The following is a 72,089-nucleotide window of genomic DNA, read 5'->3' on the forward strand; positions in this document are numbered from 1 at the left end:
TTTCCCTCTCGAGACATGGAGATCAACATCGACCCCGAATTCTTCCGAAGTTGTTTGAAGCTGAACACAAGCAAATTTCTCCCAGCAGTTCCGGATTGTGTCCTGCTATCTTTCCTCAGATTCATCGTTTCCTCATATCATTCAGACACCCCTTTTTTAGGAATAAGCCTTCGTATTTTCAGACCCCAAGTTATATTCAGACCCCAAAGAGTTTTGCCGAAGCGCCTTCAGCCCCGTTTCGTCCAGAAGTCTCAGGTATGATCTCTTCTTATGGCTGGCGAGCCTCTTTACGTAGTGTAATGGACTTTAAACGACCCTCCCCGATAGTTTACAGACTCTAAAATGTTCCCGACAACAGGTCCTTGGCTTAGACCTCTTGAGCCGCCTCGCGTCGCCATAGTCGTCAGGTTGTAATCTTCGATTGACCTGATGGCTATACTTTGACTTTCGCCTTGTCCAAGCCTCAGTCAAAGTGGGGGCTCTGCAAATACCTCATTTCTGCACCTCTCGCAAACCACCCGGTGATGATTGGGCCGCATGTTTGGTACGCGGAATGATTTGTGACATTTCGTAAGTTTATCGTCAAGTGATTGCTCAAACACTAATGTCTATCTCTTAGTTGTCATCTACGTGCCGATACGGTCGTTTTGACAGTAATTAGAGTACTTTTGGAGTCCGGGTCTAAAACCGTCTCCATTTTCTAATAACCGTTAAATCCCGAGTCAGAATGTTCTGGAATGTTCCGGATATTTCTATTCCATATTTTATAATTATTTCACAATCTTTATTCTTTGGTAAAAAATTTTCCGTAATATTCGTACAAAATATTAAGGAAAACCAAATTATTCCGTCCTTCTATAACTTAAACACGGAAATCTTTCTTCCGCAGGAGGAAACCACTTGGGAACAGACGCAGCAGGTACTGCGCCTCTTCCAAGAGACGCAGTGACTGCTGCGCCTCTTCCCAGGTCCTTTTCTGCGTATTTTTTGTATCTTTTTCATATCTTTCCGAGATTCACTTCCAAAGTCTCTCCGAAACCCTAATTCCTTCACGTGATTAGTATAAATAGGAGCCTTCGCTCCTCATATTTCTCACGTGAGTGTCCGCCCTTCTCTTCTCCCTTTGCATTCTAGACCTTTGTTCTTACTTTTTGGCGTCTATGTGCTTGAACATTCGACCACGTAAGCTCGGATCCTTCTGAGTACCAGCCTCGTTTGCATGACCGACCAATTTGACCAACTACACAATCAATCAACTTAATTAATCTAATCATTTTTCTCTTACGAAGTCACTTTCGTCTACATTCGAGTCGAGCATCACTAATCGATAACTTAGTTCTTCTCGTTTCGTCAAACATGTAAGTCTGAGGGTGTAAATCCCTATTTTATTTATGGTTATTTACCTTTTTGTATCATCATTCATGTAAGGTTTATGTCAAAAACACCTCTTAAAACCGATTTCTAAAACCGTGCTTTAAAACCTCTTTTTACGGATTTCCAGAAGACAAACCGTCGAGAAAAGACGCAAAGAATCGCTGCGCCTCTTGAAGGAGCGCAGCTTTCGCCGCGCCTCTTCGTGAGGGGCCGCCGAGCCTCGCTTCCTTTCTTCTTCCTTCGTCCTCTGTAATTCGTCAATCTTTTGTTTGTTTCGTTTGTTTTCTTTAATTCTTCGATACAATAGTCTAATAATTTCATTTATATTATTTATCATTCATTAACACGTATAATTCATCATTAAAATTCGACTTAAATCCCTTATAATCTCATATTTGCGGGTTTTCGTCATTAAAATCAATCCGGATTGTAGTAGTTCAATTCGTTCATATTGAGTTTCTGGAATTCGACCTTTGATATATTTTCGTCATTAATTTGTCGTTAATTTGTCTTGTTTAGCCTATTTTGTTCACCTATGTCACTAATCGATCGTTAATTCATGTAAATAATTCGTTTGCATCCGTCTCATCCATGTTTGTTGCTTTTATGACCATTAATCACATGTAAATAACGTGTTACTCATTTTCATCCGAGTAAATATATTAATTAACCATTAAAATCACCAATTTACATTAACAATTTGCAGTTCCGGCTTCACAGCCAGAACTCACCCTTGGAAGAGACGCAGCAACTGCTGCGCCTCTTCCAAAGGGCACAGTCCTGCTGCGCCTGTTCCAGGTTGATTTATGTCTCTGAACTCCGTTGTTGCTTGACCTATTTTAATTAGCTTAGGTATAATTGACTATTAATCGTATTATCACCTACTGATCTGTTCGTTAATTCTTTCTTTTATTCTTTTTCTCAAATTTATCCGTTTTAAAGGTATTTTTGACATAAATCAATGAAACCCGATGTAATTATTGTATTTTTATTATAGTTTTCTATCATTATAATATTTATCGCATTTGTATGATTTATTTGTATGCCTTCACATGTAATTGAGCATTAAATCCTACTTCGACCCAATTTTATGCTAAATTAATTGTTAACCAATTTAGTCTAAATCTTCACATGTTAGGATTAAAACTTGGACGTTGCATTGCATGCAGATAATCGACGATATATCGAGTATAGATGATGTCCCTAATCATTAGTAGAGGCCGCTATCGAGGCGGGCGGGATTAGGTGTTCGATCAAAAGAGCTTCCTAATACGTACCCTCACCCCTTACTCCAGATCTCTGTGAACATCCATGTTCATTGGCATCCACGAGAGTCATTCTAGACATAGAATGCTAAGGCTAACGATTGCTTAGTGTTCATGTCACTACTTTGTGTCTTGACATGACACGAGGTATTCGAACGGTTCCAATTTCCCATAAAAATTGGTGGCGACTCCAACAAATGCAAACGCTTGTTCCCTTCTCCCAAGCGCCTCCGTGGGCCCCCGTTGTCCACAGACCGATGACGCCTCAAAGGGTGGTGGAGGTACAAAATTAGCCGGTAGGACCGGCTGTGTCTGTGTCTGGTCGGCGGGTGCGGAAGTAGGAGTGGAGGTAGGGATCGGGGTAGGTGTAGGAGTGGCCATGGAAGGCTGGCTGCTCCCAGAAGGTGTGGACCCCTCTCCGGTCTCAAGTCTATGCCGCTTCTTAGCGGCGGGTAAAGTAGTAGGTGGTCGGAGTAAAAGGTGGTAGTCAGGTAGAGGTGGCAGTCGGGCACCCCGTGCAACAGTAGGCAAAGGGGCTAGACGGGGGAGAGTGGTGCAAGGTAAGTCCACAAATAGGGAACCGTCTATCTTCCATGTCTGGAAGTCTGTGGCCAGCCAATGCTGAGAGTGCATGGCAGCTAGGCTCAAATACCTCTCTCCCGGAAGGTACGGTAAGTAACAAGGCTAGACAGGGAAAAGGAACGGGCAAGATTGGTGGCCATGCCACCATAGGCAATAGATCCCGTGACCTTCTCCCTCTGGGCCTGGAAGTACTGGGCAGTCAGATAGGCGATGTTGAGGGTAAAAGGACCCTCGCAGTCAATGTTCAGGTAACCGCCTAAGATGGAGAGCTCGTTGTTGTTGATGTTGTTTAGCTCCTTTCGGCCAAAAATGGTGCTCCCCATCAGTCTAAAAAAGTAACGGGCAGGGGGAAGGTGGACCTATGCGAGCTTTCGCTCGGGAAAGGTGGTCTGGGCCAAGGTCCGCCAAAGCTGACAAATGACCCTCCTAGGGGCGGCAGTGTCGCCCGTAGAGGAAAGTCCAAGTCTGCTACCAAACTCGCCCAAAGTCATCGAAAAAGTCCGGTTGAACAACCGGAAAGACACAGAAGAACTAGTGGGAGCAGCGATGTGTGCCCCGGAGGAGAAGGTGAAGGAGCTGAGGAACTCAAGACTCAGCTCCAGAAAGGTGTGGCCACTTATAGTGATGAGTCCGGCCATCCCCGTGCCCCGTAAAAGCTCACAGCCAACGAGGTTATAAAACCTCTTACGATGTACACCGTTAACGAAAATTACCTACGGGTACTCAGGGTGGGAGTCGAGGGAGTTGTCCCCTCGGATGGTAACCGTGCCACCAGGAGCAGCAGAAGTAGAAGTGGAAGGAGCTGGTGTAGCACGAGTACATCCACGACCTCGGCCCCGGCCTCTAGAACCCGAAGTAGAAGCCCGTGCAGTGACGGTGCAAGGAACTAGAGCCGCCCGAAAAGCAGCTGCAATTGTTGGTGAGTCCGCCACAGGTGTGCTCACCGTGACTGAAGTAGAGGCTGTGGCTGCTGTGACCACCACTGAGGAAGAAAGACTAGCAGCAGTGCTAGTAGTGGTGGTGGTTATGACTGAAGTGGCAGCCGAAACAGGGCTAGCAGCAGTGCTAGCAGGTGTAAAAACTGTAGCAGCAGCAGAGACTAAGAACACAGAAGTGCTGGCCAGTGCGGAGACGGTAGTAACAGCAGGGACTACCGTCTCAGACAGAGACAAAGACGGACTGGCAGAAGAGCTCGATGAAGGCATCGAGCTAGAATCCATCCTGAATAAATAGGGCAGGGGAATTGATAATAAAATAGCAGCTAAACAGCATGAAAATCAGCATGAAAACGGCATGAAAATTCCCCTAACTAGTCGAAAAATTCGACCTACAGCACAAAAATTCCCAACTTTCCTCAAAAACTCAAATGATAGCGGATAAACAGCGATAGGGGAAGGGTAGCAGGTATTATTGGCGGCAAATTAAGCATCAATAGAGGCGAATTAAGCATAATGCAACAGCACATACCAATTTTCAGTCGAAAGTTTCGACTGTAAAAACCCCTAAGCGCAAATGTCGCACAAAATTCGAATTTAAACATGTAAAAATCAGTGAGGAATGGGAATTGATCATCAAACAAGACAAATTAAGCATTAAATCGAAATTATAGTCGAAAATATCGACCCAAACAGAAAATCGAAACCCTAATCCTTGAATATTGTCATAAGAAGCAAAAATTAAAGATATTAAAGGATAAAGAAGAGTAAGGATCACTTACTTGATGATATAGAACACACAAAGAAGAATTAATCGACAAGAAATAAGCAAAATAGACGATTTTTTGATCGAAAACCGCGGAACCCTAATTCCCTCAATAGACCGTGTAAATGAGCGTAAATCAAAGGGGAAACAGAGGGCAAATGACGATTAATCAACAATAAGCACAATGTAGGTGACGGATTTGGCAAAAGGGCAAGAAATATGAGGGATTTGGGGTATTTTTTTATCACAAATATGAAGGGGGTCGAACAAATTAGGGGTAAAATGAATTAACAAAGAAAAAGAAAGGAGTTATAGAATACTCCCTGCGTGTCTTTTCCCATTTCACTCGATCTAGTGGTTTATAACTGCTCGATCGAGGACTTTTTGGATTCATCTGCTCGATCGAGTAAAAAATTACTCGATCGAGAACTCCCCTTTTCAGCTTTACTCGATCGACTAAAATGGAATCACTCGATCGACCACCTTTCACTCGATCGAGTACAAAAAGTACTCGATCGAGCTCTTTTCCTCGTGTAAGCTCTTGAATTCATCATTCTTCCTTTGAATTTGCGTAAAATTCCCCAAACCTGCATAGAAATACTCGCAAAAGTATCCCAAAATACCAAACACGCAAAGTAACAGTCTATAGTCTCTAATCTACGCTAAAAATTGTCTAAACTCTAATTGTCCTAATTAAAAGCAATAAATAAAGTTCAACGGAAAATTTAAAAATTGTTTTTACAAGTTGGTACACGAGGCATTTCCCCGCTCACTTCCCAAGGCAATTCAGTAGCCCCTCGGAGGGCTCCTGACTGGAGGACGTCATCTTAGCAACATTTATTGTCCTCTTCAGTTTCCATGAGCTTGAACTTGGATCATTAGGAGGAGAATAGTTGACATCCACATATGCGCGAAATTTTCTCATCCTTGCTCCTTTCTCGCCGGCTTTAACATCGTCACTCCCAGTTTGACTGACATTAATTGCACAACACTCCTTGACAGCTCCTGCAATATTTTCATCTGTACCTGCAGCAAGGAAAACAGGCGAACTTTCCTCCTTTTTGCTCTCAACCTGAGGCGGAGGGGTCACAATAGCAGCACAATGTTCCAAATTTTCATTTGGAGTGTCAATAATACGGTCAATAGAAGAGAGGGCATTACAAGGCTGATCTTGTATGGGAGCCCTCCGGAACTTAGACTGATGGAATATCAGCTCCTCGTCCCCAACCTGAAAAGTCAATGTCTTGCCCCCGACGTCTATTACTGCACGGGCAGTAAAAAAAATGGTCTCCCTAAAATTATAGGAGTATGTGCATCTTTGGGGATGTCAAGTACAACGAAGTCAACGGGAATAAAGAACCTCCCGATCTTAACAGGTATGTCTTCTATTACACCTAGTGGCCGTGATATGCTACGGTTGGCCATCTGAACAGTCATGTTTGTGCAATTAAACTTTGTCAAACCAAGTCTCGTAGCCAGAGACAACGATAAGAAACTCACGCTAGCGCCAACATCGCATAACGCGTTATCAATCAAATGGGTACCAATGTGACACGGAATTGAGAAACTACCCAGGTCTAACTATTTGGGAGGTAACTTATTCTGAACTAGGGCTGTCCCTACCTCGGTCAAAGCTACCGTCTCATGATCACTAATGTGCTTCGTATGCGATAAAATTTCTTTCATGAATTTAAGGTAAGAGGGTACCTGTGTCAGCAGTTCGGCGAATGGCACAGTGACCTGCAAGCTTCTCAGGATTTCGGCAAATTTGCCGAATTGTTGATTAGCTTTAGTACTCTGCAGATGCCTCGGGAAGGAAACCGTGATGGGTATCTCGAGTCCCTTGTTCCTCTCTTCCAACGTGTCAGCCGGATCAAGCTCCAAGTCCTTTGGACGCTTCTTTCCTCTCGAACGAGGTCTTTGTTGGAGCTTATATCCTCCACAAATTAGTGTGATAACATTTGTAAATCTCTTACAGGTTCACAAGGGTATACTTCGTATTTTAATCAGTTGATTAACGATTACCTAATAACGGTTGGCTTGCTAGAAAGTTTGACGTTATTATCATACAGATGGCGGTGATCAACTGGTCCCTAAAGGTCACACCTATTGGATGTGTTTGAGAGATGTGGTTATAGAAATATAATCACATTGATGCCTTATATGACTAAACAGTTAGTCAATGTGTTGATGAGACAATTATTTAATGAAGATTAAATAATATTAGTTGAGACGAATTAACTGTCAATTCGTAAATTGAATATAATAAGTTAGATTTAATTAAATGTATGTAATGTTAGCTTGGACGAATTAATCTGTTAATTCGTAATTAAATGTAATCGGTTATATTTAATATCAACAAGATGAATGTGTCATAGTGGTAATAGTGAGGGTACTCAAACCAAGAGGTCATGGGCTCGATCCTCACTAGATGACAATTTACACATTTTATACATTTTTGGAATAACCGAAAATAAGAGAAATAACTCTCTTAATTTCGGTAAATTGGGCCGAAATTATGGAAAAGAAAATCCACCCTATTTCTCCATATACTCGGTTGTTATAAGGGGAGATGAGGGAATTTTCTTAACCCAATTATTTTCCCAATTTTTGCTCATCATTTTCTCTCATCAGAAAATCACACAAATAAACCCTAATATTTACAGAAAATTGGGGATCTCATTCTAGCAATTTGAGGGGCATTTCTCGGAGCATCTTGGGTGCAACTGATAGGAGAATATCATTGCGATATTGTTCATAGGCCATAAAAGCTAGGACCGAAGGTTATTTCTTAATCTTTTACGATTTTGTTTATGCAATTTATTTTATGACTAGTTATCATCACTTTATAATTCGTTATAATCCTTAAATATAAAGGGATGCATACAGATAAATCCCACAAATGGTATCAGAGCCAAGGCCACGAATTTTAATTTTGATGATTCTCATAAAATTGTTTGTAAACAATAATTAGGGTTTGCGAAAAAATATAATCGGCTGGAATTTTTTTTGAGCCGTGGAATTTTTTTTTTCCGTTTCCGTTACTGTTCACGGATGAACATTATTTTTTTTAAAAAAAAAAAATCTGTTTTTTTTTCTTTCTTTCAGTTTTTCCTGAAAAATCGATTAAAGTTTTTTGCGGCTGTTTTTGTTTATGCCGATTTGAAAAGCATCCGAGAAAAGAAATTTTTTTTTCCTGTTATTGTTCACGTGGTTACTGTTCGCAGAGGAGAGATTTAAAAAAAAAAAAAAATTTGTCTTGTTTCGGTTTTTACAGATAAAACCGTCTACAAAATAAGGAAAGCTGTTTTCTGTTTTTAGTTTAGCCGTGCTGAAATTATAAAAAAAAAAAATTGTTTTTTTTATTGTTCAGCCGAGACCAAAAAGAAAAAAAAAAGGATTTTGTTTTTGTTGTTTTGGCCAATTTTGTTTATACATTAAATTTGTAATGTATGATAATTTTTGTGAAGAGGTTCACAAAATTTAAAGATACCTAATTATTTTAAAGCAGTTTAAAATATTGATGGATAAAATTCATATTACAAGTTTAATATGAATTAAGTTTGAAATTAATGTGATTAACTGAGGAATTGTCACTTAATTTGTTAATTTAAATAGGTGGTTTGGATAAAATTAATCAACATAATTAAGGAATTGTGTCATATATGTTTAATTTATTTTTATTTGATGCATTTTATTTTTGTTGAATGAATCGTTGAATGAATTTATTTATGTATTTTTGCAATCGATTGTAATTTTTAATACTTAGTGTGGCCTTAGTCAAATTATGTTTTCGTAATGAAGGAAACATAATTTTTATGTAATTATGAGATTCGTATCTCCTTTTATTTTTTCTTTAGTTTTGGGTTTTGAAATTAGAATGTAATAAATAGGTTTATTATGTAATTTATTTATTGTAATTTCAAAGAAGACTAAAGATGGAGATTGGAGCTCACTCCCGCTACATGGATCAAGATGGAACATCGAGACACGCTTCTCGGGTCCAAGGATGGATTCCAAACTTGTATATAATGTTCATTTTGATAGGATTGGCCACACTAGGACTTTATTATTGTTTTTACGTTTTCATTCCTATTGCTTTTCATTCACATGATAGTTTATGCAGCATATTCCGCCTAAACCAAACCACCTACTACTAAAATGCATGAAAATTGACACATATAGGTTGTATGTTAGTTTTCATAGACATACAGATGTCACATGTTATTAAGTCATCACCTTAGTTTATTCATTCTCGCATGCTAGATATTAGTTCTCTTAAAATGAATCTAAATTAAGTTGATGGGATCTTCCTCTAAAACGGAAATTGAGAATAGTCTTTATAAGGGCAAACAACTATGAATCCCTTCTTCGTCGGTAGGCATAATATGACCCCTTCTACGTTGGGTACGTAGTTGTGTTGACTTAGTTTACCTCAACATCATAGTCCGAAGAGTTTCTCGTGATTATGATGGACTAAAGATAGAATTTGCAGAAATTTATCGACCAAGAATTCTAACGGTAGAATTAGCTAAGAGGTCAGCTTATCAATTTACAGATAATTGGGTCTTGGGATCATTTATATAATTCTTGAGGGAGGTCAATTGTATAAATGTTTTGAGTCTTCGCGTTATGACATTAGTTCATTAGACTTAAAATTATAAACGATGCACATGCTTATTATTTTTATTCTTCTTCTCGCAGTATAGAACACGATTATTTTGATAATATTGTTACAACTAAATGGATGGAAATAACGCAATCCCAATGCCTAGTGCCACACTTGATCGCGAGTCCTGGCTGAAAGCTTTCATGGACCACATGAATCAGTCTACGCGACTGAAGAATGATGGGTCTAACTTTGCGGACTGGGAGGCGGCACTACGGAATGCTGCCATTGCTGACGGTAAGCTCAAGTACTTAACTGAGCCAATACCGGTCAACCCAGGCCTCAATGCAGGAGTCAACGAGTCACTCGCTTATAGTGACTTCGTTATGGAAGCGGGTGCAATAAAGAACGTACTCAACTTTGCAATGGAAACCAATTTGCAGAGACACTTCATTGCCCAAGGTGCGAACAAGATTTTCACCACGCTCACTAACGAGTTCTCAAAAGCACCGAGAATCGTTACATATGAGCATACCTGTCGCTTCTTTGATGAGAAACTCCAGAAGGGCCAACCGGTTAGCCCACACATTCTTCACATAATTGAGAATGTCGAGAAGCTGGAGGCACTTGATTGTAAAATCAGTGAGAGCATTGTCATAGACCGAATGCTTCATTCTCTTCACGATGGTTTTGCCCTTTTCATGGCGAACTACTACATGAATGACTTGAAAAAGAGTCCTCAGGAGCTACACTCCCTTCTCGTATAGACCGAGAAGGATATGAAATTGAGTGGGAGCATGAAGCAGGATGTTCTCACGATTTCCAACAAGGGTAAAGGTAAGGGCAAGGCTCATGGCGACCTAGCTGTAGGTAAGCCAAAGTTTAAAAAGCCAGGAAATGGTAAGAGTGGGCCTGGTGAGACTAGTGGCTCACAAGGCAAGGCAAAGAGCAAGGGCGGTGACATTAAATGCCACCATTGTCACAAGACTGGGCATTGGAGGAGGAATTGTCCCGTGTACCGTGAGGACATCAAAGCAGGCCGCGTCGTTCATGTTGGTATGTCATCTTATATTCATATGATTGAGATTAACCATACAAGTTTCAGAACTTGGGTACTTGATACTGGTTGTGGTTCTCATCTGTGTAATAATTTGCAGGACCTAAAGAACATCATACCTCTCGAAAAGGGTGATGTGGACCTGCGAGTCGGGAATGGAGCACGAGTTGCTGCAGTCTCAAAGGGAACATATGTAATCCAACTCCCTAGTGGTTTTGAGTTATTTTATATAACTGTTACTATGTACCCAGTTTATCTAAGAACATTATTTCTATTTCCGTACTCGATATAGACGGTTTTGCATTTTCAATAAAGGATAATACCTGTATTTTTGTTTTTAAAGAAATGATTTATGACAAAGCAGTTTCCATGAATGGAATTTACATCTTAGATCAAACCACGAAATTATTACACGTGAATAATAAGAAATTAAAGGTTGGTGACAAAGATCAAACCTATCTATGGCATTGTCGAATGGGACACATAAATGAGAAACGCATATAGAAACTTGTCGATAATGGGACTATTCCCGCATTCAATTTTTCTACATATGGCACGTGTGAATCATGTCTCATTGGCAAAATGACTCGAATTTCCTTCAAAGGTGTTGGAATGCGCGCTAGTGACCTATTAGGACTCATACATACTGATGTTTGTGGACCTATGTCAATTACCGCTAGAGATGGCTATAGATATTTAATCACTTTCACGGACGATTTGAGTAGATACAGATTTGTCTACTTAATGAAGCATAAAAGTGAGTCCTTTGAAAAATTGAAGGAATACCAGAACAGGGTTGAAAACCAACTGGGTAGAAAGGTTAAAGCACTCCGTTCAAATCGGGGTGGCGAATATCTTTCAAATGAGTTTGATCAACACCTTAAAGACTGTGGAATCGTTTTGCAGTTAACTCCACCTGGAACACCTCAATTAAATGGTGTGTCCTAACGGAGAAATCGAACCTTACTTAATATGGTTCGATCCATGATGAGTCACACGGCAGTGCCTGATTCATTATGGGGTTCTGCTCTTTTGTCAGCTGCTCTTATACTTAACCGAAGTCCGACTAATAAGATCGGCCCACGATCGGTCAAGACATACTTTATAGGTTATCCAAAAGGAACATTTGGTCATTACTTCTATTCGCCTACCGAACATCGAGTTTTTGTTGCGGCAAGTGCGACGTTCTTAGAGAAAGAATTTCTCGAGAACAAGACGAGTAATAGAACCTTCGAGCTGAAAGAGATTCCATAACCAACAACCGAGGAACGGATGGAGGAAGTTGTTCCTCCAACTGATGATACGGTTAATATTCCTGAGGAACCTAGAAGGTCGGGTAGAGTCTCTCATCCTCCAGACAGATACATTGGTATGGTCGAGGAGAATGACGTTTTACTCCTAGAGAGTAATGAACCCGCTACCTATAAAGGTGCTATGGCCTGTTCCGACTCAAAGCTATGGCTCGAAGCCATGCAATCCGAGATGGACTCCATGTATGAGAATGACGTATGGGATCTAGTTGATTTACCTAATAAGGTAAAACCTCTACAGTGCAAATGGCTTTACAAAATAAAGCATTCTGTAGACGCGCAACCAGATACCTATAAGGCACGACTAGTGGCAAAAGGTTTCACTCAAGTGCACGGATTGCATTATGATGAGATTTTTGCACCTGTAGTCATGCTACGTTCCATTCGGATAATCTTAGCGATTGTCGCTTTTCATGATTATGAAATTTGGCAAATGGATGTGAAAACCGCCTTCTTAAACGGTTATTTGGAGGAAGAGTTGTACATGGTGCAACCCGAAGGTTTCATAGATCCTGAACATCGTAAGAAAGTATGCAAGCTTAAGCGTTCCATTTATGGACTTAAGCAAGCTTCCCGGAGTTGGAATCATCATTTCGACCAGGTGATAAAAGAGTATAGTTTCACTCGATCGGTCGAAGAACCATGCTTATATATCAAGTCGAGTGGGAGCAAGATTGTATTCTTGATATTGTATGTCGATGACATACTCCTGATTGGGAATGACATTCCTCACCTATCTTCGGTTAAAGAATGGTTGAAGAACCATTTCCAGATAAAAGATCTGGGTGAGATACAACGCATTTTGGGAATCCGTATCTACCGAGATAGATCACGACGGACGTTATTACTAAGTCAGGAGTCTTATTTGGATAATATTCTTGAGAGGTTCAGCATGACCAACTCTAAGAAGGGGAACCTTCCAATGACGTCTGGGATGCAGTTGAGCAAGTCTCAGTCACCCACGACGCCTGAAGGGATTGAGCGCATGAGTCGTGTTCCTTATGCATCTGTAATAAGATCAATCATGTATGCCATGATATGCACACGTCCAGACGTGTAATATGCATTGAGTATGACGAGTCGGTACCAAAAGAATCCAGGTGAAACACACTGGATAGCTGTTAAAAATATCCTCAAGTACCTACGGAGGACTAAGGATAGGGTATTGACTTATGGAGGCGATACTAAGCTAGGCGCAATCGGTTGCGCAGATGCTAGCTTCCAAACGGATCGAGATGATTAGAAATCTCAGTCTAGATTCGTTTTTACTCTTAATGGTGCTTTGCGGTCACCGGAATAGTTCCAAACAGGAAGTTGTAGCAGATTCTACTACTGAGCCATTGAAATATGATAAGCATGGAGGGCACGTTATTTTCATGAGAATTAAACGTGTACCTGAGTTATAGCAGTTGATTATGAATTCGATACGTTATCTTTTTCATATACTATTTATAACTTCATCGTTTTAATATAATATTTTGTTTTTCATGTGGATTGTACGACAACATTGAACGCCACAAAGTGAATCAATTACATTATATTTTGTTTAGTCTCAATCGCCTACAAGAGCCGATAAACTCGGCTATTATATTGTGCGGTCGATTGATGGTGGGTTCAACGAGCCATAAGTCAAACTGTTGACTGATCGATCACAAATGCGAGATTATAACGATACCTCGTAGGACAAATTTTTGTGACAACATAATGGAGTCCTAAATGTTTAAAACATTCGGTGCCAGGTCGTGGATAGGAGATCCATTGTGTTCCTAGAGTCGATTCTTTTGACTATCGACTGTCTCTTGAGATTAAGGCAGTTTTTGGGTGACTTTGGTTTCTTTCTCACGGTCTGCCGTAAATCGGAGGCTAAGTAGATTTTTTCTCGGGTCATTTCATCATGTGCTTACATCGGCAGGATTCGAGTTGAGGAAAATATCCAACCCTTATCAGGTATAGTTATTTCTCAGGGCTACTCGAGGAGTTGTAACTGAAATGCATGGCCATGCTCGAATGTTGATTCGTTTATCAGTTAAGTTACTCTCTAGTCGGGGAAACCACTCTTGATAATGATCGCTTGTAAAATACGACCTTTGTGAATACGGATTTGCAAATTGTTTTACGTTGAGTGGGAGAAATTTTAGGATATGAGAATCGGTTATCGCACATACACTTGTGAGGACAAGTGGGAGTTTGTTGGAGCTTGTGTCCTCCACAAATTAGTGTGATAACATTTGTAAATCTCTTACAGGTTCACAAGGGTATACTTCGTATTTTAATCAGTTGATTAACGATTACCTAATAACGGTTGGCTTGCTAGAAAGTTTGACGTTATTATCATACAGATGGCGGTGATCAACTGGTCCCTAAAGGTCACACCTATAGGATGTGTTTGAGAGATGTGATTATAGAAATATAAGCACATTGATGTCTTATATGACTAAACAGTTAGTCAATGTGTTGATGAGATAATTATTTGATGAAGATTAAATAATATTATTTGAGACGAATTAACTGTCAATTCGTAAATTGAATATAATAAGTTATATTTAATTAAATGTATGTAATGTTAGCTTGGACGAATTAATCTGTTAATTCGTAATTAAATGTAATCGGTTATATTTAATATCAACAAGATGAATGTGTCATAGTGGTAATAGTGAGGGTACTCAAACTAAGAGGTCATGGGTTCGATCCTCACTAGATGACAATTTACACATTTTATACATTTTTGGAATAACCGAAAATAAGAGAAATAACTCTCTTAATTTCGGTAAATTGGGGCCAAAATTATGGAAAAGAAAATCCACCCTATTTCTCCATATACTCGGTTGTTATAAGAGGAGATGAGGGAATTTTCTTAACCCAATTCTTTTCCTAATTTTTGCTCATCATTTTCTCTCATCAGAAAATCAAACAAATAAACCCTATTTCTCCATATACTCTGGTCTGATTTCAACACTTTCGGTCCCTCATATGAATGACCGCTTCTCAAATTGATTAAATTTACCGTCTCATGTGGATTTTTGTCAGCTTGTGACGGTAAATGACCCGGTTTCCTTGCAGATTGGTTCGCGGCTAACTGGGCAACTTGAGTTTCAAGTGCCTTGATGGATGCATCTTTTTGTTGATCACTCAGCTGCCACTGCTTTGTAAAATATTGCAACATCGTCTTTAGCTCACCTATCTCACTCACCCCTCCGGAAGATGATGCACCGTGATTGGGAGGAGGGAAGGAAGGAGGCTTCTGAAAGCCTTGTTGAGTCTTATGTGGAGGGACATATGACTGCTGCTGGTGCGGAGGAGGGGTAGGATTGAGCACATTTTGACTTGTCCACCTCAAATTGGGATGGACTGCCCCTTGGTTATTATAATAGGAAACCCCTCCTTACCTATATTGTTGAAAGGCAAGGACCTGTTCCTTCTCTGTAAGACAGCCAACAGCAGTGTGACCGTTGTTACTCCCACACCTCTCACATGTTACGGTTTCCCCTCTAGTAAGCATATGGACCGTCTGAGGCTCCCCAGTAGAATGCAACTCAAACTTATCAAACATAGCATTTATGGCTTCCATATGAGCCACAACTTGCTTATCAACTACATGAACCGTTCTAATACCATCCCTCGGGTTTCCATACTCAGCACTGTGATTCACCATCTCTTCAATAAGGGCCCATCCCTTATCATCGTCAGTGTTCTCTTGGAATCTCCCATTAGATGACGCATCAAGTATGGCTCTGTGATCATCGTACAACCCATTGTAGAACTGGTTAGACAGAAACCACGGATCAAAACCATGGTGAGGAATAGACGTCACTAACTTCTTGAAACGGGACCATGCTTCATATAAAATTTCATCAGGTGCCTGCTTGAAAATTGTGATCTTTGCCCTCAGCTGATTGGTGCGCTGTGGAGGGAAATATCTCTTGTAAAAAGCAAGAGCAAGGATCTCCCAGTTGGTAACCCCTGCGGCCGCGCGGTCCAAATCAGTCAGCCACTCCCTTGCTGAGCCAGTCAAAGAAAAAGAAAACAGAACCTCCTTAATCTTGTCTTGAGTTACCCCCTTTGTGGCGGGGATAGTAGAACAGTAGTCCGTAAAGACCTCTATGTGCTTCCTCGGGTCTTCACCTGCCACACCTCTATAGAGATTTCTCTCCACCAGATCGATATAGGAAGAACGGATGTCAAATCTATTCCCATCCTCAGTCAGGAGATTGGAACCCTTTGGAATTGAGGCTGCTCTAGGCTCCGAGTGACTAGCAATGTTTGACAGCTTTACCTGTTGGCTTACAGAACTAGAAGTATCTTCTTCAAAAGATGGATTTTCTGAAAAAAGGAAATGCTGAAGCTCTGGTTCGAAAGTACTCAAGGCTTCCTTTCGTGATTCTCTTTGCAGACGGAGTCTATGCCTAAATAGTCTCTCTGGCTCTAAATCAGCTGCAACTAACTCAAACCTGTCTAACCTGGGCATACACAACACTGAAAGAAAATAAATAAGAACTGCCTCAAGGAATAAAAATTCTCTGAGACGGATAAAATAAACGAAACAAAGACAGATAGGGCAATTGCCTCCCCGGCAACGGCGCCAAAATTTGACAGGGATGTCGTGTACCTATCAAAAATAAACTAACTAAACTAACTATATAGCTAGGGAAGTCAGGTAGATCTCATCAGGGAGGCAAGATATCTGTAAAAGTCCGTCTATTTGGTCACAAAATAGGGGGTGTTTAAATTGGTTTTCTAAACTAGAAGGTTTAAAGGAAGAGAAATAGAGAAAGAGCAATAATGGCAGAAAAAGGTGATAAACTATCAATAGAGAGGGGACATGTCAGGATTTCGGTTTACTACGGTAGTCCAATGACTCAACTGTAAACAACTTAGACAAATCAATGCGAGACGGATATGGAAAGGTCTTTCCGGTCCACTTTCTACCCTAAACTTCCACTAACTTAACTTCCGTCCTCGTCAAGGTAGTCTACTGTTCATAGCAGGCCTATTTAGTCCAATCTTCCGATCCAGGATTAAATTTAACCAGATTAAAAAGGTGACTCAGAAGCGTGCACTCAACTAAGTCGGTAAAATACAGTTATGTTGCTATGGTGACAGAATCTCACAATTAATTCATCTAACCTATTTACTACATCGTCACATTTCTACCGTAGATCCCCTAATCCCAACATGAAATAGATTTAGCTACTCATATCGCTATTAATACTATCAAAACTAACAGCAGATAAATAACCAGCATTTAACATATTAAAACGATAATTAAATTGCATAAAAGTGAATTAGGGCAGAAATTAAATAAAGCAAAACAAAGAATTAAAGTAAACGAAAGAGAGATTATTATTAAGAAAGGAGAAAGAGATTACAATCGTGAGAATCCGGCGTAAAGAACACGCAAATCCGAGCGAAATAACCCCGAAAACAAAGTTACAGTAGAGAAGGGAAAGGCAACGTAATGTTTATTTTATTGTGAAAGCTAAAACTAATAGATGATAAGATAGCTAATGACCTAGTAAAGTTGCGTTTAAATAGAAAATAAACTAAGTCCAAAAGCTAAAACAAGCTTACGGGCTAATTAAAGCCCACGCCAGACCAAACCACTCGATCGAGTAGAATAAATCCACTCGATCGAGCAAAACTCCAGAAAATCTACTCGATCGAGTAGAATAGTCACTCGATCGAGTAACCTCTCTTTTCAGCACTTCTTGATCGAGTATAAAAGTGCTCGATCGATCAACCAATGACGTAGAAACCATTCGATCGAGTAATAAAACCACTCGATCGAATGTTCTTCCTTCAAATCAGCTCAAACTCGTGCCCGACTGCCTTGTAAACCGTGCCGTCACGCATCCCAATGCAGAAACTCTCTCCGGAAAATCCCGTCTCTTCAAAATGCATGCAAAAAGGACGAAAAATGGTACGATTCTACTACTTTCGCGTTCATTTCTACAAAACGGACAAAACGAACCAAAGTAGCCAATTCGGGGCATAATACTATATAAACAGTACAAAAATGCATGGAAATACGTGCTAAATTAGGCTAAAAAGACTATACATTATGCACGTATCACCTTGCCGAGACGAAACCGACCGGTCTTAAACGATCCGGTCGAAAGCATTTTTTACGCCGCCGAGCGTGGCATTCAAAAGACCGCTACACGTCCACAGATCGGCTGGGCGCTTAGGTGGCTATGTCCACAACAGGGCAATGACTACGAACCTCCCCCAACATGATCTCACGATCGACCATGTTGAAAGCATTCTGGAAGTCAACCAACAGCATAGAAATAGATCCCCTATTTACTAGGTCATTAATCTCACAATTAATTCATCTAACCTATTTAGTACATCTTCACATTTCTACCGTAGATCCCCTAATCCCAACATGAAATAGATTTAGCTACTCATATCGCTATTAATACTATCAAAAATAACAGCAGATAAATAACCAGCATTCAACATATTAAAACGATAATTAAATTGCATAAAAGTGAATTAGGGCAGAAATTAAATAAATCAAAACAAAGAATTAAAGTAAACGAAAGAGAGATTATTATTAAGAAAGGAGAAAGAGATTACAATCGTGAGAATCCGGCGTAAATAACACGCAAATCCGAGCGAAATAACCCCGAAAATAAAGTTACAGTAGAGAAGGGAAAGGCAACGTAATGTTTTTTTTACTGTGAAAGCTAAAACTAATAGATGATAAGATAGCTAATGACCTAGTAAAGTTGCGTTTAAATAGAAAATAAACTAAGTACAAAAGCTAAAACAAGCTTACGGGCTAATTAAAGCCCACCCCAGACCAAACCACTCGATCGAGTAGAATAAATCCACTCGCTCGAGCAAAACTCCAGAAAATCTACTCGATCGAGTAGAATAGTCATGTTAGAAATCTATATCTCATTATATAACATATTCATATATGTTTCAAATTAATTTAGTCATAAAATTAATTACAAATCTTATGCATGCAAACTTAAATTAAAAGAGAAGAAATCATTATCCTTACTACATGATTTCGGTTTTATGGGCACCAACAAGATCTCCTTCTTGTTAGTTCTTGAGCTATCCATTTATAAGGATGATCTTCCAAAAATCCCAAAGTAGAGATTCTCCTCTTGATTGCACCCAAGACTATCCCTTATCCCCACTAAATAATATTAGCTAGATATTAGTTTAGTAGTTTATCTTAAAATTGATTACTAACACTCATATATTACATTAATAATTTTAGTAATTTCTTTGAACAATTTGGATCAAAGTTTCTCAAGTTTTTAGAGAAAAATGAAGGAGAAGAGAGAAAAGCATGTGAATGAATTATCATCATATGAATGTGTAAGAGTGAAAATAATAACCAACAACCCCTCCACACAAAGGGAGTGTCACGGTTGGTAGTGCCAAAAATAGCATCATTTCTTTTCTTTTTGCTCTTCTCAATATTATAGGTGTGTAAGAATAGGTAGAGTAGGTTTTATTAATTTATTCTTATCACATAAAATAATCACCCACTAAAACTTACCACCCACAATATTTAGTCCACTTCTATAAAATGGACTACCATTTTATTTTTGTCAATTTGTCATTTGTCACACAATATGTCACAGGTAGTATGCTACATGTTATTAATTAATTTTAACGCATATTTATCACATAAATATCATTTTATGAATTAATTAAATTACATCCACTAATTTGACTAGTGATACTTGATCACATAAATAAAATGGGTCATGTAATTATAATTCACAATATCTTGTAATTATAATTAACCATTCATTCCTATCTCTATTGTTTCTCAAACAATAAATAATTTTAGTAACAAAGCATTTTATTACTAAAATAAATCTTATTTATTCCCATTACAATAAGATATTTATTCTCTCTCACAAATCAAATTGTTCAATTTTAAGGAATTGATCAACTTGCATCGTCATACAATTAATCAACTTTATAGATAAGGGCATCATCCTTTAGGTGTGACCTTAAGGGATCAATCCACCACCACCGTCCCCACGACGAACGTCAAACTCTAGCAAGCCAATCGTTACCGATTAATGTTGATCAGTCGACTATATAATTGAATCATCCCTTACGTATTCTTTATATGAGATTTATTAATGATATTTAAATCATGTGATCGCTCTATTGTTGAGGACACATTTCCCAACAATCTCCCACTTGTCCTCGACAAGTGTGCGTCACCAATTCTATTGTCCTATTAGTATCTCCCACTCAATGCAAGGTGTCTTTCGGGTCGTACTTGCAAGTGATCATATCGAGAGTGGTTTCCTCGATCTGGAGAATAACTAATTGACCGGATTTATCTATCATGGATACCTTCCGAGCGTGGCCACGCATTTCCAGTTCATTACTCCTCGAGTGGCCCTGAGATATTGTTTTAACCCTGACAAGGGGGTGGACAATTCCTATCGCACTTATTCCCTTCGACTAGCCACAGCCATCATAACCCAAAATATGCCCATTTGACCCCATTTACGAAGGTCGTAGTAACACAAATCAAAGTTAATCTGAAACCGTGCCATCTTAGGCGAACAGTCTTTAGTCAAAAGAATCGACTCATTAGAATACTATAGTAGCTCTCGCCACGACCAGGCTATATAAATTTGCCAGAACTCTATAAGCGGTCACTGCCCGACAAAGTGTTCCTAACAGTCTGCCTATGTGATCGACTAGTCATCTTACATGACTCTATGGCACTTGAACTTGCCATCAATCGCATCACACTCTAGTCACTTCGAGACGTCACCTCATACAAGTGACTATGGGCGAATACAATGCTAATCCGTGTTCACTTTAACGGGGTTCAATATTGTCTCTACAACCCGTTTAGATGTAACAAAGTATAAAAGGAGTTTTTTAAAGTAAAAACTCGAACGACAAATGCGATTATCACATATGAATAGTCAAGGCCTGATTACTATTTCATGTTCTATAATCTAATTTGATCTTGTATGTAGTTGTTCATTTCAATTCAATTGAAATGACATGACTCATCATGTTTAGCCTATGAGAAGGCTTTGGTTAGTAGGTTTTATCAACTTCTTGTACCTTACTCAACCTTACTACATACTCGTTTTCCTTTGTAATGTATACATTTGCATTACAAAACTTAAACTTTTTAAGTACGTGTCGAGATCCAATCAAGACATAGGCCTTCTAGCCTTAGAATAGCTCCCACTGTTTTCACAGTGTTCGGGACTCATCCTTCTTGCACATCCCATGATTTCAAGTGTACTCAATTTCCGTTGTAAATATTTCTCATTGTTCTTTATTGCCTAGAACGATTCTAGAAAATCTATTTCTTAAATAACATAACCACAATGGTATCTTAACCATCCTGATGTGTTTTGATTATGGTTTTGTCGGAAACCATGCGCAATCTCAATTGTCAATTGTCATTTGTGTAACACCCTTACACAAAAATTGCATCATAAACACTTTGCTTTACTGCCTTAATGCTTCTGCAAGCACTTAAGGGTAATCTTTATGGCTTACTTGGGAAAGATTACTTAAATTCGATTTTGAAAATAATTCATCATACTCAAAGTATATGAAGTGTTATACATCATTACTCATTTAATTGATCCGGCAGCGGAAGCAAATGAAATCAATCAAATATGTTCAATTTAATTGAACTAGTCATGAATCTTATTAACGTAAGACTTCTTATTGACGCTAATATCATGTGGATTTATCTTCATAAATCCGGATATTAAAGATGTATTATAATACTCCAAAGTCTTAAATCATTCGCAATGATCAAAATGTCATCCACATATAAGACTATTAAAATTTCCGTAACTCCCACTAAACTTCATGTATAAACACAACTTCTCGACTTATCGACACTACAAGAAAACAAGACAAAGGCGACAGACATCCTACAGTCGCCAATTTGGCGACAGAAAAAAAAACTCGGGCGACCAATACCCGTCGCCAATTTGGCGACTATACCTTTTTATCCAAAAATCCGTATGAAATCCTAGGGCGACCGAATAATATCCAATTTGGCGATCAAAAAAGTCGCCAAATTTGGCGACCAACACCGTCGCCAATTTGGCGACCAAAAACGGTCGCTAATAGCCTGTTAATTTTTTTTTTTGCCAGATTCTTCACCCCGTCCCTCATTCATTCTATCATCAACAAAACAAAAAAAAAATCGCCAAGAAACCCGACGCCACCACCAACTACAACGACCACCGGACGCCATCACTCGCCGTCGCCATCCGCACACCACATCACCACATCACTACCGACCCTTTGTTTTTCTTTTTAATAAAGGTTTGTTTTCGACTCAAATTGATTTATTACTTCAATCCTTCATATTTTGTTTAAGTTGTGATGCTTATTTAGTATCTAGTTGTAATTTATACATTAGTGATGCTTATTAATGTATGTAGTTGTAATTTAATTAGCATTTTTGTTAATTAATTTGAGTTAGGGTTAGAAATTGGGGTTTTTGTTAAATTAGTAATGTGATTTGATTAGGGGATGTAATTGAAGGTTATCTTGATAATATTAGTATTATTGAAGGTAGTAACTTAGTTTTAGTAATATTGAAGTAGTATTGTTGAAGGTAGTATAGTTTTATGAAGGTAGTATAATGTTAGGATTGTATAAATTTGCCTTATAATTAACGAAATTAAGTTAGAATGAGCATGATGTATAAATTTGTTAAATTAGTAATGTCATTTGATTAGTGGATTGTATAAATTTGCCTTATAATTTTGACAACTTGTTTAATATATAATGACCTAGTACCCGTTCAAGAATTACTCATTAGGAGCAATTCTTGAATAGTCCCCATTTTGGGATCCTTGTCTTTGTGCGTTTCAAGTCACTTAGGTAGTAAACACATAGTTGTGATTTTATTAATGAGAAAAGAATTTGGTTGCAAATTTCTCCAATGTTCTCTGAATACATATGTGGAATATGTATCTTTTCCACATTGTGTATTTGGAGAACTAAGGGGAATTGCCGAATTTTTTTCTCATTAATAATTCACAAATGTGTGTTTGCTAGTGACTTAAAACGTACATTGATGGGTTTAGGTTGGAGTGATAAGGACCCAATTGAAATCTTGAAATTAGCATAAAATGGAGGATGAGATAACCATTGCTTTTTTTGTTGAAATTAAATATTATTATTTAAAATGGTTAGTTTGCTATATATTGCTTATAGATTAAAATGAAGAGATCCGAACGTAGTGGATGTACGAAGAAAGAGTAGATAAGAATAAACGTCCTATCGCTAGATTTGTAAAGGGAGTTCGTGGATTTATTGAATTTGCTAGATGTCAAGATTCATATGATTTGGAACAACATAAACTTAGGTGTCCTTGTACTAAATGTAAAAACTTAAAATATTTATTTGACATTGAAGTAGAAGAGCATCTTGTTACAAATGGTTTTTTTCCAAACTACTACAATTGGATCTCCCATGGAGAAAATATTATCCCGAAGAGCCTCAAATCCAACAAAATGAGAACCCATATAGAGAAATGGTACTTGATGCCTTTCAGTCTAATGATTTCATTAATGACGACCGTGTACCAATGATTGATGAAAAACAACCAAACCCAAGAGCAAAAGCCTTTTTTGACATGCTAAGTGCTTCCGAAAAAACCTTATATGAGGGGAGTAGAATGACATTGTTACAAGTTGCATCCAGGATAGTTTCTTTAAAATGTGAGTATAATATGCCATTTAATGCCGTTGATAGTATTGCTACGTTGGTTGAGGATGTTATACCCGATAATAATGTTATGACCCGAAATTTCTATAATACCAAGAAAGTGGTCAAAGGTCTTCAACTTCCACATGAAAAGATTGATGCATGTCCTAAAGGATGTATGCTTTTTTGGAAAGATGATGCTTTGCTTGACAAATGTAAGAAATGTCAAAGGGATAGATATGAGACAAGTGAAGGAAATATTGTTTTGAAGGGGAAGAAGGGTAATAAAAGGAGTGGAAAGAGAAAGAAACCAATATCAGAAAACACATTAATTTATTTTCCATTAGCTCCTAGACTTCAAAGAATGTATGCCATGAAAAATCTTGCCAACCAAATGAGATGGCACAAAGAAAATCCTCGTACACCAGGAAAGATGTGTCATCCGAGTGACGGGGAGGAGTGGAAGCGTTTTGATAGGTTATATCCCGATTTTGCCGAGGAACCTCGCAATGTGAGACTTGGCTTGTGTACGGATGGGTTTGACTCTTTTGGTCAGTTTGGTAGAAACTACTCGTGTTGGCCCGTAATGACCACGCCGTACAACTTGGCTTTGTCTGAAAAGACAATTTATTTTCCTCTCTTTACTTATTCCCGGTCCTGATAACCCAAAAAACCATCTGGATGTTTATTTACAACCGTTGGTGGAGGAACTGAAGTATTTGTGGGAAGTTGGTGTAGAAACATTTGATGTGTCGAAGAAGCAAAATTTCCAACTAAGAGCTTCATTGTTATGGACTATAAATGATTTTCCCGCATATGGTATGCTATCGGGATGGGCAACACGGGCGAAAGGCATGTCCTTATTGCATGGATAGGAGTAAAGCATTTTATCTTCCTAATTCCAAAAAAATTAGTTGGTTTGATTGTCATAGATGTTTCTTACCGGATGGACATATTCATAGAGAGAACAAGAAATCTTTCTTAAAAGGTAAGGAGGTGCGTGACAATGCTCCGGTTCGACTACAAGGGGATGAGATATGGGAGGTTGTACGTGATTTGCCAACAACTGTCGATGGGACTGAAGAAGAGTTTAAAGAGTTGAAAAAGAAAAAAATGGTTGGTTTAAAAGAAGTATTTTTTGGGAGCTTCCCTCTTTGGAAAACAATTTTGATCGGACACAATTTGGATGTGATGCACATAGAGAAGAACTTCTTTGAGTTACTTATTCATACGATTATGGATGTAAAAGGAAAGACACGTGATGATATTAATTCAAGAATAGAATTGAAGAAATTTTGTGATCGTCCTAAACTTCATATTCGTAAGGATGGGCTAAACCAAAAGCCATATTTACTCTTGACAAAGCTCAAAGAAAGGTATTGTGCGATTGGATAGGAAACTTGAAGTTTCCCGATGGATATGCATCCGATTTGAGCCGTTGTGTTGATTTGAAGGAACTGAAGTTGAAAGGGTTGAAAAGTCATGATTGTCATGTTTTCATGGAGCGCTTATTACCCGTGGCTTTTAAAAATTTACTCCCGACTACGTTTGGAATGCGATTCTGAAAATAATTCAATTTTTTAGAGATTTATGTTCCTCCACGATATCAGTTGAGGACATGAGTCGTTTAGAAGACCAAATACCAGAAATTTTGTGTAAACTTGAGATGATATTTCCGCCTTCTTTTTTCAATTCGATGGAGCATCTACCTATCCATTTGTCATATGAAACTAAAGTTGGTGGACCCGTCCAATATAGGTGGATGTATCCTTTCGAAAGGTTTCTTAATCATGTGAAGAAAAAAATTGGTAATAAAGCTCGTGTGGAAGGTTCTATATGCAATGCCTACCTTACGGAAGAGATTGCCAATTTTTGCTCTCTTTATTTTGAAAAACATATTGAGACCAAAGCAAAATACTTGAATATTGATGAAGCGGATGAACTAGACACAAGTATACCCAAGTGTTTCCAAATGCGGGATGAAATAGGGTGTTCATCACCGGGAACAAGATTTCTGGATGACAAGGAGTATAACCGTGCCCACCTTTATGTGCTATCTAATTGTGAGGTTTTGGAGCCATATGAAGCTCAATTTGTGACAGATTTCATTAAAGAACACCCTAATGTGAACAGAGAGGATGTTTGGCATAAGCATGAGGATCAATTTCCAGCCTGGTTTCGGAAGCATGTATGTAAGCTAAATATTCAAGATGATGTGATAAGAAACTTGGCTTTGGGTCCTTCTCGAAAGGTTGTGACGTGGAATCGATATTCAATTAATGGGTTTAAGTTTCAAACATTTGACTATGGCAAAAGTAAGGCTAAATGCAACTACGGCGTTACTATTTCTTCTCTTGATGGCAATGAATATTATGGCATATTAGAGGATATCTTTGAGTTGTGCTACAATGGCCGGGATCGGAGTTATAAAACCGTCTTATTCAAGATTCAATGGAGGGATAATTCCGTAGCTGGAACGAGAGTCCATGATCGTTACAAACTCGTGGAAGTGAATAATACTCGAACCTACTCTCAATATGACCCATTTATACTTGCACAACAAGCTCATCAAGTTTATTTTGCATCTCTTCCGAGCACAAGTAATGATAGACAACAAAAGCAATGGTGGGCCATTTTTAAAACAAAGGCACGATCGAAGTTGATACATCTTTTTCCAAGAAGAGGTTGTATCGTAAATGCAGTTTTGTCCCAGTTGATCATGATGAAATTATTTATGCAAATGAGATAGAAGCGGAGGAGGAGTTAGAAGAGAAAGAAGAAGAGAATGATAAGGAGAGGGATGGGATAGAAGAGGGGGAAGAAGAAGAAGAGGAGGAGGAAGAGGAAGAAGAAGAGGAAGAAGAAGAAGAAGAAGAAGAAGAAGAAGAAGAAGAAGAAGAAGAAGAAGAAGAAGAAGAAGAAGAAGAAGAAGAAGAAGAAGATGAGGATGATGATGATGATGAGTAAGAGAAGGTATTGAAAGTATACATATCAAAATTAGGAAACAATTATTAGCGTTTTATTTTTTCTTTTATACATGTTTATTAGGTTTTATTTTTTTGTATCTTATAATAATTATCCTGTAATATTTGCTAACACTTTTTATTCAATTGTAGTACACATGGCTCGTGGAGGAGGTAGGCGCGCGAGGCTATAGTGAGGGAGGTAGTAGCTCCCGAGAACAGGAGGAGGACGTTGACCGTTCTACTACGGAGGTGAGTGAGGAGGAGGAGGAGGAGGTTGCTATACCCCGACATACTGACGGCAGGATGATCCTTGATCCGAATGGTCTTTGGTAATTTTTTATTCATTCTATTTTGTAATTTTTTTATTTAGTAATAAATGACTTTTTTTAGACATATGTTAATTATACATTATTTTTTTTCCTATATAATTATGTTTTTAACATGTTTGATTTCAGGTTTAGAAGTCAAACAGTTGTTCGTGGTGTGACTAATAGCACCCAAGAGAACATGACACACGGCGTTACTTGTTGGAGTAACGCTAGTGATGAAGATAAGGAGATGTGGTTCAACAACTTCCGGGTATCTATTTATAAAATATATATTATTAAATATAATTTATTTATTCTTTTTACCTTATTATTAATTTGTTTCTCATCTATGTGTTTACTTTTTGTAGCGTGTGTTCTATTGGCCAACCGACCTTGAGCGCCTAGTTTTGCAAAGGTATAATGACATTGGCAAGAAGAGGCTAAGGGACAACATGTATAAGGTGTCTAAGAGGAAGAAGGCGCCATCTTTCATGAAAGGTATTTAGTTTCTTTTAACACCCGTAATTAGTTAAAATTCATTACATATTTTGAAAATATATTAATTAATAATTGTTATTTTATTGATTACAGGTTCGTCATATGAGGAATATACCAAGTACCGGAACAGTCCTGAGTTCAAGGAAGCATCGGCCCGGAACAAGATCAACAGGAAAGGAGGAGATAAGAACGCGGAAGTTGAGCCTACTCATTATGGAGGGTCTCAATCTTTTCATGATCGTGTGGTGTTAGATGTAAGTTATTTGTCTTAGCTTTTAATTTAATAGTCTTCTAATTTAATTAGTCTCATTAATTATCATGTTTGAGTAACAATTTCCTTGTTTTTTTTTCCGGAAGACCAAGAAGAATAAGGGCAAGGTACCCACGATTGTTGATCTCTTTGTTGACACTCACGCAAAGAAGACAAGCAAGGGCAAGTTGATCTTCGCGAAGGAAAAAGATCAACAGTTATATGTAAGTGTCAAAAAATAAAAATTTCTTAGCTTTTTAAAGTATATGTTTTATCAATTTTTAGATAAGTAACCTCTAACCATTAATGTTTTATCAATTTTTTAGGAACAATTCCTTGTCCGTAGGAAGAACAACCCGGAAATTGATGACAATGAGCTATGGTTTGATCTTGTTGAGGGGTTCCAAAGAGGAGATGTGTATGGAGCCGGGTCGGCAAAGGAGATTTTCTACCCTCCTGCAAGAAGAAGAGGGTCAATTTCCTCCCAACAACAACCTTATACCCCAAGTGTCGTAAGTGTGCTCCAAGCTCAATTAGCCGCCAGGGAGAGGCAGGATGCCGAGAGGGAGAGGCGGGATGCCGAGAGAGATGATGAAATTCGGAGGATGAAGGAGGAAATGGAACGGATGAACTCCTTCTTCGCCAATTGCAACACTGGGTGGCGCCCGCAACCAAAGGATCCTAGAGATCCTAATTATGGAGGTGGTAGTGGAGCGGGAGCAAGTTTCCCTGTTATGTAGTTTTTTAGAGAACATGTTATTCCCGGATAATGTTAGATGACCAAAACTCGTAGAACTCGTAGTTGTGTGTATGGAACATGATTTTCTTTATCAAGTTTGGTTGTGTTGGCTTCCCATGTGTTCTCTGCTGGAAGTGTTGGTTTATTTGCAGGTTTTTACGTATTTGGCTAGGTCAAAAACGATTTTTAGGCTAAAAAAAATGTAAATTTGGCGACGGATACTGGGCAATTGGCGACGGGAAACCGTCGCTAAGTTTCTGATCATGAATTAATTTTAGGGTCATTGGCGACGGGAAACAGTGCATTTGGCGACGGAAATCAGTCGCCAAAATGGCGACCAAAAACAGTCGCCAAAATGGCGACCAAAAACCGTCGCCAATCCTGAAGAAATGGAGGTGACGTGGCTTGAAAAAAAGCGACTGATGACAGTCGCTAAATTGGCGACGCAACACAGTCGCCAATTTTGGCGACGAGTTTCTGTCGCCCGCTTTAAAAAAATTCAGTCGCCAAAATTGGCGACGAAGTCCTGTCGCCAAAAGCGACTAAACCTAGCTACGAAGTGCGGGCGACAGGCCTTAGTCTCTTTATTGTTAATGGCGACTGCTCTCAGTTGCCTTATATGGTCACCAATTACCTTATTTGTTGTAGTGCGAGAAATGTTTTATCACATGATCAAAATGTTGATTCCAACTCATTGATGTCCTACTTAAGACCCTCTCTTAAGTTTCACATTATCTTAGGATTGCAAGAATCTTCAAAACTCAAGACATGTATTGAATACATTCCTTCTATTGAGGAAGTGGGGTTTAGATTTACTTGTTGTATGTGTGTCCTCATAATGAAACACAATCCCTAAGAAGATCCAAATAGACTTAAGCATTTCAATTAGTGCAAAAACCCTTTGCAACCAATCAAGTCTTGAAATCTCTCTTTATTAGTGCAAAACCCTTTGTCACTAATCAAGCCTTTTATTTCGGATTTTCATGGCTCTAAGCCTTGTATTGAGTTGTGACTTAAACACTCTCATGTAAGTCATATGTTTATTACTTTCCAGAAGTAATCAACTTGAATCAAACAATTTCTTTGTAAGTTGTAAGCTCTTTACTTTCTTAAAAGTAGCAAGAATTCATCATCTTTAACAAGTGATGACTTTAACATCCTAGGTTTTGAAGAACCAATGTCTTACACAAAACGTTGTTGAGGACACATTTCCCAACAATAGTCACTCGATCGAGTAACCTCTCTTTTCAGCACTTCTTGATCGAGTATAAAAGTGCTCGATCGATCAACCAGTGACGTAGAAACCATTCGATCGAGTAATAAAACCACTCGATCGAATGTTCTTCCTTCAAATCAGCTCAAATTCGTGCCCGACTGCCTCGTAAACCGTGCCGTCACGCATCCCAATGCAGAAACTCACTCCGGAAAATCCCGCCTCCTCAAAATGCATGCAAAAAGGACGAAAAATGGTACGATTCTACTACTTTCGCGTTCATTTCTACAAAACGGACAAAACGAACCAAAGTAGCCAATTCGGGGCATAATACTATATAAACAGTACAAAAATGCATGGAAATACGTGCTAAAATAGGCTAAAAAGACTATACATTATGCACGTATCACCTTGCCGAGCCGAAACCGACCGGTCTTAAACGATCCGGTCGAAAGCATTTTTTACGCCGCCGAGCGTGGCATTCAAAAGACCGCTACACATCCACAGATCGGCTGTGCGCTTAGGTGGCTATGTCAACAACAGGGCAATGACTACGAACCTCCCCCAACATTATGTCACGATCGACCATGTTGAAAGCATTCTGGAAGTCAACCAACAGCATGGAAATAGATCCCCTATTTACTAGGTCATTAATCTCACAATTAATTCATCTAACCTATTTACTACATCGTCACATTTCTACCGTAGATCCCCTAATCCCAACATGAAATAGATTTAGCTACTCATATCGCTATTAATACTATCAAAACTAACAGCAGATACATAACCAACATTCAACATATTAAAACGATAATTAAATTGCATAAAAGTGAATTAGGGCAGAAATTAAATAAAGCAAAACAAAGAATTAAAGTAAACGAAAGAGAGATTATTATTAAGAAAGGAGAAAGAGATTAAAATCGTGAGAATCCGGCGTAAAGAACACGCAAATCCGAGCGAAATAACCCCGAAAATAAAGTTACAGTAGAGAAGGGAAAGGCAGCGTAATGTTTTTTTTACTGTGAAAGCTAAAACTAATAGATGATAAGATAGCTAATGACCTAGTAAAGTTGCGTTTAAATAGAAAATAAACTAAGTCCAAAAGCTAAAACAAGCTTACGGGCTAATTAAAGCCCACGCCAGACCAAACCACTCGATCGAGTAGAATAAATCCACTCGCTCGAGCAAAACTCCAGAATATCTACTCGATCGAGTAGAATAGTCACTCGATCGAATAACCTCTCTTTTCAGCACTTCTTGATCGAGTATAAAAGTGCTCGATCGATCAACCAATGACGTAGAAACCATTCGATCGAGTAATAAAACCACTCGATCGAATGTTCTTCCTTCAAATCAGCTCAAACTCGTGCCCGACTGCCTCGTAAACCGTGCCTTCACGCATCCCAATTCAAAAACTCACTCCGAAAAATCCCGTCTCCTCAAAATGCATGCAAAAAGGACAAAAAATGGTACGATTCTACTACTTTCGCGTTCATTTCTACAAAAAAGGACAAAACGAACCAAAGTAGCCAATTCGGGGCATAATACTATATAAACAGTACAAAAATGCATGGAAATACGTGCTAAAATAGGCTAAAAAGACTATACATTATGCACGTATCACCTTGCCGAGACGAAACCGACCGGTCTTAAACGATCCGGTCGAAAGCATTTTTTTACGCCGCCGAGCGTGGCATTCAAAAGACCGCTACACGTCCACAGATCGGCTGGGCGCTTAGGTGGCTATGTCCACAACATGGCAATGACTACGAACCTCCCCCAACATGATCTCACGATCGACCATGTTGAAAGCATTCTGGAAGTCAACCAACAGCGTGGAAATAGATCCCCTATTTACTAGGTCATTAATCTCACAATTAATTCATCTAACCTATTTACTAAATCGTCACATTTCTACCGTAGTTCCCCTAATCCCAACATGAAATAGATTTAGCTACTCATATCGCTATTAATACTATCAAAACTAACAGCAGATAAATAACCAACATTCAACATATTAAAACGATAATTAAATTGCATAAAAGTGAATTAGGGCAGAAATTAAATAAAGCAAAACAAAGAATTAAAGTATACGAAAGAGAGATTATTATTTAGAAAGGAGAAAGAGATTACAATCGTGAGAATCCGGCGTAAAGAACACGCAAATCCGAGCGAAATAACCCCGAAAATAAAGTTACAGTAGAGAAGGGAAAGGCAACGTAATGTTTTTTTTACTGTGAAAGCTAAAACTAATAGATGATAAGATAGCTAATGACCTAGTAAAGTTGCGTTTAAATAGAAAATAAACTAAGTCCAAAAGCTAAAACAAACTTACGGGCTAATTAAAGCCCACGCCAGACCAAACCACTCGATCGAGTAGAATAAATCCACTCGATCGAGCAAAACTCCAGAAAATCTATTCGATCGAGTAGAATATTTACTCGATCGAGTAACCTCTCTTTTCAGCATTTCTTGATCGAGTATAAAAGTGCTCGATCGATCAACCAATGACGTAGAAACCATTCGATCGAGTAATAAAACCACTCGATCGAATGTTCTTCCTTCAAATCAGCTCAAACTCGTGCCCGACTGCCTCGTAAACCGTGCCTTCACGCATCCCAATGCAGAAACTCACTCCGGAAAATCCCGTCTCCTCAAAATGCATGCAAAAAGGACGAAAAATGGTACGATTCTACTACTTTCGCGTTCATTTCTACAAAACGGACAAAACGAACCAAAGTAGCCAATTCGGGGCATAATACTATACAAACAGTACAAAAATGCATGGAAATACGTGCTAAAATAGGCTAAAAAGACTATACATTATGCACGTATCACCTTGCCGAGACGAAACCGACCAGTCTTAAACGATCCGGTCGAAAGCATTTTTTACGCCGCCGAGCGTGGCAATCAAAAGACCGCTACACGTCCACAGATCGGCTGGGCGCTTAGGTGGCTATGTCCACAACAGGGCAATGACTACGAACCTCCCCCAACATTATCTCACGATCGACCATGTTGAAAGCATTTTGGAAGTCAACCAACAACATGGAAATAGATCCCCTATTTACTAGGTCATTAATCTCACAATTAATTCATCTAACCTATTTACTACATCATCACATTTCTACCGTAGATCCCCTAATCCCAACATGAAATAGATTTAGCTACTCATATCGCTATTAATACTATCAAAACTAACAGCAGATAAATAACCAGCATTCAACATATTAAAACGATAATTAAATTGCATAAAAGTGAATTAGGGCAGAAATTAAATAAAGCAAAACAAAGAATTAAAGTAAACGAAAGAGAGATTATTATTAAGAAAGGAGAAAGAGATTACAATCGTGAGAATCCGGCGTAAAGAACACGCAAATCCGAGCGAAATAACCCCGAAAATAAAGTTACAGTAGAGAAGGGAAAGGCAACGTAATGTTTTTTTACTGTGAAAGCTAAAACTAATAGATGATAAGATAGCTAATGACCTAGTAAAGTTGCGTTTAAAAAGAAAATAAACTAAGTCCAAAAGCTAAAACAAGCTTATGGGCTAATTAAAGCCCACGCCAGACCAAACCACTCGATCGAGTAGAATAAATCCACTCGATCGAGCAAAACTCCAGAAAATCTACTCGATCGAGTAGAATAGTCACTCGATCGAGTAACCTCTCTTTTCAGCACTTCTTGATCGAGTATAAAAGTGCTCGATCGATCAACCAATGACGTAGAAACCATTCGATCGAGTAATAAAACCACTCAATCGAATGTTTTTCCTTCAAATCAGCTCAAACTCGTGCCCGGCTGCCTCGTAAACCGTGCCTTCACGCATCCCAATGCAGAAACTCACTCCGAAAAATCCCGTCTCCTCAAAATGCATGCAAAAAGGACGAAAAATGGTACGATTCTACTACTTTCGCGTTCATTTCTACAAAACGAACAAAACGAACCAAAGTAGCCAATTCGGGGCATAATACTATATAAACAGTACAAAAATGCATAGAAATGCGTCCTAAAATAGGCTAAAAAGACTATACATTATGCACGTATCACCTTGGCGAGACGAAACCGACCGGTCTTAAACGATCCGGTCGAAAGCATTTTTTACGCCGTCGAGCGTGGCATTCAAAAGACCGCTACACCTCCACAGATCGGTTGGGCGCTTAGGTGGCTATGTCCACAATAGGACAATGACTACGAACCTCCCCCAACATGATCTCACGATCGACCATGTTGAAAGCATTCTGAAAGTCAACCAACAAAGATGGAAAGGCCCACCTCCCCCCCCCCCCCCCGACCGACCCTAAACAACAGGTTCAAGACATGCAAAATAGCCACTCCAAATCGTACCCACAGCAATAGGACGAATATCACCACCTGGTTTAACAAGCGGGGTTAGCGGAGCACTAGTAACAATCCAAAAGATGCTGGGAACGAAAACCGTCCCTCCCACAAGAAGTGCCACGTGCACGTGGAAAACCCCTAATCATATCCAGCACAACAGTTGCAGAAACAACGAGAGGAGGACCAGCAGGAAAGGGAGGCAAGTCGGGGGAAGGAACGACGGGGTGCTTAACAATCATAGCCTCAAGAGTAGCGGAAGTGTAAGGAGCAATGCCGAAAGATGATAACAATCGAACAGCGGCAGTGTAATGGCCGTCACAAATCTTCCTTCGACACTGCCTAATATTGAGCTCACTCAAGTCAAGGTCGTCCTCCACATTAAAAGAAGGAGAAACCTCAGTTAAGGTATCCTGCAAAAGCTGCAAAATGCCACCAGGCACACCCCAAGTACGAATGGCACCAGAATTACTCTCCTCCTGACGTTGACGCCGCACAACAGTCATACACTCAAGATTACACCTCGGGGAAAAGGTCTTAAGTATACAAAGAGGCAACACAAGCAAGTTAGCCCAGTAGGAGAGATCACCAAGGGAATTGGCCACATCGTCTAGGGCCCCCTTAAGAACCTGAGAAAACCCAAGACGACATTTAGGAGGGATGGATTTCACAGTATGCAACCCCTTAGCTAACAGATGATCAAGAGAGGCCACATTTAAACCAACAGGGACCTCCACAACCTCAGAAACAGGGGGAGCAGATGGACGGGGAAAGTCATATAAAATAAAGCTAACAACACAACAACCACAATCCGGCGCCGCCACATTAGACCCCCGACCATGTCGACACCTAGCACGATGGGTATGAGTTTTAAAAAAACTCCGCATAGCCAAATACCCATACGTCTAAAAGTAGACTTAGCTTCCAAAAAAACAGACAAAGACAAAAGAGACTGGCGTGCGAGTACCTGAGCAGCCCTAGTACAACGACGATCCTTTAGATGGGTGATCATGGAGGTTTTAACGAGACCATTACCACCACTATCTTGGCACCCACAAAGTCCCACGAAGGGGCATTAATACCATACAACGTCGGGCATAACAAAGCAGCATGAAATGGCCCACGTAGGAAGGCGGTTGACCACGTTACAAGCAGCACAAACCCGCAAACGAAACCGAATGAAACCCGCACCCGTTTGAACAACAACAATAGGCTAAAATCCGACGAAGACATGGTAACGGCAGGAGGCCCACAATGGAATGAGTAGAGGCGGGGTTTAGGCCGATGCGAAAGACGGCAACCAAGCAGCAAGCCGTGAACAACTGCACCAAACCCAAAACCCTCACAAAATAACGCAACCCTATAACAATGAGACACCAGCAGGGGGCAGTGTAGTCACGGTGGTCGCCGTCGAAACAGTGGTAGGATCAGTGGATGGTAACGGTGGTAGTCACGATGGTAGGATCAGTGGTCGTCGGTGTCTTATCTAACCCAACGCACAAAACACAGGAACCCCACACACAAGCAATCCCCGCAACGAACAGGGACGGTGACCATGGATGGTAACCGACGACCCACAATGAGTGGCTGACACAGAGGCGATCACCGGAAGCCTAACAAGAAGACGACGAGAAGACAAACTCTAAAAAAAAACCGCGATTGAAAACGAGAACAAAGAAACGCGCAAGAATAGAAACCATAATGACCAACCACTAACGCGCACAACCAACGACGTGAGGTCTGGTGGCCGGCGTGAAGTGGTGGAGGTCGGCGGCGTGGCAAGGCGGCAACCTGAGATCACTCTCTTTCCCTCTCTCAAATCGCACGCTCCCCTCTCTAGAATTATTATTATTATTGTTATTGTTGTTATAATTATTATTATTATTTTTTTATTATTTTTTTTATAGAAGGATGCGCGCAGCTCTCATAGATAGAAAAATAAAAGTTTACATGAAATTGGTGGGGAGCCGAGAGACAATTTGGGCCCCCACACCCTTAGCAACAGTAAAGCTAAGTCTAGTAAAAATATAAGCAGCCACCCGAGCCCCCGCATCCTAAGATACCGAGAATTTCTGGATCCGCTTGAGCAAGACAACAGCATCCGAACCCAGCTCTCCAAGCGAAGAGAAAGAGAAGGGAAGGAAACCATAACCCACTGCCGCGCATAAATCCCCGTACTCAGCACACTTACGCTGAGCAGCATCAGCGACAACCCGGTCGGGCACAAAATCCATCATCCCAGTCTGAGTCAAGGGAGAAGACCCTGTCAAATCGACGCACACATCACGCTCTCTGTCCCAGGAATAAAGCAGCAAATCCGCAGGACGAAGAGAGCCACCATATCCGTCAACCAAACCGATATCAACCTCCTTACCCGTAGAAATACCAGACCTATAGCAAATGTCGAATAAGGTGTCACGAACGAGGTTGTGCTGATGGTTAACCCTCACAGTACCAGTACAAGAAACAGCGTGGTCCCCGTAAACATCATCAGTAAAAACCCGAGAGCAAGCAGGACAAGGCCTAGATACCGTGAATAACGGAACACCCAGTCGATATCCAAGCACACTACGGTAAGTCCTCCCGTTCATAGTCTGACCCAAACCAGAGATAGGAACCGTATGCAACCAATCACAGGAGTAGGCACCCTACTGAGACTTCCACGACGCAAGTTGACGCGGTGTCAAAGAGAAAACAGATCCTGAAGTAGCAGCAACCGTCGCGAAATATATGTCTACCAATTTCTTCATAAGTTTGGGGGCAGCAATTTCACTAGGGTCACATAAGATAGCAGAACCTGTAGTCTCAGTAAACACCCGCACGGCATCGTCGAAAGTACGACCAGCATCTACAATACCGGAAGGTCGTAGGAGCTTAGCATGCAAATCAGCAGACTGCAAACGGGACGCAAGAAAAGCATAGTATAAAACATCTCCCGTCGCATAAACACCAAGATGAAAAGGGAATGTAGCAAGGCGCCACTGCCAATCCCCAGAACCAGGTCCGGACGCGGTGACAATACGTTCCAAGCTGGAACGAAGGGCAACATCGAAAGGGAGATTGGACCGAACCAAAAACACGGGGGGAGCAAGTACGAAGTGAGAAATAGAGCTTAGAAATACCAGTACAAGCTCTAAGCAGAAGCAACTCACATTGCGGGTCCTCAATCCTCGCGACCAAGTCCATAAGCTCAATGGTCTTAGTCACTCTCTTCGCCACAATCTCACTGCCAAAAATAGGACAAGTACTGACAGGTCCACCCAAAATAGAGACACCACGCAAGGGCCGAGCAATAAAAGGGGGGAAAATCCCGGGAAGCCGACTCTGAGGATCCTCAACAGGCCAAAATACCTCAGTCTTAGCGACATTAAGATGCAGTCCAAAACGAGGGCCATCCGCCTTAATCAAATCCAAAACCCTACACACCTCCAAAGTATCCCCAACAATAGTGCCATCATCCAAGTACCACGCCTGCATAGTAAGGTCAAAAGAGTCCCGGATTTTGCACACTAAGGGATGCAAAACCAAAGCGAAAAGCAAAGGGCACAAAGGATAACCTTGCTGGACACCCTGACAAGACCACAAGCAATGCTCCCCATAAAAAAGACGGGCAGGGCTGGAGTAACAAAACTCCACCCAACGGGAAAGAATCGGGCAACGACGACGGACTTCCTGAAGCATGGTCGCACGATCAACAAGGTTGAAAGCATTCTGGAAATCAACCAGCAACATAGAAAGTCCCACCTCAGCACCATGAGCCTCAATGAGTCGATTCAAGGTATGCAAGATAGCCTCTCCTCCACCGGACACACCCACCCCAAACTGAAGACCAGCAAAATAAGAAAACAAAGAAGGACCAACCAAAAAAGCACCAACCTTAGAGACAAGCCGTCTCAGACAGTGCCAACAGCAATAGGACGAACACCACCACCCGGTTTAACAAGCGGCGTGAGCTGGGCACTGGCAATGTACTCACCCAAATCTAGAGGACATCGGCCCTCAAGAAAAAGATTAACCACCCTAGTAATAGAAGTGATCAAATCATCAGAGATAGCCACAGCAGCGCTACTCAAACAGTCCATAAGGTGATGGGCACACAATCCATCCCTCCCACAAGAAGTGCCACGTGGGAAGCTCCGAATCATATCCAAAACCATATCGAAGAGGCAACCAGAGGATGATAATCCCCAGATAAAGAAGGCAATGAAGGAGGTGGGGCGACAGGATGCTTCTCTCGCAAGGCCACAAGAGTGGCATCGGAGTAGGGGGCGACCCCAGAGGAAGAAAGCACCCGAACAGCAGCAGTATAGTGACCATCACAAATCTTCCGCTGACATTAACGGAGGTTAAGCTCACTCAAATCAAGATCCTCCTCCACATGAAACGAAGAAGGACCCTGATCCAAACACTCCCGCAACAGCTACAAATCACCCCCCCCCCCCCAACCAAGCGAGGATAGCCCTGGTAATACTCTCCTCCTGACGGTGGCGCATAATAACGGTCCTACACTCAAGATTATTCCGAGGAGCGAAGGTCCTAAGCAGACAAAGAGGCAACACAAGCAAACGAATCCAACATGAGAGGTCACCATAAGAACCAGCCACATCATCCAAGACCCCCTTCAAAGCCCGAGCAAACCCAAGCTGACACTTAGGAGGTATAGATTTCACGGTGCGAAGGCCCAAAGATAACAAACGATCAAGCGAAGATATAGACCACTGAACAAGCTCAACCCCATCATCAGACAAAATAACTGATGGAGACGAAGCCGGAGGTCTAGGGATACCCTGAATGACAAAACTATAGAGGCCGTCAACACACTCCGGAGACGCCACAATATCACCCCGTCTATGTGGACATCTAGCGCGAAAGGTACGGGTATTAAAGCACACCCCACACAACCAGAGCCTCATCCGTCTCAAAGTACTCTCGGCATTAGAGAAAAGAGTCAGACTATCAGTAAGAGTTTGACGCGTATGTCCCAACGCACCATCATGACAATATCGGTCCTGAAAATGCTTCTGCCATCCAGCCTTAGTAAGGCCCTTACCAAAACCATCCGGACACGCATGTAGACTCGAAAAAGGACAATGAAACCGCACAAGATTAGGCATGAAAGAAGATATAAAACGAAACCCTTCCTCCTACCTGCACGGTAAACGATATAGCCACCAAGCAAACCACCCGGACGAAAACAACTACACAGGCCCACGCACAAGCAGCTTGAGGCTCGAAAAAAGGACAGCTACCCGGTGGCGTGGAAGACAGCCTAGGTGACCACCAACACACCACCCACTCCGGTGGTGGTTGACAAACAACCCACACTACCACGCTACCCGAACTCCACGTAGCAATCCCCAACACCCACTACAGCCTGAACCCACGCGCACACAGGTAAAGGCGGCAGCCGGCAGTGGCCGGACACAGGACCAGGAGCACCGGGCCACCGCAGCAAATAAAACCCTTACAGCGAGAAAAGCAACAATTTTTTTAAAAAATAACGAGAAACTCACCGGTGCAAGTACCCAAGGGCAGCGCCGTCAGCCACCACAGCAATAACCGGCGACTGGAGGTCTGATGGCCAAAGGGTGGTGGCGCTGTGGAACACCGACCGCAGGCAGGCGGCTAGGATCCCAGAAATGATGGCCGCCACTGTAACACCCGCGAATTTCTCATTTTGACATTTATAATTTATTTAACTGTCCAATTACATTATTTTATATTTTTGAATTATTTAATTTAATTAATTTCATTTTAAACATGATTTTATAAAAGTAATATTTTAAAGCTTAATTTATATAAAAATACGTATTTTAGTCGGATAGAGTAACAATAATAATAATAATAATATTAATGATAATAAAGTTTCGTCTTAGACAAATTTCCGTCTAGCAAGACCGTCACATATTCACATGTGAGACTAGACTAATGTATCCTCGACCTATCCCGTGTCGACAACTCACTTCTCAAATTAGTACCCAACTAAAATATACAGTACACCTTTCATTTTGACCAACCCCAACTCGCCTTCCCCCTTTTTATCTTCTTTATTTTCGTTTGGCAGTGAGCAACAATAGGATACACCAACAGAGCTTACTACGCCATTCCCACGAGCTTAAAACCCAGATTTCCCGCCCATTTCCCAACCAAATTCGATAATTTTTGTACATTTCTCTTCCCCTTTCTTTCCTCCTCCTTTCAAGGTAAGAAAGTCTTGTTTTTGTTCTGATTTCAGTTTGACCCGTCTCATGAAAGTTCTTATTTTTAGCTCCTTTATCTCGTTTTCTTTCCTCTAGTTCAAGAAACTGAAGACCCGTTGGGAGGCTTGTACTCTTTAGGCGTTTTCCTCGGAGTTTTGAAGAGCAAAAAGGTAACGGTGATAGGTTACTCGACAAAAACGTCGAAATTCCGTCTAATGTGTCGTTTTATATGCTCTTGTTTGAGAAAGTTTGGTTCTTTACATTTTTCTTATTTGTATGGTAAATTTCGTCTCATATTGGTGTTTGAATTGGACTGATTTGAGGTTGTGTTACACACGTGTATATCCGTCTTAAATTGGTCTCAGATTCGGCGCGCTGTTCTCTGCGTGTGTTCATGGTCTATTTCAGGCCTGCATTTGTACTGTTTTGGGAATTAGTTTGTCGTAAAGCAAAGTGTTTGCTTTTTATTTCTCTATTCTTTACTAACACCCATTTATGTTTCCTCAACCATCTGTGATTGATTCATTTTTCCTTTATACATCTTTGACACCTTTTCTTTGCATTTGAAAACACATTTATCAATATCATTCCATTTCATTTTTCTCAAACAAACATCCAAAATGAATTGTTGAAATGAACTCAACCAAACTTGTTACAAGTTGAAGAATGAAAGAGACGTTACCAATTGAGTTTTCTGCATCAAAAGGGTAAATGGGAAACAGACGACATTGGGGTGGTGTGAATGAGGGTTGTGGGCAGTCGAATAGTGGTCGTGTGGAGGCTGCTCACAGCCTGCATTGGGGATGTTATGGTCTATTTTAGCAACCTGTCCTTGTGGGGTTTGCAGCCTATTTTGGGTGGTCGTTTGCAGCTTGTTTTGGGCCTGCTTTGTGGTCTGGTTTGGCGTGTTGTGTGGTCAGTTTCTGAGTCGGTCACAGCCTGTTTTAGTATTCGGTTTTGGCCTGCTTTGGGGACTGTTTTGGTGGCCTGTTACAGCCTGTATTTCGGCCTGTTTTGACGGTCTCAAAAATGGTTGTGGAAACAGTGAAAAGGGGGCTGCACTGGGACAGTTTTGGACTCGACTTTGAGGTTGATTTTGTTGTTGGTTCGAATCAATTTGATAGCTCATGTCATGTATACATATACAGGAGTGAATTGGGTCGATTGTTTGTATGAAATTCTGTCCAATTCATGCTTAAAATTTTGTCTTAAAACGGCTTCACAAATTGTTTAGAAACCATGTATATAGGTTGTGAATGGGTGATTTTCTTAGACTGTTTTTGAGTCGATTTCATGGATGATTTGAGCCAATTCTTTAATCCCCGTTTCATATGAATATCCATGTATGTAATGGGTTGGTTGTATGTAAGAAATTCCATTCTTTTCATGCTTTAAATTTCGTCTTAAGACGGTCACAAATGAGCTTCTTTAACGGTGAAAATGGGTTTTGTTGGGCAGTTTTCGCGGGCTGTTTTGACGGGCTTCTTTATGCTAAATTGAACCAACTTTCTTGCTTATGTCTCAAGTATATTTACATGTTTGGATTGGGTCTTTTGTACGTGTGAAATCCGTCTTTGTTTGACCTAAAAAATCGTCTTAAGGCGGGCCGGACGAGAGGGAGAATTGCTTTGGGTTTGTTCAAAGGTGTGTATCGTATTGCTTCATTTGGTCAAGATGCTTTGCTGCACGTGCACGTCTGTCTGGGGGCCAGGCCGTAGCTGAGCCATGTCGGGTGTGCAGCCAGGACGTGGCCGGGTGGGGCTGGTCATGGCTAGGCCGTAGCCCCGGTTGGGTTAATTTTTGTCCGTGAAATATTTTTGTTTGGGTTTAATAAATTTGAATTTCCGTCACATGTTTTATGTATCTTAAATTCATTAATTGCCGTCTATTTATATATTTCTCACATGAATCATAAAAGTGGAACTTATTGTTTATTCATGTCATAACTATATGAAAATCTTCATTTACTTATTATATGAGCTTTAATTCATTTATTCTCATTTATTTATCGTATTTCAAATACGAGTAATTTATTCCACATGATTAATTGAAATGAGTCGTATTCTTGTAGAAATGTCATATTACCATCATATATGCTTGACATACATTTTTGCCCCGCTTGTCTTTGTTCGCAAGCATGGGTTTGACCTACTTGTCTTTGATACGCAAGTACGGTATTGGCCTACTTGTGATGTTCGCAAGTACGACTTTTGGCCACTTGTCTTTGTTCGCAAGTGAGTCTTATCTTAGTCTTTCCGCCACTTTCGTGCTTTGTTACGCGATTGGGGTACTCGGTCTCCTTAGTAGTCGAGTCTTGGGTGCGTCTTTGTCTTTGGCGCACGTCGAATCGGGATGTACACCCGAGAATCTGCAGATTTAGACTAGGACCGTATTATTATCGTAGTCCTACCCGGGGAAATTATAGTCTAAGAGTTATAAATGTCTTGCATTATTTGGATGGTTGCTTTGGTCGTATTTCCTTGAAATACGTGCTCGTTGCTAAGTAGTCGTTCCTGTTTCCTTGTCTTTCTTCTCCATTTATTTTATTGTTGCTTATGCCTTACTTACTTGTTTATCCCATCATTTCTTTTATCCTTGTTGGTTTAAACACGTATGATCCATGTTTAGTTATAAGTCGATTTACTCATAACTTATCTAATATGATTATTTGTTCATGTTCTTTGTTATGTTCGTTTTGACATTTTATGGCTGGGAGAACCTTGAGTTACTCCCCACTGACTGTGGCTTTCATGTTTACATGAATGACAGGTTTGTGAAGATACATTTCTGGGGTTTAGACGTGTGAGCTAGCGAGCACCTTGGACTAGTAGTTGGTTTATTAGGATTGGTTAGACTCACCTTTTATTGTATTGTCATTCAAGGGATATATTTTCCCTCTCCTTGACTATCACGTTTGTATAATTTAATCTTTATTTCCGCATTCTTTATTTGTGTTTTATGTTTTAATGAACCTGCGCTCTAAATTTTAAAAGTTTTGAAAATTTCCTAATTTCCGCTTGAATTTATAACTTATATTTTCCGCTTTATCGCGGGGGTTCACAGTTGGTATCAGAGCCTATGTTGCTCCCGACGCACACACGTGTACCCGAAATTTAAATTTGAACTTGACCTTGAATAATGAATGAGAGATGGGTAGAAATAAGGACCTAAGTTGGTAGCCCCTTTGTGTATGCTTCGTGGTAGGTTCTAACATGTTTGTTGATTGTCAATTATTTTTGTACCCTTGGATCAATAACCGCGAGCTTACCTATGTGGCGATCAAGATTTGGTGCCTCTTGCCAGAAATTGAAGATTTGTTCAACCTTTGAAGAATGCTTCTACTTCTTCGAAGATATTCCTCGTTCTTTTGTACCTTGCCTCATTCTTTTACTTCTTGATGCTTATTTCTTCTTCCAAACTCTCTTTTCGTTTTCCTTGGAAGTTACTCTTGTACTCCCAACTTGTTCTTTGTTCCTTGCTTATCCTCCCTTGACGCCTTTTAGATAGTTCTCTTTCTTTTATGGGATGTTAATCTTAGTTGGATAATATGGCTTTGTGGAGTTTGTTTGTGTTTGACCCATAACCCTGGTTTAGTGGTTGTGATGTTAGAAAGACTTAGGTAGTGTGATGGGACATACTTAGTAATTCTTATGCCTAGTTCCTTGATAAAGCGAGTATATTTGATGGGTGAATTCTCTGTGTCAAGTGTGAGTTGCATTTGTTACTAAGGTTATAGAGCTTGGCTTTGTTGTATATGTTTGAGATTTGAAAGGCTCGGGAAGTGTAGTGAGACGTGTCTTGGGATACTAGTGCTTAGTACTTGACTTAAAATGGATGAAATTGAATGGTGGACAGGATGTAGGATTGACTAAGTAAGTCGAGTTTCTGATTGGCTTTTGTAATCGCTTTGGATTTGAGGGTTTGATAATGTATATGTTACCATATGAGAAATGATAGTGGTGGGATTATTAGTTGGCTCCTAGTTGAGAGAGACTTAGTATTGAGAAGTATTTGTTAACCCTATAGTTTTATAAACCTTGAGGTTGTATTGAGTACTTGAGATGATGGGATGATGTTGTAGATGAGTGTAGTTCCGCTTTTGGGAATTCGTAATAAGTAAAAGGATAGAAGGACTCGAGATCCTACTGATTTTGCAAAGTTGGGTGTTTATGTATCTTTCTCAAAAGAGTGTAGTAGAGTGGACTTTCATGCAAGAAGACTTTGGGTTGCCAGGTTATACCTTGTTTTGCAATGAGAACCTTGTGGAATTTTTGAGGAACCTTTTCTGGGAATTTAGAGCTTGGAATTAGGATCCTTGATTGAGGATTTTACCATTTTGGAAAACCCTTGGTTGACACTAGTTCGGTATGAGTATAGGTTAGTCGGAAACTTTGACCTTGATCTTGTGGAAGTTGTTTGTGGATGTTTGAGGATTTGGAGTGATGAGATTACACTTATAGTGGAGTACCTTGTTTCAGGGAATAGATTAGGATAAAGGAACATAAGTGATTTGAGGAAATCCTTGGGAGCGTTGTGGTTATAAGTTTTGTTTTTAGGAAGTTTTCAAAATCGTTTAGGATGATGTTGTTGTGTGGGATTTGAGTACCTGGCGCTTCCTTGTTGTCTAATTTTCCTTCCTCCTTGATCATAAGCGTTACCGTTCATACCTCTCTTCCTCGCTTCGTCGTGCTCCTCCTTTAAGTTTGATGCTAGTAACCTATAAAACTCTATCTTTGACATTCTTATTGATTTGACTTCAATTCTTACCCTATGAAATTCATCATAGCTCTTTTGATTAGTTAAGTTTGAATTGAATTCTCTTAGCGTAATTTGCTTTTGTGATGTCTAAGTTGCTTTTCATTTTGTACAACTTCTAAACTTTTCAAGCTACCAATTTTGAGTCGTTGTTAAAAGTTTATGTTACCTTCGCAAAACCTTACCTATTTTAAAGGTTTGAAAATGAAAATTTGATTTAATTCCATATTTGTTCCTTAAATATAGACTTCTTTATCATGATTTTGATTGCTAAACCCGAAATTTCTTTAAATTTTATCCAATTTCTATTAACTTTGATTTATTTACGATTTCTTTGTCAAAGTTTAATATTATATTTTCAGCAAATTTGACTCCCTTTTTGGGGTTTAAAAGTGAAACCTCTATTTCTATTTTGGCTTTTGCAAAAGAAAATTCGAGTGGACCGCCTTTTTCTTTTGATTTTAACGTTGACCGGATGTTAGAACTCGTTATTTGAGACGTTTAATAACTTGTTCTACGCTTGTCGGCGAATGATTTTTGTTTTAAATTGGTCTCTAACTTGGAAAGTTAGCGTTCTTGTGTGTACGTCAAGAACAATTTCGTTCCATGAATGAGATTTATACTTTTGAAAACTCTTCATTAATGTTTTTGAAAGTATTTTGATTTTCGATCTATACAAATGATTTGCTTTTTGACCTTATCTTTGATTTGGAATATGATGTTCTTGCAATGAGAGCACTTCCGTTCCTTTGATGAGAATCTGGTTCTGTCGGAAAATTTTATTTGAAACTGTTGAAAGAATTTTAATTCTTACGATAAGTAACCTTTAAATGTTTTGGTTACCGATTCCAAAATTCCAATTTTATTTTATTTATCCGTTCATTTCTACTTTCAAGTTTCGAGGACGAAACTTTTTAAAAGGTGGGGTGATTGTAACACCCGCGAATTTCTCATTTTGACATTTATAATTTATTTAACTGTCCAATTACATTATTTTATATTTTTGAATTATTTAATTTAATTAATTTCATTTTAAACATGATTTATAAAAGTAATATTTTAAAGCTTAATTTATATAAAAATACGTATTTTAGTCGGATAGAGTAACAATAATAATAATAATATTAATGATAATAAAGTTTCGTCTTAGACAAATTTCCGTCTAGCAAGACCGTCACATATTCACATGTGAGACTAGACTAATGTATCCTCGACCTATCCCGTGTCGACAACTCACTTCTCAAATTAGTACCCAACTAAAATATACAGTACACCTTTCATTTTGACCAACCCCGACTCGCCTTCCCCCTTTTTATCTTCTTTATTTTCGTTTGGCAGTGAGCAACAATAGGATACACCAACAGAGCTTACTACGCCATTCCCACGAGCTTAAAATCCAGATTTCCCGCCCATTTCCCAACCAAATTCGATAATTTTTGTACATTTCTCTTCCCCTTTCTTTCCTCCTCCTTTCAAGGTAAGAAAGTCTTGTTTTTGTTCTGATTTCAGTTTGACCCGTCTCATGAAAGTTCTGATTTTTAGCTCCTTTATCTCGTTTTCTTTCCTCTAGTTCAAGAAACTGAAGACCCGTTGGGAGGCTTGTACTCTTTAGGCGTTTTCCTCGGAGTTTTGAAAGGCAAAAAGGTAACGGTGATAGGTTACTCGACAAAAACGTCGAAATTCCGTCTAATGTGTCGTTTTATATGCTCTTGTTTGAGAAAGTTTGGTTCTTTACATTTTTCTCATTTGTATGGTAAATTTCGTCTCATATTGGTGTTTGAATTGGACTGATTTGAGGTTGTGTTACACACGTGTATATCCGTCTTAAATTGGTCTCAGATTCTACTTCTCTGCGTGTGTTCATGGTCCGTTTCAGCCCGCATTTGTATCTTGTTTTGGGAATTAGTTTGTCGTAAAGCAAAGTGTTTGCTTTTTATTTCTCTATTCTTTACTAACACCCATTTATGATTCCTCAACCATCTGTGATTGATTCATTTTTCCTTTATACATCTTTGACACCTTTTCTTTGCATTTGAAAACACATTTATCAATATCATTCCATTTCATTTTTCTCAAACAAACATCCAAAATGAATTGTTGAAATGAACTCAACCAAACTTGTTACAAGTTGAAGAATGAAAGAGACGTTACCAATTGAGTTTTCTGCATCAAAAGGGCAAATGGGAAACAGGCGACATTGGGGTGGTGTGAATGAGGGTTGTGGGCAGTCGAATAGTGGTCGTGTGGAGGCTGCTCACAGCCTGCATTGGGGATGTTATGGTCTATTTTAGCAACCTGTCCTTGTGGGGTTTGCAGCCTATTTTGGGTGGTCGTTTGCAGCTTGTTTTGGGCCTGCTTTGTGGTCTGGTTTGGCGTGTTGTGTGGTCAGTTTTTGAGTCGGTCACGGCCTGTTTTAGTATTCGGTTTTGGCCTGCTTTGGGGACTGTTTTGGTGGCCTGTTACAGCCTGTATTTCGGCCTGTTTTGACGGTCTCAAAAATGGTTGTGGAAACAGTGAAAAGGGGGCTGCACTGGGACAGTTTTGGACTCGACTTTGAGGTTGATTTTGTTGTTGGTTCGAATCAATTTGATAGCTCATGTCATGTATACATATACAGGAGTGAATTGGGTCGATTGTTTGTATGAAATTCTGTCCAATTCATGCTTAAAATTTTGTCTTAAGACGGCTTCACAAAATGTTTAGAAACCATGTATATAGGTTGTGTATGGGTGATTTTCTTAGACTGTTTTTGAGTCGATTTCATGGATGATTTGAGCCAATTATTTAGTCCCCGTCTCATGTGAATATCCATGTATGTAATGGGTTGGTTGTATGTAAGAAATTCCATTCTTTTCATGCTTTAAATTTCGTCTTAAGACGGTCACAAATGAGCTTCTTTAACGGTGAAAATGGGTTTTGTCGGGCAGTTTTCGCGGGCTGTTTTGACGGGCTTCTTTATGCTAAATTGAACCAACTTTCTTGCTTATGTCTCAAGTATATTTACATGTTTGGATTGGGTCTTTTGTACGTGTGAAATCCGTCTTTGTTTGACCTAGAAAATCGTCTTAAGGCGGCTGGACAGGGAGAATTCTTTGGGTTTGTTCGGTGGTGTGTATCGTATTGCTTCGTTTTGGTCAAGCACTTTATTCTTTGCCGTGCACTTTGTCTCTGTCTGGGGCCAGGCCGTAGCTGAGCCATGTCGGGTGTGCGGCCAGGACGTGGCCGGGTGGGGCTGGTCATGGCTAGGCCGTAGCCCCGGTTGGGTTAATTTTTGTCCGTGAAATATTTTTGTTTGGGTTTAATAAATTTGAATTTCCGTCACATGTTTTATGTATCTTAAATTCATTAATTGCCGTTTATTTATATATTTCTCACATGAATCATAAAAGTGGAACTTATTGTTTATTCATGTCATAACTATATGAAAATCTTCATTTACTTATTATATGAGCTTTAATTCATTTATTCTCATTTATTTATCGTATTTCAAATACGAGTAATTTATTCCACATGATTAATTGAAATGAGTCGTATTCTTGTAGAAATGTCATATTACCATCATATATGCTTGACATACATTTTTGCCATGCTTGTCTTTGTTACGCAAGCATGGGTTTGACCTACTTGTCTTTGTTACGGCAAGTAAGGTATTGGCCTACTTGTCTTTGTTCAGCAAGTATGACTTTTGGCCACTTGTCTTTGTTACGGCAAGTGAGTCTTATCTTAGTCTTTCCGCCACTTTCGTGCTGTTCTGGCGATTGGGGTACTCGGTCTCCTTAGTAGTCGAGTCTTGGGTGCGTGCTGTGCTAGCGCACGTCGAATCGGGATGTACACCCGAGAATCTGCAGATTTAGACTAAGACCGTATTATTATCGTAGTCCTACCCGGGGAAATTATAGTCAAAGAGTTATAAATGTCTTGCATTATTTGGATGGTTGCTTTGGTCGTATTTCCTTGAAATACGTGCTCGTTGCTAAGTAGTCGTGCCTGTTTCCTTGTCTTTCTTCTCCATTTATTTTATTGTTGCTTATGCCTTACTTACTTGTTTATCCCATCATTTCTTTTATCCTTGTTGGTTTAAACACGTATGATCCATGTTTAGTTATAAGTCGATTTACTCATAACTTATCTAATATGATTATTTGTTCATGTTCTTTGTTATGTTCGTTTTGACATTTTATGGCTGGGAGAACCTTGAGTTACTCCCCACTGACTGTGGCTTTCATGTTTACATGAATGACAGGTTTGTGAAGATACATGTCTGGGGTTTAGACGTGTGAGCTAGCGAGCACCTTGGACTAGTAGTTGGTTTATTAGGATTGGTTAGACTCACCTTTTATTGTATTGTCATTCAAGGGATATATTTTCCCTCTCCTTGACTATCACGTTTGTATAATTTAATCTTTATTTCCGCATTCTTTATTTGTTTTTTATGTTTTAATGAACCTGCGCTCTAAATTTTAAAAGTTTTAAAAATTTCCTAATTTCCGCTTGAATTTATAACTTATATTTTCCGCTTTATCGCGGGGGTTCACAGTCACTCGCACAACTCCCTCAAACGCGAACAACCACAGAAACCACCAATAAGAACTACCTTTGACCGGCGATGTGAGGTCTAAAGGTCGTCGTAAAGGGGTGGTTGGCAGCCTACGGCGGCAGGACGACGGAAAAGCATGCGATAGTCTGCCCTAATTTCACGCGAAACCAACACCGCACAAACCCTAAACAACCCTACACCGATGATCCTACTACCGACGGCGTGAAGGGGCCGGCGTGAGACGGCAGAGACGGTGGTGGCAGTAGCGTGCCTGACTGTGGTGGCAGAATCGTGACCGACGGCAGATATCGCACGAACAATCGCCCCTCTCCCTCTCCTCTCCCAAAAAATTATTATTATTATTATTATTATTATTATTATTATTATTATTATTATTATTATTATTATTATTATTATTATTATTATTATTATTATTATTATTATTATTATTATTATTATTATTATTATTCTTGTTGTTGTTGTTGTTGTTGTTGTTGTTGTTGTTGTTGTTATTATTATTGTTATTATTATTATTATTATTATTATTATTATTATTATTATTATTATTATAACGCATGTCTGTTTTATCGTATTTAGACATATAGTACGTATTAGGAGATTGGGCCTATACTAGGCCCGGCTACCATTAGGGTTAGCCAAACTAGGGTTAAGTTCTAGGATGAGAAGTATTATAAATATCCTCACCGTCACCATATCAATAATACAAATCATTTATGCAATTCTCCCTCTATAATCTTAACATGGTATCAGAGCCTCTTTCTTGAGGACTCTAAAATTCGCTTCTGCCGTCTTGTCGGTGGGCGAAAACTTATAATGCTCACCGGCGGGATTTTCGTTGTTTACACAAATTATATATTAAAAAAAAATCCTCACAAAAGCTGCCGGCAGCAAGATCTGTGGCATACTCCAAAATCAAATGTGTGTTTGAGGGCTTAACATTCACTAATGATGATTAGTATGATTACTTCTAATCTTCTATTGTTCTCATCATGGATGCAAGCCGTAAGCCATATATTGAAGGGATTATGTTCTGACTTTTTGTTTTGTTGTTACAATTGATTCTTCTACTCCTAAATTTGAAATCTTCAATTTGCCTAAGGTGGTACAAATTAAAATTTGTTTGGAGTTCGAAAAAATTAACGTTCTCCAAATATTGAAATTAACGGATAATTTTCCGTCTTGATGAAATTTGTTTAGGTCCGATTAGAGTTCCTAACAAATTATTTGATATTCGACAAGTTCGAAAAAATTAACGTTCTTGTTCGAGAAATTTTCTAGCGAGTCTTAATACTCGTTTATTTTACTAACCTTGCGAAGACGGAGATGGATAATGAAGACGGAGAAGTCGATGAAGATTGATTTTTCTTATTTTGATTTTATTGTAATTCTCCAATCGTAAAGTTCGTACTACGTACTGCCTTTACGATTGCGGGAGGGTATTAGGAGATTGGGCCTATACTAGGCCCGGCTACCATTAGGGTTAGCCAAACTAGGGTTAAGTTCTAGGATGAGAAGTATTATAAATACCCTCACCGTCACCATATCAATAATACAAATCATTTATGCAATTCTCCCTCTATAATCTTAACAGTACGCGAGCAAGTTAAATATGTTTGTCGATCATGTACAACAAACATATATGTCATGTAAACATTGTATTCATCTCCAACGGATAATTAATTACCCCTATTCACTAATACATGCCGAAACAAAAGACAATAGAATATGTGAGGATGACAGTATTTGAGTATTATAGGTGTTGAGGAAGGAGACATGACATTTGAATATACTCCCTTCGTCCCGATTATTTGTTTACCTTTAATTTTTGCACAAAGAGCAAGGAAATAAGTGAGAGTGAGCCAATTAATTACTAAAAATAATTTGTTTTATAATACAGTTATATCTTAAATAGTCTTAAACAAATACTTGTTAAAAATAATGTATTAGAGAAAGGGAACAATGGTTTGTTAGAGCTCATACAATAATTTCAGTTAACGGATACACGATTAGATTTGCCAGATCGTGGGGATCTATGTAATATTACAGTTATTTTTGCCTTTGATCAAGTTGCACATATTACTCACTCACTATATAAATGCAGAGGACATTTCACAATTTGGTCATTTGCACCTTTTTCCTCATATTGATCAACTATTTCTAAACATATTAGTATTAGTGCTAACTGATATGCATGATTAAAAATATATCTTAACTTTATTATTATATTCATTATTTTAATTTTATATGAATTGCTTTATATTATTACATAATAAAATAATTAAATTACTTCGATTTAATTTAGGTGTATCGATATAATAATTTAATAATTACTTTTATTTAATTTAGATGTTTCAATATAATAATTTAATTACTTCTATTTAAGTTAGGTGTTTTAAAAAAAATTGGAGACTACCACGTCGCTCAAAAAAAGCCTCAAATATATAGACTAGATTTAATGCCCGTGCGATGCACGGGCCTATTTGTATTTTTCTTTCTTGTATAATGTAGTAATATAACAATGTTAAATTGTATGATCTAAACTAAATGTACGTTAGTACTTCTTTTGGTGCTCTATTCATAACAGAACTATTGTATTGATTAGCTTATTACAAATCTATCAACTCTTTTATTATATTTTGTTTTAACCTTAAAATTTTAGTACTCTCCCCATCTCTGTTATGGAATATAACTCAATTAAATCATATCTTTTTTAAAAAAAAAAATTTAAATCAAAACATTATTGAAGTTTTTTTTTAAAAAGACGCAAAATCAAAACATTATTGAAGAAATAAAAAGGAAAATATAATAGTTTTCTGACTTCTCACGACAATGTACACAATTGCAATATTATCAAATTCCCAAGGAGTGCATTAATACCTAAAGTCCAACTCGATAAAAGGATGTGAAATTCTAGGTACTTGGCAAATCCCTTGAGAATTTCTAGTATTATCAAGGATGTGAAATTAGACATTCATTTTTTTGATGAAGTGATAATTAAATATTGCTTTCGTGAAGCCAACAAGGTTGCGGACTTCATGGCTTCTATTGGACATTCATGTCCAACTCTTTCGAGATGGTTTGATAGCCGGTGGCTTCAAATTACCTCGCTCATTCGAAAGGATGAGATAGGTTAGTCCTACCCTAGAGGATCAACCTAGTTTTCTTACCTAATCAAAAAAAAAAAAAAAAAAAAAAAAAAAAAAAAAAAAACTCGATAAAACACCTAGCTAAGTTTAATTTAGCGAAAACAAAAACACATTATTCCTTAAACATCATGTTTTGTACGTAGAGTAGGAGTCCTTTAAACATTCACTCATCGTCCAACTCACTCAAACACTAATTAAATGAAATGAACATGGATAACAAAAAACACACTCTAGTAAACAGGTTTGTGACTTGAGTATAATTTCTTTAAACGCATAAGTGAGGAATATAGACGTATTTTACATATACTTGTGGGCAAAACTAATAAATGTAAGTAGAGATTGCAAGTAAAGTATTTTCAGTTATACTCGTCTTAATTGATGATAGAGATTGTACATGCAAAAATCATATCTGTCTCATTTGCTCATAATTCGTAGTTGTCTTACAAACAAAAATCTCAAAAAAATGAAGTAATAAGTCTTTGTCTATTGAGAATCTCGAAAAAAAAAGAATTAATAAGAAGATAAAATATTATTGACATACATTATATAGTCAGTTAATAGACTATACCTCCTGTGGTATAGTATTAATATACAACCAAGGCTAGTTTAGTCTTTTCCATCCCTAATTTTTATTTTCCTAATTTATGTAAAACTAAATCAAAAATTTTGCAACTAAATGTTCAACGTAGTCCAAAATTTTCTCCCTCTCTCTCTCCATATTTTTCTAACTGATTTCAATTATGCAGTTACTCAATTATCTATTCCATCAATATTATTTTTTCATCTATAGTAATTCACAATCTTTAATCAGAATCAAAGATCTATACAAAAGTTACAATATATGGATGATGAAGTTTTTACGATGGATGATTCAAATTTATCATCAGCAATAGAAAACGGAGTTTCTAAGGAGTTTGGAATGTCAATGGAAATTGCTGCTTTTAATCAAGTATCAATGAATTTGGAAAGACAACTAGATGAGAAATCTCCTTGTCAAGGTAATAATCGTTAGTTTTATGTGTTACGTCAATATATTTGTACTGAAACTTAGAATTTTCGTCATTAAATCCATGAATTTTTGCAATTGTATCTCATAGAAGATATGATTTGCGTCAATTTTACAAGGCTAAACTAGCTCGATAAGTCTGTTGAAAAGCTCGTTATTTTTTCGACTTTGAATATATGTTCGGCTCGATAAGTCTGTTGAATAGCTCGTATAGGTTGTGAGTTTTCCTCTGTTTGTTTGATATATATTAAAATTTTAATAGCTCGATAAGTCTGTTGAATAGCTCATTAATTTTTCGACTTTGAATATATGTTCGGCTCGATAAGTCTGTTGAATAACTCGTATAGGTTGTGTGTTTTGCTCTGTTTGTTTGATTTATATTAAAAATTTAATAGCTCGATAAGTCTATTGAATAGCTCGTTAATTTTTCGACTTTGAATATATGTTCGGCTCGATAAGTCTGTTGAATAGCTCGTATAGGTTGTGAGTTTTGCTCTATTTGTTTGATATATGTTAAAATTTTAATTTTGTTCGGGAAAATTACATGATAGCTCAATAGGTTACTAGTATTGCTCATGACTGTTTGATATATATGGTGATTTTACATTTGCTCGGTAAATTTACATGATAACTCAGTGGGTCGGTGGTTTTTGCAATTGGTTTCATAGTTTTGGCATCATACGTTGTATAAGATACTAGTAATTCTCATTTTTTTTTTTTTTTGCATCTTGTATCCTCAAGAATCAGTTGTGGACGAAGGTATTTTGGTAGATGAAACAATAGATTTATCATCACCAATGGCCAGCGAGACTTCTAAGGAAATTGATACTTCAATGGAAATAGTATTATTGAAATCAATATCAATGGATTTGGAGAAACAATATGAAGCTATATCTCCTCGTAAAGGTAATAGTTAATAATTGTTTGTTTACTCAATACTTTTATTGAATAGCTCAGCAAGTTACTTGTCTTGCTCGATATGTTTTGCGTATACTACATTATTAACTTAGCTCGGAAAATTTATATGATAGCTCATTAAATCATAATTTGTTAATATCGTAAATAGACGTTGAACGGTTATTTAATCTAAATGTATTACGTCATTGATATATTTTTTCAGGTGGCAACAATTCTTTTTCTTGTGTTGAAGCTGAGCAATCGGAATTGATTGGGCGTATATTTGATTCAGACGTTGATGCTTATGAAGTTTATTCAAAGCCGCTAAGACTCGTGCAGAGAAAGGAGGAGATAGAGCTGGAGTTGTGCCTCCTACTAATAATCATGGTAATAGCCACGTCGATCTTCACGATATTCTGATGTCGTCGTAGGATTATCATTTATAGTTTTTTAAACTTGTAATTTAACTTTGTTGAAACTTATTTAGTAGTAGTTGTAGTCATTTAATTCAGTGTGTTTGTTTCGTATGGACACAAATTCTATTAGTTTATGGTTGTATTTATGATGAGATTTAAAAGATGTGTCATAGTCATGGTTTATTGCAATTTAGCGTATTAAATTACCGAGCTCGAAATCTTTCTTACGCAGCTCAAATTCTTTCTTGCGGTCTAGTGGAGCTCGAAAAGTAGTCATGGTTTATGCAATCTAGCGTATAAAATTACAGAGCTCGGCATCTTTCTTAAGTAGCTCGAATAGTTACATACGTAGCTCGACATCTTTCTTAAATAGCTCGAATAGTTACATACGTAGCTCGAAACCTTTCTTACAAAAATTTGTACGTAGTCATGTTTATTTCAATTTAGCGTATAAAATTACAGAGTTCGAAACCTTTCTTTTTTAGCTCTAATAGTTACATACGAAACCTTTCTTGCAAAAATTTATACATAATCATGGTTTATTGCAATTTTTAACGTATAAAATTACAGAGTTCGAAACCTTACTTACGAAGCTCGAAACCTTTCTTTAGGAAATTTGTATATAGTTATTGTTTATTGCAATTTTAGCGTATAAAATTACAGAGCTCGAAACATTTCTTACGAAGCTCAAAACCTTTGTTACGGAGCTCGAAAAGAAAGCCCAAATTGTATCATACAAAACTCGAAATCTTAGAATATGCCCAAAAAATACAGTCATGTTATTCCAATCTTGTACCCCGAACATGAAATAGTTATTATCTTAAAAAACAACATACATAGTTACGATCTATAAGAAAATTTCGTATAATAAATCACTTGGAGACTTTTTGAACTAGCTCCTCGACCAAAGAACATGCTTTTGATTTAACTTCATTTCTCACATAGTTGACAATCTCGAAGGCGTATTTGATTCTAAAGTTATGCAGCGACTTGAACTTTCCTTTTGAGTGGGTGATAATTTGTTGATGAGTTTCACTACTTTTGCCGGAGACATCCTTGTCTCCTAGCGAGGAAACATTTCCAGATCATTGTCGTCGTCAGTGTCTTCTTCTTCATCATTTTTTGATCTTTTCAAAGGTCTAATAAAAAGAATAGACAAACCCAATTAGGAAATAAACTAACACAAACCTAGTTTGTAGTATTAAATTGTGAACTCAAAATCTTTGCATGAAAACTCGTAATCTTTACACCATAGCTCTACATCTTTTATGTAATTTCAACATTTTTACATAATAAATAAAAGATACTATACATTAAAGCTAATAGCTCAATAAATTGCACAGAAGAATGCGTGTGACCTGCAAACTCAATATGAGGAGCAAAAGAAACTCGAAGACCGAAACTCACATTAAATTTTAAACTCAAAATCTTTCTATGAAAACTCGTAATCTTTACACAACAGCTCTACATCTTTTATGTAATTGAACATTTTTACATACTAACTAAAAGATACTATATATTAAAACTAATAGGTCAATAAATTGCACAGAAGAATGCGTGTGCCCAGCAAACTCAATATGAGGAGCAATAGAAACTCGAAGACCGAAAATCAGATTAATAGACAAAAAATTCCATCTGCTTAACAGACGAAAAATTCCATCTGCTTAACAAACGAAAAATTCAACAGTGCCCTGCAAACTCAAATTAACATGGTTGTGGAGTCATAGGTTCATACGTTTCAATGTCAATGTAGTTGCTTCATTTTTCATTATTAATTTCCTATGTAATTAACCCAATCAGACTACAGTCGTAATCTTCAAAACTAGCATATAGACATAAAGTATTGTGTAGCCAATATTCCACTTATACTATTTTAGTATTTCATTAAAGCCCTACCAATTTCTTTGCTCGTAAAAACGATTATACGCAACATACTACCATTACTGACAACAACCATTCATTGTTTATGATTTTTAATACAACCTTCAACCATTATCACAAAATTAAAACGGACCAGATTCGAACAAGATGTGTTACTTGTACAATTTCAATTCGTTACTGACCATAAACATGAAAACAATCATGAAAATCAAACAAATATGAAAATTGGGGAAAACGGTATCAAACACAAAAATTAGGGTTCTAATAATTTGGGTAAAAATGATAAAATACATATCAATAGTACAAATTGATGTAGAACTTACCTTTGAATATTGTTACATGCATTCTTCCTTCTTGATGGAATTGTCAATTGGTCTTTTTTCTCCATTTTTAGGTTGAAGTTGAGAGGGTTTTTGAGTTTGATTTTGGGAGAGGTGTGTATCGTCTGATTTGTTTGAGGTTTAGTTGTTTTTTTTTTAAAAAAAAATAAGTATTAAATTGGGCTGTGAGTTGTAAAGTGGGCCTGTTGTATAATATTATCATACAACAGGTTGTACAATGTTATTTGCGTTATATAGTTTAGTTGGGATATAGAAAGGGTCTTTATTAAATGAAAAGAAGTTGTAATGCACGATGACTTTCTATTGATGATCAAGATTCAAAAAATAACATGATCCCAATTTAAGGGTACTACCATTACATGTTTCGAATCGGAGCGGAACAGATTAGTTAAGTAGCAAAAACACTTAATTAAAATAAAATAAAAAAAAGATTTAAAATTTTCAACTTTATATTTCTTTGATAATCCTTTTGCCTCACCTTACCATCATACCATGTCTAGATTGATATCGAGTGCTGACTCAACAAACTAAGTTAATGCAAAATAAAAAGACAAAATAAAAACACAACTCTCACGCAGAAATATTTGTTTTACAAATCGGAGCAGAAATTTCTACCTATAAACATCAAACGTAATTATTTTAAAAAGTTTTAAGTTAATTGCCAAAATCGATATGCTGAAGAACACTAACGCTATAAAATACGAAGTACAACTTAATTTAAGTGAGAAAAATCTAAAACTTTAAGAAAACTCATCTAATATATTTCTAATATATTTTATGTGATTTAGTGATTGTTGTATAATCACTCTCTTTTTCATGTGTTAAAAGTTATTGCAAAGTTGTGATAAACATGACTTTAGAAAGCACTGCTTTTATGCCTGTGCAAATTTGCACGGGATTGAATATTTTATAATTTGGCAAAATGCATAAGTATTAGAGAAAAAAAAGGTATGATGCAATAGCATGAGACAATACAAAATACATAATACTTCGTATCAACTACAGAGATATATATTCAATAAACGGAATCCAACGAAAAACTAATAGTGTCTTACAAAAGTCGTTCGAAATTTATTTTATTTTCGAATCATTTTATAAAAAATTGTAATTATTTTATTAAGCTTTTAGTATGTATTTTTGCAAAATTGGACGGATAAACAAACCATCGAAATAAATATTTTATAAAAGTACATGGTATAGAAATATTAGAAATTAAATAAATATATGACTAATTTAATGGCAAATAAAAACTATAATAAATAATGGATGACTTGATGTTAATACTCTGAACTATAGGGTGCTGCTCAAAATACTACCAACCTTATTTTAACTATCAATAAAACAAACTAGTGATCCCTTCACTTTGAATAGAATTGATTTTTTGTTAACCTATTACAACAGGTAACTTTTTCCCCTCTATTGGTCTTCATCTTCTTCTTTTACCTTTCTTTCACCCTTTTCCAGTCTTCATCTTCCTCATTTACAAAAGTGGAATTAAGACCTAATTCCTCAATTTTCCTTTACAACTCCTGCGAAAAAGAATGTTATAGCAAGATTATTTACAATAAAACATGGCTAATTCCCCAATTTCATACATCCATCTAGCACCACCCTCAACCATGGAAGCCGCCATTTCCTCCCACCATTGCAAACCTCTAACATCACCCTAACTACCTCCACCACCAATTAACCAAAAACAACCCAAATTAGTTCAAATGCGATGGTCAATAACTCACCCAAATCTGAATTGAACTGATATAGTGTTGGAAATAGGGGCTTTTTTATGCCAAGTATATTTTTCCAATTGTCCCACATTGGTGAGGAAAAGAGTGTTTGTTGTGTTTATATATGACCACACTTCTTACCATATCACTAGTGGGTCATGGGAGGCTTTTGTGGAAGCTTTGCGAGGTGCTTAATTCAGCTCGCACACGCGCGCGCGCCCGTGCCCGAGCCCGGCCCGGATTCGTGATTCGGGATTTGGCAATCGCCTGCGGCGGGCTATGCTTATCTTTTTGGGCTAGAACCGTTTGTTTTGTTATGGACTGAAGTGTCCAGGTGCATAGTCAATATGACTGTTAGTGGGAGATTAATGTGTTGTTAATGCTCCCCTAATTTCTGCCCTTGACTGCTCAATTATAGGAACCGTTTTGGCTCTTACTCTTCTCCCGTTTTCCTATATAAGCAATCCCTTCACTTCAAAAAATACATAACAAAATCACACTCCCTTCTTCCTTATCTCTTCTGCTCTCTTAAAAGTTTCTGGGTATTGTTTTCGATCGTTCCAAGTCTCACAGTTTCGAGTGGGCGGAACTGCGTGGAGATTGTAGTGTTAACCTTGGGGAACTACCGGCACTAGCTGATCGCCACCACGGTCGTACCGGAGAAATAGTTTTCAAGGCAGTGGCTTCTACCACGGCACTACTTACGGGTTCTACTTTCTGATCGCTTATAATTCGTCTGGTATTTCTATTCTCTTTCTGTTTCTGTATCTTTCGAATAACAATTTGAAAACTATTTGTTGCTGCAACATGTCTGTTATTTCGAAAATTGTTCCTGAATTGGTGAAACTAGAGCCGTTGGATGGTCACAATTATAAGCGTTGGTCCTAGAAATTATTGATGTATTTTGAGCAGTTAGAAATTGATTATGTTTTATTTAATGACCCGCCTAAACCTATCACCCCTATTGATGTTGAGACGACCCCTCCTGCTGCTAAAGATGTTAAGTCCAATGAAGAGGATATTGCAAAATTTGTGAAGGGCAACAATACTGCTAGGTGGCATATTCTAAATAATATGACAAACACCCTGTTCGACTTATTTGCTGTGAATAAGTCTGCTAAGTTTATTTCGGAGTCTTTAAAAACTAAGTATGGGGCTGATGATGCGGGGAAAAAGAAGTATGTTGTGGGAAAATGGTTGGGATTTCAAATGGCTGACGGGAAACCTATCATGGATCAAGTCCATGTCTATGAAAACTTATGTGCTGATGTTGTGAATGAGGGCATGAAACTTGATGATATCTGATACCGTCGTTTAGTACCAAAATTAAATTTATAATTCCAAACTAAAACTATAGCTAGTGATAGTAAGGGTCGAACCACAGGGAGACAAGGTTGATTTTGTTTGCTATTTTTCAGTCTACAAAGTAACAATTAATTGGGGGTTTTGAAATTGATTGATTAATTGGCTAATTGCTAAAATGAATATTCTTAACAAGATAAAAAGAGGATCGGGAATTTCGGTTCACCATGGCAAATAACAATGTCGGTCAAGCGTGAGGTCTCATAATACGGTCTCAAGGAAAATAAGCTAGTCTTTCGATCAAAGCTCAAATAACCTCACGGTCTAATAATTCCCTAGAATTTATCAAAGCTTTCACTCAAGAGAAATTCTAAATCTAACGATAAATCAAATTACCAATCTTTCAATCTAGCAAAGGGATTTATCAAAAGATAACAAGACCAATACGGAAGAACTCATGCTACACAACAATCCTAATTTCACACCATGGCTCACTTATTCCCAATCAAAGGAATTACCTACGCATAATCATAACTACACTAATTGCGAAATTAATAAATAAGAACAAATTCAACATGATGGAATCTAACTAGAACAAAGGGGAGAAATTCAATTGCTGAAATTAATTGATGAAACAAGAATCAAAATAACAAGGAAAAAATAAGAAAGAGGAAGAATTGCATAAAAGCTTACTAATTGAATATCAAGAACAAAGCATTCGAATCAAAGGTTTCGTCTCCATTAGATCTGAAAACTAAGTTTTTTCCGCAAATGAAAGCATAACCTAAAAGTTCCTGCGTTCTCTTCGATAAAAAGATACCCAAAGTTAATTACAAGTTGGGCTTTTGAAAGTCTAACACGGAGAAATAACTATCAGTTCGAAATCAGGTCGATCGACAGGCCAGAGTGGTCGATCGACTGAGTATGCGGAACAGTAGCTTCTGGCTGAGGTCCAATGGTCGATCGACTGAAAAGCATTGTCGATCGACTGAAAATGCTGAGCAGTGGCTCCTTGTTGCTTCCAATCAACTCTTCACTCCTTGCACGCATCCCAAGGTGAGTAAATGCGACTCTCCTTCTTCTTGGCTTCCTTGAACTTGCTTCCGGAGGACGAATTTGGCTTGATTTAGCCCACTTCCGCGCATTCCTACAATAAATCATAGAAAATGCAAAGTAAACCGTTTCGAGAGAAATAGCAGCCTTAAGCTACCAATTATGCATAGAAATACATGCTAAAGCCACAGATAAAGTGTATAGAATATGCACGTATCAAATCTCCCCAAACCAAACCTTGCTTGTCCTCAAGCAAGCACTATGACCCGTATATAAAAAAAAAAAACTAAATGGAACGGAGTACATTTCAGAGCTAACTACAAGTCAATGCCAAACCATTTAATGCCCAAAGTCACCCACTGCAAAGCTTAAATCAGGTGAACAAATTTATGCATATCATAGAATTAAGTCGGGCGTTCGACCTTGCAAGACTCATACAATCGGACTCTCCCGGATCACTCTTTTCTCAGCAAAGCAAATGGTAAGATAATATGTAAAAGAGAGGGAAGAAAAGTATAGTCTCTCACCTAGACTGCGACATACAAAACATGTATGCTTGACTAGCATGAATAATGATTCTATTTACCGTACATACGCATAACCACCGTCAAGGACTATCACATGCCGAACTATTGCAAAATTTGGATATGTGAGGCTAAGTGGGAAAGAAGGGGCAAAACAATTATGGGAAAGTGAAGGTAAGAGCCAAGCTAGTACCTAACGAACCATCAGAAACCGAATCCCGTTCTTCCAACTCAACAAAAAGACCATGCCTTTATTGACTAGGCAACACAAAACCCAAACAAACGCCTCCAAATCATGAGGTAAGCACATGAGGCGTGTTCTTATTTCAACCGAGATCTTATTATTTTCAAGACTTTTTTTTTCTTTTCTTTTTTTTTTTTTTTTTTTTTTTTTGCATAAAATCTGAACTGGTGGTCGATCGACCAATGATGGCAGTCGATCGACCACCCTGCACACACCAAAGCATTCTGCCCAGGTAAACAACTCATCTTTTTTTTTCATTTTTCTGAATTTTTCCTTTCTTCCTGTTTTCAGGCTGAATTAATTCCTTCACTCCTCAAAAATACCCGCTCCAACATTGCAAGAGCGAACCAAAACAGCTTAAAACAATAATTTCCTCTACTACTTCCTAGCTTGGCACAATGGTAGGCTAAGTATGGGATGTAGTTGAGGGCAACTGGCAATTTTGACTTATAGTGGAGTTAATGGGGCAAAAAGAGAAAGGGGAGGATGCAATAGCTCTCTAAACATGCAATACCGACCACAACCCAATGCGTATAGGCAATAAGCAATCAAAACTCATACACGTGCAAAACATGAAATGAAGGGAGTAACTACTCTCAATCCTAAATTAACCGGTCATAAATGTCACCAGTTATAGGCTCTATATCTCAGAAGGTATAAGTAGTTTGCCAAAAGTAATGAGTCAAGTCTAATTGCCCGAAATGGATTCCATAACAAAATTTGAGAGATCACTTTTAATTCTTGCTAAGCAGCTATGAAAAGGCAAGGAATGGCATATTTGACTAATAGAGCAAAATCATCATTAATAACTCCAATCCGACTCAACTATATGCAAAAGTAAACGTGATATTTTTGGTTTTTATGAATTTTTTCAATTTTTTCTTTGTTTTTTTTTTAATGGTGAAAATAAAAACAAATGCAAACAGAAATGCACTAAACATGTGACTGGAATGCAATAAAAAACAAATGCAGATGCAAAACAAAAGGCATATGCAAATACCCTCCCCAAACCAAAACGCACAATGTCCCCATTGTGCTCAACAGCAAATCACCAGCAGAAAAATGGTAGAATAAAAGCATAAAAAGTAAAAGGAAGCGAAAAGGGAAAGGAAAATAACTCACTAAATCCGACCTCCCCAAACCAGCCGAAAATGAGGAGGTCACCAGCATCTAATCTCCACCCTCGTAGTCAGAGTCACTGTCCTCTCCGGACCCCGAGTCGCTCTCCTCCTCCTCCGCAGCAGCAGCGGGAGTGGCCCTCCTGGAACCGGAGGCACCAGCAGTAGTAGTGGGAGGGGGTCTCCTAGCAGCCGAGGGTAACCGCCGGGGGGACAAAGTAAGAAGGGTGAGCCCGGTCCCCCCCCGGGGAAGCATCCCCCCCCCCCCCCGAGCCAACTCATCGTAGACCGGGTACAGGGCGATGGCCGTGTCCAACCTGTGCTCGTTGAAACTCCTGCACAAGTCACCCAAAACACGTGACATTGCCCTCTGGTCCATGACCGGAGGGACAACCAAAGGAGTAGGTGGTCGAAAAGTGGAGGTGCCAGCAGTGGGAGTGGTAGTGGAGGTAGAGGGTGCCTGTGAAGAGGATGCACGAGCTCTCCTCGAAGTGCTAGCAGCAGGTGTGGCCACCACCAGAGGAAGCCTGTAACTAGGCAGGGGCGGCCGAGCTGCCCCCTCAATAGTGGTAAGGGGCAGGACAGGAGGGTAGCCAGTGACAGGGATGCGGTCACAGATGAAAGAGTCAATCTTCCACCGCATCTGTCTATCGACCCAATAGACACCCCTCGCGTAACGGAGGTCCATGAAATGCAGCTCGGGGTCGATGGGGTCCTCCTGTCGAGGGAAAAGTAAAACAAGGCGGTTGGCGATACGTGTCACCAATCCGCCACAGGCAATGGTGGTCAAGGTGCCCTCACTTACAGTCTGAAAGTGAGCGGCGGTCAAGTAGGCAATGTTATAGATGCGGGCTCTCCGACGCTCAACGTTCAGATAGCCCGCCAAAATCGACAGCTCAATATTATTCACATTATTAGACTCTTTACGGCCAAAAATGGTATTACCCATTAGCCGTAGAAAATAACGAAGAGGGGGCAAGTGGACGGAAGTGCCCGTCCTCCTCGACCCGTAAGTGTCACCGATACAAGACCACATGGCCCGGTGAGTGTCGGAGGGGTCCGAGGTTCGCCTCGAAGTAAAGACCCAGAAAACCCGCAAAATCAGCAAGTGTCAGAGAATAATTGACATTAAAAAGTCGAAAGGAAATGCAGGGTTTGGTCGCATCAGCCTCAAAGGCTTTGGAGTCAAAAGCGTAAGAGGAAAAGAATTCAAGGGTCATAACATAGTACGTGAACTCGGCCATGTCCACTAAACTGTCATACCCGTCCCATTTAGCGGGGACACGACCAGGCTCAGAACGACCTAGTTTCTCCAAAGTGTCTTTGTGGAGAAACCGGGTAGCTGTGACCTTTACACTCGAAACAAAGAAGGAAAATTTAGCGCGCTGAATAGGTTTATCAAAGATAACTGCGGATAGTCGGAGTAGACTATCCGTAGTGGATTCTATCATCGGGCGGTCCTCGTTGCCGCTTAGGCGGCCTTTGCTCGATTATCCCTCTTGCATTGGCTCTTTTCCCTTTGTCATTGTTGTTACCTGCAAAACAGCCCATAAGCAACGAAAAACCCTTAGCAATGTCAATATCCTGGAAACCCGAATCAAGATTAAACCTGAAGCGAATTAGGGTTTCGAATAAATTGGGGGAAACGGCTTAAAACACGTCCTAACTGCTTATTTGCGTTGAAAAACAAGGGGGAAAGAGTAGACTAAGCGATTAAAGTACAAGGATGACAAGAAATCAAACCCTAGAATCGATTTCCCCAAATCGATTTTTCGTCTCAAGGGCACATTACTCGAAAATTTCGCATGGAACTTCAGCAAAACTCGAATAAAAGGCATAAAGATAAGATTAGAAACATACCTTGATGATTTCCTTGAAGATTAAAGCAAGAAAGGAAGAGAGTGAGACGGATTTGCGATTGAAAACGAAAAGGGAGAGGAAATAGGGTTTGGCCTTTTCTGATTTTTTGGAAAATGAAAGAATAAAAGAGTAAGGGATGAAGACTTCCCTTATTAGCTTCATTCTGAACCCGCGAAGTGGTCGATCGACCACTTTACTCGGTCGATCGACCAGATTACCTGCACAGTAGCTTCTGGACTCTCCTTGGTTCAGTCGATCGACTGAACCTCCTAGTCGATCGACTATTTGAACTGGCAAATGGACTTAAATTCGTCAAAATTCATTTTGCCATCATAACTTCCTGTCTTTCTCTCGCAAAAATCCAGTAGACCACTTACGCACTTTGCATAAAATAAATTCCTGCAGAAATTATCAAAGGCGTACAATTTTCCCCAAACCAAGAAATTGCCAATTAAAGGGGATTAAAGAAAACAACAAACAAGTAAAACAAAAACTCAAAGTGCAAATTAATTGAAATGACAAAATAAAGTTCCTAAGTTACAAAAAATTACAACCTAGGTTGCCTCCCAGTTAGCGCTGGTTTAAGAGGTCCCGCCCGACCTTGTTACCTCACTTTTCATCATCTGATAGCGGATCGAAGTACAAAACCTCGACCTTCCCAACATATGCATCTGATCCATGATAGTGCTTCACATATTGGCCATTTACCTTGAACCTTTCTCCAGCAGAGGTCTCCAATTCAATCGATCCGAACTTTGTGACAAATTTTGTGACCGTATAGGGGCCGGTCCACCTGGATTTCAGCTTACCAAGAAATAAACGGATACGAGCGTTAAAAAGAAGTACCTTATCGCCAATATGGAACTCGCGCTTGATGATTCTCTTGTCGTTCCAGCGCTTTGATTTCTCCTTATAGATCCTTGCATTGTCATAGGCCAGCAACCTAAATTCCTCTAGCTCATTCAGCTGTGTCATGCGTTTCTCACGAGAGAGGTTAGGATCCAAATTCAAATCACAAATAGCCCACCAAGACTTACGCTCTAACTCGACAGGTAAATGACATGTCTTACCATAAATCAATCGGTATGGTGACATCTCGATTGGCGTTTTAAACGCAGTTCTATAAGCCCATAAGACATCAGCTAACTTAAGACTCAGATCTTTCCGTGATTTAGAAACAACTTTAGCTAAGACTTCTTTCAATTCTCTGTTAGAAACCTCAACCTGACCACTAGTTTGGGGATGGTACCCCAAACCTCTACGATGTTGGACACCGAATTTAGTCAATAAAGCACTAAGTTGTTTCTCTTTAAAATGCATTCCCCCATCGCTAATGACAACCCGAGGGACACCAAAACGAGGGAAAATAATCTTTTTAAACAATTTAATCACGGCCTTAGCATCGCAATGGGGAGTAGCAATAGCTTCCACCCATTTGGATACATAATCTACAACTACGAGGATATATTTATTACCTTGACTGCTCGGAAAGGGTCCTTGATAATCAATGCCCCAGACATCGAAAATCTCAACCTCAAGAATGCCTACCTGTGGCATCTCATGTCTCTTGGAAATATTCCTCGATCTTTGACAAGCATCGCACTCAGCAACAAAACTGCGACAATCTGCATGTAAAGTAGGCCAATAGAAACCAGATTGGAGTACCTTAGCTACGGTCCTGGACGGACCGTGATGACCACCATAAGCAGAAGAGTGGCAAGCCTCTAGGATATCCTTCACCTCCCACTGAGGTACGCATCTCCGGATGAGACCGTCTGCGCATTCCTTGAAAACATAAGGATCATCCCAAAAATATTGTCTAGCATCATAGGCAAACCGCTTCTTCTCGCCCATGAAAGCTCGGGTGGTATCCTACCCGTCACAAAAAATTAGCAAAATCAAGAAACCACGGAGGTGGATAAGACCCTGAAGTAGTAATAGCTAACGAGACTCTCATCGGGAAAAGAATCATTAATAGGCAACAAATCCTCCCTTTCTGTCACCGCAGACGAGATAGGTGGTCGGCTACCACATTCTCTCGCTCCTTTCTTATCTCTCGATCTCCAAATCAAACTCCCGCAAAGGAGTATCCACCTTAAAAGCCTCGGCTTCGCATCTTTCTTAATAAAGAGAGTCTTCAACGCTGCATGATCAGTATAAACAATAACCTTAGAACCTAACAAATAAGATCGAAATTTGTCTAAGGCAAAAACAACAGCTAGAAACTCTTTCTCAGTGGTAAAATAGTTGACTTGAGTCTCATCCGGAGTTCGGCTCGCATAGTATATGGCATTCAAAGCTTTATTCTTTAGTGTCCCAGATCGCACCGATCGCATAATCGGCATTACACATGATCTCAAATGGGAGGTCCCGTCAGTAGCGGCTGAATGATTGGCGCGAAACTAGGGCCTCCTTTAACTTTAAAAGCGACATGGTACTCATCAGTAAATTCAAAGACAGCATCCTTAAGGAGCAATTGTGTAAGTGGTTTAGCAATTTTTGAAAAATCCTTAATGAAACGCCGATAGAAACCAGCGTGACCAAGGAAACTCCTCACTCCTTTAACATTCACGGGAGTAGGTAATTGCTCAATCACCTGCACCTTTGCTTTGTCAACATGTATACCTTTATCAGAAATCAGATGCCCTAACACAACTCCCTCATTGACCATAAACTGACACTTTTCCCAGTTTAAAACAAGATTAACATCTATACAACGCTGCATGACTTTATCAAGGTTAGCTAAACAACGATCAAAGTCACTACCATAAAATGAGAAATCATCCATGAATACCTCTATAATATTTTCTATATAATCAGAAAAAATCCCCATCATGCACCTCTGAAAGGTAGCAGGGGCGTTACACAATCCGAAAGGCATTCTACGATATGCAAAAACACCCTGTGGACAGGTAAAAGTAGTCTTACTCTGATCGTCCGGATGAATAGGGATCCGAAAGAACCACGAATACCCGTCTAGAAAACAGAAAAATTTGTTAGAAGCAAGTCTTTCAGTCATTTGGTAAACAAAAGGGAGGGGGAAATGGTCTTTCTTGGTGGCGGCATTCAACTGTCTATAATCAATGCACATCCGCCACCCTGTCACTACTCGAGTTGGTATTAATTCATTTTTATCATTTTTAACCACGGTAGTCCCTCCTTTCTTCGGGACCACCTGAATCCCAGGCTAACCCACTTGGATTTGCCAACTGTATAAATAATACCTGCATCAAGTAGTTTCATCACCTCGGCCATAACAACTTCCTGCATCTTCGGGTTCAACTTGCGTTGACCACCCGTGCATCGTAAGGCTTGTGGCCCTCTTCCACTCTATCCTATGCATACAAACATCGGGCCGATGCCCTTAATGTCATCCAAAGAGTAACCCAAAGCCTTCCTGTTTTTCTTAAGTACACACATCAAAGCGCATACCGGTCATCATTGAGCTTAGAGCTAACAATAGCTGGGTACTGCTCCGTATCATCTAGAAAAACATACTTAAGATTAGGAGGAAGTGGCTTACGCTCCGGTACCTTTACCTCTACAGCATAGACAGAATCAGCTTCGATGGTGTAGCAAGTGTTCACCAAGTTATCGTTGGCCAGGCTTAAAAGCATCTCATCTTCTTCTTCATTGAGCTCGTAGCTCTCCATTGAGGCAACCAAAGCATCTGGCTCCTCAGCATTCTCCATCAGATTACCTGCACACTCATCTAAATGGGTTAGATCAGCTAAGGGATCCTTGGCTAAGGATTCCCTCCAATTACAAGTAACAACCACTCATCAACAATATCAATGGAATAACACGTATCCTCATCGGCGAGTTCGGTTGCCTTGTGAGCAAGATCAACTCAATGGTGTCATCCCCTACCTCTAAGGTGATGGTTCCGCGTTTGACATCTATCACGGCCCATTTGTATGTAAGAACGGTCTGCCTAAAATAATAGGTATCTGACTATCCTCTGCAATGTCCAAAACAACGAAATCGACAGGAATAAAAAACTTACCCACTCGAACGGGTACATCCTCTAGAACACCTATAGGTCTCTGAGTCGATCTATTTGCCATTTGAACGGTAATATCGGTCACCTTAAGTCTACCAATGTTTAACCTTTCGCAAACAGAATATGGCATGACACTAACACTGGCCCCTAAGTCACAGAGGGCCTTTCCAATTACGTGGTTACCTAAAGTGCAAGGAATTGAAAAACTACCCGGGTCCTTTAATTTAGGTGGCACATTAACTTGTGAATGAGCATTACATTCCTCCACAAACGCAACATTACCATCATCACGAAAATTTCTCTTACGATTCAAAATATCTTTCATAAATTTAGCGTAAGAGGGTACCTGGGTAATTAAATCAGTGAAAGGAACTGTTACCTCGAGATTCTGGACCATCTCCAGAAACTTACCAAACTTACGCTCCAGCTTGGTAGCCTTCAAACGCTCCGGATACGGGACTGCAACACTGGCCGTAGGGTCAGTAACCTTCGGCTTCCGTAGGTTTAAAACCCCCGTCAAATCATCATTGAGTGACGAATCATGCAAACTAGTTGACGGATTTGCATCCCGCTCTGGAGATCCAGTCGATCGACTGGTAGGGGTGGTCGATCGACCAAGTAAGCTGGGCGTGAACAGTTCCTATCCAGGATTAACGTCATCAGGTATCTCAGTCGATCGACTGAGGATGTTGGTCGATCGACTGGATGTGCTAGGTGTGAATAGTTTCTGACCAGAAACTATTTTGTCTGACAATTCAGTCGATCGACTGGGAATGTTGGTCGATCGACCAACAGTACTGGCATTCAGACTCGTTTTTGCATCAGAATTCAAACGAGCTTCTTCATCATTTCCCGAGTCTTCCTTTGGCTTGTCGGGACTTTCATAAGAAAGGCCACTTCTGAGATTGATGGAATTGATCGTCTCAACCGGCCCTTCACATTTGTTTGAAGAATTAGCGGCTTGCTTAGCCTCCATATTCTCCAATTGTTTCACAAAATTCCGTGAGGACTCAATCCCTATTTGCTTCCATATTCGCCACTTGAACTAAAAGGAGTTGGACCATCTCTCTTAACTTCTCGATCTCATCTGAGTTTTGAACAGGAATTTCGACTTTCTCCTTGGGAGCTTCAGAAGTCTCGAGCTTCTCGAGACGGGTAGAAATGGAAGTCATAAGTGTCACAACAGCAGTCATTTCTTCACTTTGCCTTCGTGACTTTCCACGTGAACTTCCAAACTCAGCTTTATGGACTGCCATCTCCTCAATGGTGTTCCAACCTTTACTTTGACCGGTATTATTTTGGAACCTACCATTAGCAAATTGCATCCAAAATGACCTTGTAATCATCATATAAAGCATTGTAAAATAGGTTGCAAAGATACCATTGCTGGAAACCATGATGAGGGACAGCTCGGACCAAACGTTTGAAACGTCCCCATGCTTCACAAAAATCTTCGTCGGCTCCTTGCTGAAAACTCGTGATTTTACCCTTCAAGGCATCAGTCTTTGAAAGCGGGAAGTACTTCTTGTAGAAGGCTAGTGCTAAAGATGTCCAATCAGTGACTCCAGCTGCTACTCTATCGAGGTAGCGGTACTAATCTCGCGCCGAATCCTTCAAGGAGTATAAGAACATAAACCCCTTTACTTCATCTTGAGTTACCCCCTCCGGTATAGGTATTGAACAGCAATAGTCCGTGAAAATTTCCATATGTTTCAAGGGGTCTTCATCTGGCAGACCCGCGAACTGATTCCGTTCCACTAAATCAATATAAGAGGAACGAAACTCGAATTTACCGGTAGTAGGGCTAAGTAACTGGCGCCCCTTGGAAGGTGGTGCTCCTTTGGCTGAAAATTATCGTATATCGTAGCCATAACTTCCAAAGTGAGAGTACTCAAGTCTTCCTCTAAAAAACCTGTCTTCTAACTGTGCAAAAGCAAAACTAGAAGCAAAGGACAACGGCCTCAAGGAACAAAAGTTCCTTGAGACATGAAAAATAAACTAAAATAAAGCAAACAGAATTGCACCGTCTCCCCGGCAACGGCGCCAAAATTTGATACCGTCGTTTAGTACCAAAATTAAATTTATAATTCCAAACTAAAACTATAGCTAGTGATAGTAAGGGTCGAACCACAGGGAGACAAGGTTGATTTTGTTTGCTATTTTTCAGTCTACAAAGTAACAATTAATTGGGGGTTTTGAAATTGATTGATTAACTGGCTAATTGCTAAAATGAATATTCTTAACAAGATAAAAAGAGGATCGGGAATTTCGGTTCACCATGGCAAATAACAGGTCAGTCAAGCAGCATAGGTCTCATAATACGGTCTCGGGGAAAATAAGCTAGTCTTTCGATCAAAGCTCAAATAACCTCACGGTCTAATAATTCCCTAGAATTTATCAAAGTTTTCACTCAAGAGAAATTCTAAATCTAACGATAAATCAAATTACCAATCTTTCAATCTAGCAAAGGGATCTATCAAAAGATAACAAGACCAATACGGAAGAACTCATGCTACACAACAATCCTAATTTCACACCATGGCTCACTTATTCCCAATCAAAGGAATTACCTACGCAAAATCATAACTACTCTAATTGCGAAATTAATAAATAAGAGCAAATTCAACATGATGGAATCTAACTAGAACAAAGGGGAGAAATTCAATTGCTGAAATTAATTGATGAAACAAGAATCAAAATAACAAGGAAAAAATAAGAAAGAGGAAGAATTGCATAAAAGCTTACTAATAAAATATCAAGAACAAAGCATTCGAATCAAAGGTTTCCGTCTCCAGCTAGATCTGAAAACTAAGTTTTTTCCAGAATGAAAGCATAACCTAAAAGTTCCTGCGTTCTCCTGATAAAAAGATACCCAAAGTTAATTACAAGTTGGGCTTTTGAAAGTCTAACACGGAGAAATAACTATCAGTTCGAAATCAGGTCGATCGACAGGCCAGAGTGGTCGATCGACTGAGTATGCGGAACAGTAGCTTCTGGCTGAGCTCCAGTGGTCGATCGATCGAAAAGCATTGTCGATCGATCAAAAATGCTGAGCATGGCTCCTTGTTGCTTCCAATCAACTCTTCACTCCTTGCACGCATCCCAAGGTGAGTAAATGCGATTCTCCTTCTTCTTGGCTTCCTTGAACTTGCTT

At 39.0% G+C, this 72,089-nt stretch overlaps 2 protein-coding genes and 2 non-coding genes across 4 annotated transcripts; all 4 read left to right on the forward strand.

Annotated features, from left to right (window-relative positions):
* The first annotated feature begins 15,683 nt into the window (after positions 1-15,683).
* On the forward strand, positions 15,684-15,789 carry LOC141636634 (small nucleolar RNA R71). The gene has a single exon (XR_012541237.1). It is a non-coding gene; the product is annotated as a small nucleolar RNA R71 (small nucleolar RNA).
* Positions 15,790-24,396: 8,607 nt separating this feature from the next.
* On the forward strand, positions 24,397-28,473 carry LOC141627826 (uncharacterized). Its single transcript, XM_074441042.1, has 7 exons — positions 24,397-24,414; positions 26,712-26,890; positions 27,017-27,140; positions 27,238-27,367; positions 27,461-27,621; positions 27,725-27,841; positions 27,944-28,473. Exons 1-7 carry the CDS (start codon positions 24,397-24,399, stop codon positions 28,355-28,357), a joined length of 1,143 nt encoding a protein of 380 aa, XP_074297143.1. The 3' UTR covers positions 28,358-28,473.
* Positions 28,474-53,350: 24,877 nt separating this feature from the next.
* LOC141633741 (uncharacterized) lies at positions 53,351-55,013 on the forward strand. The gene is made up of 3 exons (XM_074446159.1): positions 53,351-53,564; positions 54,314-54,478; positions 54,693-55,013. The coding sequence occupies exons 1-3, from the start codon at positions 53,408-53,410 to the stop codon at positions 54,887-54,889; spliced, it is 519 nt and encodes a 172-aa protein (XP_074302260.1). The 5' UTR covers positions 53,351-53,407; the 3' UTR covers positions 54,890-55,013.
* Positions 55,014-70,325: 15,312 nt separating this feature from the next.
* Positions 70,326-70,434, forward strand: LOC141636614 (small nucleolar RNA R71). Its single transcript, XR_012541219.1, has one exon. It is a non-coding gene; the product is annotated as a small nucleolar RNA R71 (small nucleolar RNA).
* The last annotated feature ends 1,655 nt before the right edge of the window (positions 70,435-72,089 follow it).

The sequence above is a fragment of the Silene latifolia genome, chromosome Y, assembly GCF_048544455.1.
Source record: "Silene latifolia isolate original U9 population chromosome Y, ASM4854445v1, whole genome shotgun sequence".
In the NCBI taxonomy this organism is placed as follows: domain Eukaryota; kingdom Viridiplantae; phylum Streptophyta; class Magnoliopsida; order Caryophyllales; family Caryophyllaceae; genus Silene; species Silene latifolia.

Excerpts from the sequence above, each read along its gene's own strand:
- LOC141627826 (XM_074441042.1), top strand. Across the intron at positions 26,891-27,016 it reads CTTGATCCGAATGGTCTTTG|GTTTAGAAGTCAAACAGTTG; the intron begins GTAATTTTTTAT and ends GTTTGATTTCAG. Across the intron at positions 27,368-27,460 it reads GGCGCCATCTTTCATGAAAG|GTTCGTCATATGAGGAATAT; the intron begins GTATTTAGTTTC and ends TATTGATTACAG.
- LOC141633741 (XM_074446159.1), top strand. The coding sequence starts at position 53,408 with ATGGATGATGAAGTTTTTACGATGGATGATTCAAATTTATCATCAGCA. Across the intron at positions 53,565-54,313 it reads TGAGAAATCTCCTTGTCAAG|AATCAGTTGTGGACGAAGGT; the intron begins GTAATAATCGTT and ends TGTATCCTCAAG. Across the intron at positions 54,479-54,692 it reads AGCTATATCTCCTCGTAAAG|GTGGCAACAATTCTTTTTCT; the intron begins GTAATAGTTAAT and ends ATATTTTTTCAG.